Consider the following 71,316-nt stretch of genomic DNA (forward strand, 5'->3'; position numbering starts at 1 on the left):
TTATGGCACCAAAGTGTTTATGAAAATTTTTACCAACAATTATGCATGAGAATTGCACACATATGGGGATCAGAGAATTTCAAAACTTCACCTCCACCAAAACCATGGCTTCGTTACATCAGTCTCTCATGTTTGGTTCTGCCTACCATTTATGAGAAAAGTTGATTTAAAAATGTATCATATCTGTGTATGTCAAAAGAACTCAAAATCAGGGCAGGAAGCAGGTTCTAAAGTGTTAATACGTAGGGAGATCTTTGTGACATATAATTATCAATTTGTGCAGTGACTGCATAATTAATATGTGGTCTCATCTCATTCTCTTTTAAATGTATTCCCACACTGCCTAGAAGTTGTTGGCTAATGAATTAAACAGTTTGATGTTGATGAATCACAATTTTGCCTATCAATATTAAAATATTGCCAGAGGTATGTTTTCAGTTTGGGTCATGAAAGTTTAAATTGTAATACTGTCGGAAATGCAGCATCCTGTGTTCCCAAGCTTTGCTGCAAAATCAGAAGAGTCCAAGTTTTGTTTTCAGATTTGGGGGTTTTGAACTATCTTTATTTGCTTTCTTCCATTGAAGAAATGACAGGAACATAAGGTATCTTGCAAAACTTCAGACTTATCAATAATAGCATCTAGAACAGAGAAATCCAGTTACTCAGGAAACCTCAACTCAAAGCTAGTTTGTTCCTTGGACTATGATTAATGTGGTAAGTGAGAGCAGATGGTGAACACTTCGAGAAGCCTCTGTGCTCCAAAGAAGTGTTAATTACCTCCAGAGCTGCAGCAAAAGGATAATGGGGAAGAACAGATCCCAGCCCTGTACCAACGGGACAAGGAGCAAAGGGTACCTTGGCAAGGGACACAGAGGGCAGGGCTGGATGGGAAACAGGGCAGGAATTGTTCCCTGGCAGGGTGGGCAGGCCCTGGCACAGGTGCCCAGAGCAGCTGGGGCTGTCCCTGGATCCCTGGCAGTGCCCAAGGCCAGGCTGGACATTGGGGCTGGAGCAGCTGGGACAGGGGAAAGGGATGGAACAGCAGGGTGTGCAAGGTCACTTTCAAACCAAACCATGGTTCTATGAAAAGCACCCCCACTCCAACATGGGGGAGCAGAGCCCTGCACAGCTGCTCAGCTCCCAGCCGTGGTCACCTGCAGGGACAGGACCCACAGCACCCACCCGTCCCTGCGCTGCCCTGCCGTGTCCTGGCCCTGGCTGCCACAGCACCAGCTCTCTCTTCGCTTTACTGCCCAATAAAGGCATTTCCTGCACACTCTCAAGTCACACAAGCTCACACAGAGCTTCTGAGGCTCTGTGAGTGGTGAAATGCCCAGGTAAAATGCACACGAGGCACGAGGCTGTGGTCAGAGCCCTTGGGAGGAGCAGGCTCAGGGAGGAGCAGGGCTGCAGAGCTCTGGGATAACAAATCTGGGAGCGCGGCTGGCTGGACTCAGACCAAGAGCCACATTCAGGGTAGGGGTAAAGGCACAAAATCCACGGCAGCCAGGGAAACTCGCTCCCTCCAGATCTTAGCAGGACCCAGGCTGCACAGGAAGATGGAGGAACAGGAGTAGATAATGGTACCTGGGGTGAGAAAAAGATGATGTAGGTGAGCTGGGATTCCCTCCTGATTCCGTGGCCACTGAGGGCACAGACCTGGCTGAGGGTCACTATGCCACAAGATCAGGGCTCCCAAAAGTCTTGTGCATCAGCACCTCATTTCATGGAATAAATAAAAGAAAAACAAACCCCAACCAAAAATTAAAAAATACAAGATAAAGGACACTGAGAGCACCGTCACTGCCTCTCTGAGCAGTGCTGATGTTGTGTCAGATGGAAACTTCTCAGAGGTACAAAATGAACAGCCCAAAAGCGAGCCCAAGGTAAAGTAGATTTCAATTCCACAGAGGTGAGATTTTGCTGTTTTACTACGGATCTCCTGTAAGAAAAAACCCAAAAACCCAAAACTGCTTTGTGAGTTATGACAAATAAACCATAGGCAACAAACACGAGCTCTGACGACTCAGCTGCCCTTGGCACCCGTGAGCTCTGGCTGCTGCCGCTGCCACGACACCCCACAGCGAAAGGGCACCCGAGGGGATGTGCAGGGCCAGGTATTGATTGCACGTGCACATCCATCAGGCTGACAGCTCGCAGCCCCCAGAGAACCAGGAAACTCCTTGCAATGATTTAAGACAGAAAGTGAAGAGTTACTTGGGTTATTTTACAAGCAAAAAGAATAAGTGATAGAAGCAAGTGTGATGAGAGCTCTGCTGCTTCGGTAATTTCACAGCTGAAAAGGTCATATTGCAGAAAAGCCAGTTCTTTTAAAACTCCTTCAGAGGTGAGTCTGGAGAGAGTGCCCAAGGAAAGTGGTTGTTAATGTACACTTAACCTCTGCACAGCTGAGAAGGCAATACCTGAGAGCAGCCTCACCACCAGCAGCCTTGAAAAACATGAATTCAGCTCCACAAAATGTCACTTAAAACTGGAGCAGTCCCATCAGTACTGCTGGGGCTGCAGGATTGGCCCAAAAGCTCTAAAAGGAAAACTTCTCCAGGAAGTCTGCAGAGGGATGTTTTGCAGGGGCAAGAAAGTGACAGGACAAGGGGAAATAGCTCTAAGCTGAAAGAGAGGAGATTTAGATGGGATATGGGGAAGAAATACTTTCTTGGGAGGGTGGGGAGGCCCTGGCACAGGGTGCCCAGAGAAGCTGTGGCAGCTCCATCTCTGGAAGTGTGATTCTATGATTTGAAAAAGGGTCTTTGTTTCACAAACCTGGTTCTTTCTCTCCTGACGTAACCCTGGAAGGCAGGGAGATCTCCCTCCTTGCACCTCACAGCACCCAGAGGAGCTGAAGCCCCTCAGCACAAGCACATGTGGTGTTTTCCACCAGGCTGTGATTCCAGACACCAGCCCAGCCCTGCACGAGGCTCTGCTGGCCCCACTTCCACCACAAAACCAGGAGTTGTTGCCTGTTCAGAACACAGGGAGGATGTCAATGATCTCTACAGCTTTTGCATATAACGAAACACTGGCCACTCCAAGAAAAACCAGAGCCCAAGGGCCACGTCAGCACTGCCTGCTGGCATCAGAGGGGCTCTGGAGCAGGGACACTGCAGCCCTGGGCGCTGCTGACGGGAGCTGCCTGCAGAGGCAGGAGCAAACACCGCTGCCAGGGCTGGGAGAGGCTGCTGGAGCCCCCAGCACGGCGCTGTGCCAGGGACACCAAGCGAGCCACGCTCCCACCGCTCCCAGAGCCCACCTAACTGCTGCAATCAGAGAGCTGCAGCTCCTGGACAAGCTGCTATGCAGAGGGAAGAAATGGGGGTTATTTAATCCTCATTACACTGGAGAGCCTTCATCATGGGCGTCCAGCCCACGAGTTCTGCTCCACTAGCAGGGCAGGACTTCTCCTCAAGCTCCAGAGTTAAGATTTCCCACATAATTTATCACACAAGGACTTTTACCAGTCATGGATGAGTGATGGCTGAACAGTTTGTCCTGATCCACATTTCAGCCATCATTCAAAGAAATTGTCAATACTAATGTTATTGATCACTAAACCCAAGGAAAGAGGAGAACGGTGAAAAGGAAAGTACAGATTCCTCTACTGACATTTCATAGGGTCTCAGAATCGTTAATTTTGGAAAAATGCCTCCAGGTCCAACTGTCAACATAGCACCACCACCACATTCACCACCAAATCATGTCCTCAAATCTGAGTCCCCACAGCTCCAAAACCCACAGAAATAACATCCCAGCTATCCATCCAGTCCTCTGTGTGCTATTCTGCCTGAGCTTCTCACGTTTTAGCTCTCACTGACTGGCTTTTCTAGACTTTATTTCTGCTGGATTAAAAGAGTTGTTAGAAGCTGTTTGTATTTCTGGCTGCCAGCTCTGCAAACCTCTCCAAGCCTCTGACAACTGAGCCAAGTCTCTTCCTGGGAATAGGGGAAGCATGAGCTCCAAATAATAGACTTCATATGCTAAACTTAATCTTCAGTGACACCTGTGCAAACAAAATGTCTTTGAAGGCATTGCTAAAATATAATTGACTGGCCACACGAACAGAAACCACTGGAGATGCAGGAGACAGCTCAGCTTGCTGCTCCCTCCGTGTCGGGGCCACAGTAGGAAAAAGAAGCTCAGACAGGTTTTGTGTCACTCAAACATCGGGACACTCCTCATAGGAAATAAATATCTCTAAAAAATGTCCTTTTAGCATGTAATTCCCTGATCAAGTGGTGATCCACAGCCAACAAGGATGTGGGACTAGCACATGAACGTGAGGATTGCACGAGGATCACCCCTCTGTAGAAGCAAGGGGACAGGATTGCATGGAGGGCCCTGCCAGGGCAATTCCCCACATTTCTCACACCCAGTTTGGCCCTGGCATCTGGCAGACAAATCCCAGGAGACCCAGCGTGCCCCACTGGGGCTCACAACTCACAAGCAGCATCACTCCAGCACATCTTTCCCACACTGGTTCCCAGGTATTTAAACAGGAAAGTGCAGTGCAGCAAATCATTTTGTGGCTGTGGCTGTATGAAACACTGTTTAATTGACAAATTGACCAGAAAAACAGGCAAAGAAATTGCCCCCTCCCCACATCTCCAAGCACCAGCTTGAGCTCTCCTGCAGCAGGGAAAGGAGCCTTTGAACAGGGAGTGAAGTGCCACCTGGATCTAGAGGAAATCTTAATTGGATATAAGAAAAGATTTTGTATATTCAGTGTAAAGGAGACTAAGCCACTTAGAAAAGGATCAAACAAATCCTCTGCAGTGGGTCGGTATCATTTGATCAGCACTTGGTGCCTTGAAACTGAGTAGAGACTTTTCCCCTTTAGCTGGGGAAGGAGGTGATCCAGTTAAAGAGCAGGTTTGGAGCCCGTTGTGCCGCTGGGTGAGCGGGAGAGCGTTATTCCCACGGCAGGAATTACCAGCCTCCCGTGCAGAACCACCCACCGAAGCACTCCTGTGGTTTGGGATCCAAAGCTCAGATGTGCTGCTGGCCATGATGAGGAAAGCCTGGTGTCCCCGAGCCCAGGGCACTGCTCCCTCCCTTTCCTAACACAGGATGAGGGAAGAGGAGCAGCACTGCTCTGCCTCTGCAGGAAGGGAATGATTGCCTGACCTAGCTGCAATCTGCAGTGGACACCATCTGCTCGGGACCCTGACCACAGAGCATTCCTGCCTCCAGCCCATCTGCATGGACAGAAACAGTCTTGCCCTGCAGAGCTCAGCCTGTTTATTGATTTCCTTTCACATACACTGAGTTTGCAGCCTGGCAGCTCAGCACAGTGCTTGTTTCAGGAATGCCCTTGATCCCTGCCCGGAGCCAGGCCCTCTCCAGCCTCAGCAGTCAGCTTCCCAGATGGCAGGAGACTGAGCAGGGCCTTATACACTCCCATGCAAGCACAGGGCATCATTTGGAGAATGCAAGGCTCACTGCAGTCTCCTGATGTGCCTCATACAGGAACTCAAACCAGCAATCCCTGCAGGAGCCACGTTCTGTGCCAGCCACACTTCTCCTCAGCATTGAGGAGCTGCTGGCAGGGCCAGAGCAGTGAGAGGGGTCCCAGAGCAGAGCTGAAGTCCGCAGGGCAGCACTGGTGGCATTGGTGACATGAGGGATGCAGCCACCCTCCCATGGCCCACGAGACCCTCACACAGAACCCTTGAGCCAGAGGCCCTTTCTCCACGGCAGAGGATGCCTGGGGCAGGCTCACAAGGGCTCAGCAGAGATTTCCCACCCAACCTGGGCACTCCCTGTGCCAAGGCCCCAATAAATCAGGTAATTTTGCAGAAATACTGCAGTTTGTGTGTCTGTGACAGACGGCTGCTCCCCTCTGCTATTATGGCAACAGATTAATCTGGAGACTTTTCCAAGAGACAGAGGAAAATGCTTTTTCCTCATACTAACAGCAATGAGACACTGGCACAGGAGGTACCAAAGCATCAAAAATCAAGGCATCCAAATCAAGTGGAACCCAGTTAGTCATTACTCATTAAAACAAACTGCAAAATTTCTGATTAATTGAGATAGAACTTCAGCTTCTGCAAAACAGGTGCCCTGCACCTCAGAGCAAAGGCCATTTCTAGAGATGAACAGGGCTGCTCTGGGAGGGTGGAGGCCAGGGCTCACCTCTGTGCTTGAGCACAGAGTGAATCTGGTGACAAGTGTCAAATCTGCAGTCAGAGATATTTCAAAAGAAATAAAACAGGATTTTGCCCACCCTGAGATATCAATTTGCCCAGGCTGGGCCAACGCTGTACTCTGTCAGTGAGTCAAGGTGGATGAAGGGACTTGAGGCTCAAGTAAAGTCCTTTTTGGCTCAGAGGTGAGACCTGCAAGGCACCAGCAGCACCAGAAAAATCCTCACACTGAGGTTTAAGCAGGGTCTTGGCACAGCCAGGGAGCTGCACTTTCTGCCCCTTTCGATTTATTCCATTCTCCATCCTGATCATTCAGTAGTCACTCCATGTAAACAGCCCCACTGGCATTCCCAGAGCAGGGCAGGGGGAGCACAGTTTCCCACAGGCCATCCCATGAATTATCCTCCCTTTTCCTGGGACCAGAACTCTGCTGTTTCCCTGTGCCATCTCCTGTGCTCTCAACAGACACAGAGAGCACTGATCCATGTCAGTTTGGTGCAACGTGATCACGGGTTTTACATCAATAGGAATGGAAAGTTTTAAAGGATTTGCAAAATTAGTTCAGTGGTTGTGTCTGCTTCTTACAGGTTCTGTGCTTTGCATTTGTTTTCCAATCAAAAAACCTTCCACAAAAACCGGGTAAAACACCCTCAGATGACAAATGACTTTTCTAAGCTCTTAGTCTTTACTTAAGTCAATGTAAATCAGATGGTGAATATGATTATTCATACCCTTAAAATGTGCTGTATTTTAAAACCTTTCTTCACTGAGACGCCAAGAGGGAAAAAAAAGTGTCATCTCAAAGAGCTGTGCCCCCGGTACAGCTGTCTCAGCAGCCTCTGAAAAAAAATTCAGTTTTTGTTTGTTTATTCCATGAGTATAAACTTACTTTCACATGTTTGCAAAATACTTTCAGTGAACGTGTGTGGATTACAAACCAAAGCTGCTGTGGACTGAAGAGCCTTGTCCTTCCAAAGGATGCTGGGGGCACGCAGCTGGACCGGCCCTGCGGAGCTCTCCTGTCCCCACGGGGCCATGTGCAATTAGCTATGCACCAAGAGGAGTTACAGGACTGGCCCCACTCCAGCAGGTGACAGAAATGACAACTCTTACCTCCAGCTGCAGAAACAATGGAGGAATGTCATCTAGCAACCCTGGATCTGCAATGAGGATGTCTGGCAGGGTATCACCACTGAACACTCACTTTCCCTGCCTAAAAACCCTCAGCAGTTCAAACAACAGCAGAGTTTCCTCAATAATGAACTGAAGGACAATTAGCTGGAATCATCCAGTGAAACCCAAGATACCTCAGAGGAAGTGTTATGGCTTGCCATAAAAATATATCCCCTTAATTTGTTACGCTGCGAGCGGTGTCAGGGGCAGAGGCAGCGCAGTGCAAGGGCCGGATCTGCTGCTGCTCCCATTAACGTTCCACCAGCCTCACTGAAATCACAGCAGCAGCTATTATTAGTCCAGTTACAGCAGCATTAACATTGACACTCCAAAGTAGCCAACCATTATTTAAAAAGTCATTAAAAATACAGCTGAAGTCTCCCCAGGTGAATTCCCCCGTGTTTCTGGAAAGAGGAGCTGCTGGAGCTGGGCCCGTGGGGACCGGGGGTGCTGGCACCCTCCTGCTCTGTGCTTCTCCACGTGGCACTGTAGGAACTGGGGGTCACAGAGGGGTCCCAGCACACAGCAGAGCTCCTCATTAGAATGAGCAACTCTTTCATTGCAGGAAGTTAAACTGCAGCCAAGACAAACGCTGGCAGCAGGAGTTTGTTCTGCCCACGCAGGGCAGGCGCTGCCCCAGTGCAGAGCACTGCCCCCAGCTCAGAGCTGACACTGGGATGAGACCTCCTGATCACCATGGAGGCCACTGCTCTCTTAGCAACGGCAAAATTAAAACTAGTGAGGTACTGGATAGTTCATTTGGTGAGGAAAAATGTCCAAACCAGCTGAGCCCCTATAAAATACTGGGGAAGATGCTCAGGGAATAGGAGGCACCCAAGAAGCAATGGCCAGAGGTACCAGCTGCCCAGAGCCATGCCCACCATCCCCATCGTGGCTTTGCTGGAACCAGAAGTGGCCTCACACGGCACTGCTCCCATGGGACACGGCCGAGAGCTGCAGGTGATGCCTCCAGCTCCCCTGGGTCTCTGCAGTGAGGGCACAGAGGGACCGAGCCCGGCTGTGCCCGGGCTGCGGCTTCTCTCAGGGACACAGGGACAGCACAGAGACTGGCACAGCTCAGCGGGGATGTCCCTGGGCTGGCAGCAGTGCCCTGCCCTCCGGCATTTAGCCACCCTTAATGGTGGAGGACAATTAAACAAACAGCCCAGCCTTGTCGGATGAACAGCCGGAGCTCACAGCGCTTCTCCCGGTGCACTCGGAGCTGCGGGCTTCTATCTCACACCTCAGCTCATTGTTGGAATAATTAAGAGTTCCCTTTGGTTTAGAACCTTCAAAATGCAACGTAGTAACAGTTTTGGCCCAACTGTCTTGGCAGCAGCTTTTCAAAGGACACTCTGTGCAAAACAACTTGTCACATCCCAGGCAAAGCCTTCAGAGCTGCCCGGAGGAACCTGCTCCAGTCCCAGCTCCGGCTGCCAGCATGGCTCTGGGCTACCCACAAACACGGGCTAAATTCAAATTCTGGCTTTTAAGAAATTCATACTGTCTTCTACCATTGATATCAAAGCAACTGGATGCAAATTTGATACTCAGTACATATTTTCTTACAGAAAACAACTCCAAAGGGATGACTAAATTACTTCTCATTCCAGCTTGGATTTATGACTTTCTCAAAGATCACATGGATGCATCTGCCTGCGTCTTTTTTCACCCTTCCAAGGTCAGGAAACTTCTTTAGCTTAAGTTTATGGGCAAACAGCCAAGAATGCAGCATTTTCAGTGTTTTACAGCAAAATATCCATAACAAACAGCAGGACTGCACAGAGTGTCTGAGCAGAACTAAAAGTAAAATACTGAAGCAATTCATCACAATCTGTTTGCAGCTCAGAACATTTGATCAAGCCCTCCTGAGGCTGCAGACCAGTCGATAGCCCAGACACTGCCACAGCTCAGCCCTTCCCACAGCACTGCACCCAAGGATGCACCAGGCGCTCCCTCTGCACTCGCCCACCCTGACACCGGGGCCAGGTGGAAAGCTGAGATTTATTTCTTGGACTCAAATGCAGCAGGAAAGGTTGAAGCTGTGCAGAATCCCGGGCCCAGCAGCCACGGCCTCGCTTCATCCCTGTATTCAAACATTTAAACGAACGGGTGAGTTCCTCAGAAAGGATGAACCACAGCTGCTGGCTCTCCCCGTGGGGCTGGACTCAGCTCTCGCTGCTCAGGGGTGTCCGGGCAGCAGCCGGGGATCCACAGAGCCCGCGAGTGACACTAACGGGGCAGGTGACAAATGCAGCACCCAGAGGGTTTGGTCTCTCCCATCCATCACCTTTTTTTCCAGGTTTGAGTCTCCTCTCACCAGGAAAGGTGCTGGGGAACACTTCACACCACTTAACGGAACTACCAAAGGAAAACCACACACAAACAAACATTTCAGAGGTGATTTGTTTTCTTAACACATTTAGATGGGAAAAATAGATTTGAAATTACTTTGGTATTGGCAAGAGCAACAGAGGGAAATGTATGAGAATTTAAGAAGTTCCAGCCTGAAAAGGGACAGGAGAAAAAGCAAGATCTTTAAAAAAACCAAAACCAAAATAAACAAAAAGCCCACACAACAACAACAAAAACCCAAAGCAAAGTAAAATCAAAATTCCCCAAAAAAAACCAAACCAAAACCAAACCAACCAAAAGACACCAGCACTCTAAAGCACTTTAGCGCTGCTAAAGTACACATTCACATGCAAATCTTCCTTTTTCACCTTCATTGATTCTGAATAGGGATAAAGACAAATGACAGGAAGATTAAATTTAAAGCAAAGGCAGAGGTACTAGATAGTGAAAAGTAAACAAACTTCTTTTCTGTTTTTTTGAGGGAGGGAAAACCAACAACATAAAGATGAGATTAAGAGGCTGAAAAGGAGCCCTTAAAGACAATTTCTCCGTTCATGTCAAATCCTTACGCTCTTGTACGCTATACTAAAGATAATTTGGGAAAGCAGGAGGAAACACCAGCTCTCCCTCTCACGGTATTAGGTGTTTTTATTGCTCCGGACACAGACTCACGGCCGGGGAGAAGGGAAAGGGTTCCATGTGAAGGGCTGCAGCCGCTTCAGGGCAGCTGCTGGTGAGCAGGAGGCGGGGAGAGGCTGCTCGTGGCCCGGGGTGCACAGCTGGGCACAGCTGGGCACAGCTGGGCAGCTCAGTGCTCAGTCCCAGAGGGGTGGGTGCTGTCCCCACCGCCTCCCCTCTCCCTGGGCAAGGGGAGCACCGCGAGCCCGGGGATGCTCCAGGGCATGATCCAGCTCTGCGGGGCCTCGTCCTTCCCCCGGCCACCCTGCACTGCTGGGGCTGCACCTCGGCAGGGACCGAGACCCCCAACCCCTCCCACCCTCAGCCCGACACTGCCCGCCCAGCCCCCGGGGCCCTGCTGTGCTCCAGAGCATCCAGCTGTGCACAGCTGGCAAATGGAGTCATAGCACACACAGCCAGCGGCACAAAGATAATGAAGATTGAATGTAAAACCATGTTAAATGTGTTGTGGATTCCCTTCCCCTCCCCTTTCTTTCTTTCCTCCTTCAAAGCATCGGTACATGTTTAGGAACTGGAAGGGTTTGCCTGGATAAGGGCAGGGCTGGGTTTTATTATTTCACCATGCAAAGATGAAATCCAACAGAAAAAAATATCCAAAAACAAACCACAAACAAAAATCCAAAACCATTTCTTACTGCATCCTTAGTTCTTCTAAATAAAAAAAAAAAAAAAATACCAACATAGAAACGTCTGCTCAGCTCTGTTCCATTCCTTTCATAAATTACATTGTGGTTTTCGATTTTGTTCAAGGAATTGTGGGGGTGTGGGTTTTCCAAAGGCCCCCTCCATCCCAGCCAGGTGAGGAGGGGAAGGGCAGAAGAAGGCACAGTTCTGGTGCAGGGGGTACCCTGCCAGAGTTGGACTGCACTTCCCACGGGCTGGAGATGAGACAAGCCTGAGACTCTTCTTAAGGCCAAGGGGACAGAAGGAGGGAGCTTGTAAAAGAGAAATCCTGGGCAGCTCCACTGTGAAGTCTGTTGAGTGAAAGCAAACCATCATGCTGGAGCATCCACTCAGCACCCACCACGGGGCTGGATCCATCCACCACAGCCACTGCTGCAGTGAATGGCAGCCTTTAATGATAAAATGATTTAATGATAAAATGACCATTTTAGTATTTTATATAAAATGACCATTTTATCCTAAGTCACTGCTCCTTGCTCCATGCTACAAAGGCACTTTATGTGGAGCAGAGGGGAAGTGTCTGAAAAATCACAAATGTTTTGACAGATTCCCACACGACCCTGTCAGAGACAGTTGTTTGGCTCTGCAGTTGTTTTTGACACCAGAACCAAGTGGAAAGAGAGACTGAGGCAAGGAAGGCCCTCCCCAGTGGATTGGGCCCATCCCAGCCTGGCAGCCACGAGGGACACGCAGCACAGTGAGCAGAGGTGGCTTCCTGGACAAGGTTTGTGTGGAGCCACCACACCAGCACGGTCCAGTGCAGTTCAGCCAGTCTGGAAAACAAAACCATCTCTATTCAGAGGGCCAAACCCCAGCCTGGGACAGTGGAAGGTGTCCCTTCCCAGGGCAGGGGGTGCGATGAGATGAGCTTTAAGGTCCCTTCCAACCCAAACCATCCTGTGATTCTATGAACCTTTGCTATCAGCTGCAGTCGATGATGAATTTCTGAACACCAGCACCTTCCTCCCTGCACTATTCAGGACAGCCTTTGCCTTAGGGAGAGGAGAACAAGTCCCAGGCTGCTGGGAATTTGGATACAGGGCAGGTACTTCCACCACCATGAACCAGGCAAGCTGTGTGCCTCTGGCAGTGTCAGTGCACGATTAATAAGCTGTCTCTGTGTCCAAATGAGAAACAGAATCCCAGCTCTCCTATATTGCAGAGATTTTTTTAAGCTCAGTTTATTGCAACCTGTCAAGATGCTCTTTGCAATTTGTACCCTGCTGCATCACTCCAAAGCACAACTAGCAGCCTCTCAGCCAAGCTCAACCAGCTATTTGTTCAGTTAATGTGAGGGAGTAATGGGGACAGAAAGGACACTTGTGCACCACATTTATCTACTACATCAGCCAAAATACACAAACAGATCTCAACCCTTTTTAAGAAGGAGTACTGAGACTCCACAGAGCTCCAGACAAGTTTATCCAGCACAAGTAACCGTGCAGCATGTTTTCAAGTAGCAGTGCTCCCCACCATGCTTCTGCAGCACCATTTTTCACCAGAGACATCTCTTACTGTAGTGTCAGATACAGTCACTGCGTTCAAAATCCCCCAGCACACTGCTGGCCAAGCACTGTGGAGCATCCAGCCAGGACTGGCATCACCCCAAGAGCCACACTGTTCCCCAGCTGCCCACCCTACTCTGCTGCTGGGACATTATTTGGTGATCACTGAGCCCAACCTTCAGGTCAGCTGAGCCCAGGTTTGGATGGGTTACAGTAAGAAGCCTTCTGGGAAAGTTACAACTGACTCCTTTTTCTTTCAAGAATTACTTTTATTGTAACTACAAAATAAATGTTCTCTAAGAGTTTGCCTTCCACCTTCTCACCTCCTCTAAGGGGCTTCAACTCTACAAAAACACTAAGCAAATATATTTGCCTTTAAATTTTCTCTGGTTTCAGTGGACTGCACTGAAACAACACACTTGCAGGGAAGATGTTCCCTTGGAAGCTGTTCACACGTGCCCACCTCCCTGTGCAAGCCCCCCTGCACATGGCAGAGCCACCCTCCAACAAAACTGCTGCAGGGCCCTCAACATCTACCCCAAAGGAGAGGCCATCCTAGCCAGGCTCTAGCATGGCAACTTTTCCTTCTTGCAACCTGTCCTTTCATCCCAGCAAAGCAGGCGAATGCCTCTCTCCAGTGTGGGTTCATCCTGCTGCCACTCCTGGACCAGCTTCACCCAGAAAACCAGGTGCAGGCCCTCCTCCCTTCCCCCCTCCCCATCCCCTGCCCAGCCCCAGCTGGGGCAGCTCCACACCAGCAGCTGCTGGGCTCTCCTGTGCTGGGGCAGCTGCTTCCCAGCACCCTCATCTCTCCTGCTGCACTGGCACTGCTCCTTGACTGGCACCAGCCTCCACCGCCTGGGCATGGCACAGGCAGCGTCAAACACTTGGAGAGAAAAGAGAGACCTGTTTGCTGTCTGCACATAACTCCAGTGCCACTTCAGCTTGCCCTCCTGGCAGGGGCAGTGCCATCCCCTCCTCTGCAGGGGTTTGGGTGAACTCCCATTCCCTGCTCCATGCTGAATCCCAGAAACATGGAACTGACAGGTGGGGCCCGCAGGGGGGTTCTGCCCTGCTCCCTGCTCAGAGCAGGGCCAGCCCTGGGCTCAGGCCAGGTCACTCAGGGCTTTACCCCCTTGGCTCTCACAAACCTCCATGGACAGAGGTGCCACACGCCGTCCTCCCTTCTCCACTGCCTGGGGGTGAGGCTTCTCCCAAAACCCAGCCTGAGCCACTTGGCCAGCAGTGGGACAAGCAGCAGAACCATTCCTACTTCTCCCCTGCCTCTGCAGCAGCCCCAGCACAAAATGCTGCGGCACAAAAAACCCCTAACGCTCAGGGAAGGTTCCAGCCCAACAGTGAATTACCCACATTGTCCTCCGAGACAGTGACATCAGCCCAGGTACAGATTAGATTCCACCTATTTCAAATATCACTAGGGTTTTAGGATTTAAAGGGTCAGAACATTTTTTGGGGATGAACACTCCTAAATAATGAAGATGAATATTAGGCCACTTCGAATGGATGAGTGTTTATGAGCAGTGTAATTACTGCCCTTCAGCAGCATGAGCACAGATGTGGTGGTGCATACCACAACCTGAAATAATTCTGGAGGACTACACTATTTCCAGTATAACTGGGAAATGGGATTTCCCTTTCATCAGGCAGACAGCAGTAGTGACATCCTCCTTATCTCACCCATCTTTTCCTGCCTGGTAACCAGGGAAAGTCTCTTTTAGAAAGGAGACTGAAAAAGTCATTCTATGGCATGTGCCAACGTCGAACCAGTCCTGTTCTGATCCTGTGTACACAAGAGAATTCATGGAGAAAAATTACAGGAAACCCTGATCCCTTAAAGGGTGACCCACCATCAAGTATTTTTTCTCACTGGCCTCAAAACTCCTCACATGTCTGTGCCAGGGGACAGCTGGGGGTTCCTCACTTGCCTCTGTGCCTGTCCTTGGCAGCCCCAGGGACTCCGAGGGCAGAGCTCCCACCCCAGCCCCCAGCCCTGTGGTCACACAGTGACTGCTCCAAGGAAGGCTCTTTCAGGCTGTCACCAGCTTCCCTGTGCCATTAGGAAGGTCGGTGCCATTTCTCCCAGAGTGTGCTGCTGCCCACTGAGCAGGTTGTGTCCAACTGAGGATCTTTCCCAGCCCCTGAGTGCCCCTTTAGTGCTCTGCAATGAGCTTTCCCTTGGCTGCCACCTCTGTTTGTCAGATTTCTATGGAAATGCCTCTGGAAGTCCTGGATTGCAGCAAACACAGCTCCCACATGACGACATCCCCTGCCCAGCTGGCAACACACCACAGGAGCCCCCTCTGTGCTGCCCCAAGACCCAGACATCCTGAACAACTGGGATGTGCTGCCCAGAACTGCTTCCATGGCTTCATAACGTTTCCATGGGATTATAAGCAAACAATAAAACAAATTAAAAAGACCAAGCAACATCTGCTAATTTTGAGTGCTGTTTGCATCAGATAAGGAAAAGGAGTTTACACCCTCCACTGCAAATCCAGCCCCATCTGGAGCTCCTGCTTCCCAGAGTGATGCTCCTCAGTCTGCTCTGAGGTGTCATTTGTCTCTGAACAGAAAGGTTTTCTTCAATCCATTTTCCCCTACTTAATAAAGAAGAAAACAGAACCAGCAAAACCAGAACTAGACCACGATAAATCTATGTATTTCTGTGAAAACAAGGTTTAATCTGAAAATTCCCATTAGCTCTCTCTGGGCCTTTCAGGACTGCAAGAGCCAAGCACGTGCTGCAGTGAGAATGCTGGTGGGCTGGAATGTCCAGGCTTTTCCGACTGAGGGTGCCCTGGAACAGCACAAGACATAACTCATCACACCACCATCACCTAGTCACCCCACAGAGCCTGTGAGCAGAGTGACAGGCTGGCTGAGATCCCAGGAGCCTGCTGGGACAGGGTGTTCTGCCTCCCCTGGACCAGCCTCAGTGCCTATGGACACGTTTCCTGGCCTGTGGTCACCTTCTAGGATAAGCAATTCCCATAATAATCCAGGGAGTCCCTGTGATGAGCACAGCAGTGAGCCAGGGACTCGTGAGGAAGCCCCTGAAGCATCACAGCACCTGCCTGGCAAGGAGCCCACCGTGGCCACTGCTGGCATGGGACACTGCTGCAGACCCGCTGGGAGACAAGGAAGTGCTGTTTCTGGGCCACAGTTCCCTTCAACAATAGAAACTGAGATGATTTGCATGATTCTTCAGTAAGTTTCCAAGTTCTGGATGTCAATAATAGGTCACTTTTGCTTGTTGATGTTCCTCTAAACCCTTTATGGATGAAAAGTCATCTTGGGCAGAGCAGCCCTACTTCTTGCCCAACAAGAGAATCACTCACAGTACCATAGAAGCAAGCACACTCTACTCCACAGATTTCCAAGAGTTTTTTTCCCAATCTGACTCACAGCTGCAGTGAATTTTGCCCCATGAAAGCTGTATTTCCAGTTAACATCAAATGGACATGTGGAACTTATCTTGACAAGTAATTAAAAGGATACAGAAAGGAATCAGCAAGGGGCAAGTAGCTCTGCCCTGTGCATGGAAGCCTGAAATTTGAGCCACTGAATGAGGGGAATAACATGATAGCAATGTGGAATGGAATTCTGAGCATGGATGTGGTCTGTGCAGTTGGAACTTGGAGCACATTGGTGTAAGAAGGGTTCTGGCAGCTGCACTGAATGCAGGATGCTAGAAGGAAGCAGCAGCCTCTGCTATTCCTGTACCTCACACACCTGGGTCATGTATTTGCTCTGCCCAGCTGCTTTGCAGACCCCAGTGTCACCTGCTTGCTCCAAGGAAGGTCAGCTGTCCTGAACTTCACCGGGGGAGTCACCCCAGTCAGCAGAGAGAGAGGGGATGGGTCTGTGGACTCAACATCCACTGAACGTTTTATTGAAGAGTACTTTATCTGGGGCTCAGTCTCTTGCAGAATTTAAACCCCATTTGCACTGCACAGCAAGGAAAGGGAAGAGCAATACCTGCTGTTACTACAACCCACATGAAATCCAGGCTGTATGCAGTGCCAGAAGCATCACAGCTCAGGCTTCGTGAGGAAAAGAGGGATGATCCAATTCCTGATTAAAGCCTTGGCTTTTCCCCTTGCAGTCCCCACTCAGCATGGCATTCTGTGCACTGCATCAATCATGGAGCATCTTCCCCAGGGTCTGTGGGGCCAGCCAGACCAGTACTGAATTTTTCACACAAGCACAAGCCTGGGGTGCCAAGCTTGGGGTCTCCTTGCCAATGTCATGGGGTGAATCCTGTCTCTGCAGCATCAGAGGAGGAAGCATAGGAGGGGATCTGATGGGTGAGACTCCTGGATCAGCTTAGCCTCTCCTCCATGGACTGCTGGGACTGTATCCTGGGAGATGTTGATGTCTCTGCCAGCACAGACAAGCCACAGGCAGGTCACTTAGCCAGCTTCCCCAGCTGAGGTCCATCATCAGCACAGCAGAACAGGGCCAGCAGTGGGACCAGCCTGCACAAGGAGTGACAGCCCCAGCAGAGCCCCACCTGGGCAGCCCCAGTCCTGGTGACAAGGCACACCAGAGCTGTGATCTGTTCTCCTGAAGTTATGTTAAGCATTCACCGTGGTTCTGAGGAAGCTCTAATTGTATCTATGAGCAAGATGGAATGCTGACAAGGGAGAAAAGAAAAAAAAATCCATAAAACTCCTTCGGTCTTGTTAGAGGAACAGGGCAAGGCTGTGTGAGCCAAGGGACTGGGGCAGCACGAGAGAGTCCCAGGCCAGTCCCCAGCAATCCCCCCAGCCTAGGCTGTCCTGTTAGGACTGGCTCCAGAGCTCCTGGCACACTGTGGTCAGCTTCGCCTGTCCCATGGCACTCCTGGCACACGGTGCTGGAGCAGCCTGCAGTGCTGTCACCCACTACATCCCAGGCTGCCCTCCTGGCACAGGGAGGGGGCCCTGTGAGGTTCTGTGGGCCCCAGTGCCCCAGGGCTTTCCCCCACAGGCAGATGGGGCTCCCTCTGCCCAAAGGCTGTGCTGCTGCACAGCACCAAGGGACAAAGCTGAGCAGCTCCCTGGTGGCACAGCTGCCTCACCCAGCTGGTCACCCCGGGCCAATGGCACCAGTGGCCACGAGCTGGGGCTGCAGCCAGGGACAGCTCACTGCTCCCACTGAGACACAGGAATCACCCACCATTGTTGGGCAGTGCCCAGCCTGACCTCACACAGCTTGGCTGAGCACATGGACCCCAGGCAGCACGGGGTCCCTCCGTGGGCACAGACCCCAGGCAGCACAAGGCCTCTCTGGATCAACCAACCTGCCAAGCACAAACCCCTGGATCAACCAACATGCCCATGCCATTGTAGTAAAACATTTATTTGTTCAGGTGATTGAAGCTACCATGTTTACAGCTCGTGACCTCACCACTGGCCACATGGAACATGACCTGGGACTGCAGTTGTTGCCACCAGATTTTTCATCATAATTTTTAGTTATAAAAACCTTGGACACCAGAAAAAACAGGTATTTGAGACTTTAAGTGGCAGATGGGAGATGGGAAAGCTGTGAGGGGGGAAGACAGTTTATCAAGGCAGCCGACCTTGACGGCCAGGTGGCCTCGGCTGCAGCTTCAAGTAAAGGTTTCGGTGGGGTGAGTGCGGTGACACGTCAGTCCTCGGAGAGTTGGAACCGTATTGTTTTCTGCCGAGTAAGAACATCGGTGGCAACGTTTTCAGGGAGTGCAGAAGGGCTGGTGTCCTGCAGAGAGGCCCCGGCTTCTGCGCAAAGAGACAGAACAGAGACAGTGAGGGGATGAGGAGCAGCATCAGCCCTTCCCCTTGGCCAAAGCCACGCTGGTGTGGGACCACACCAAGAGCCCCAGGAGCTGCCACGGGGCCAGCCTGGCCATGGCACCCATGGATGGTCCCAGAACTGCTGCACAGCCAGCTGGGCACAGCAACAAGGGTCCCAGGAGCTGCCACAGAGCCAGCCCAGGCAGGACACGGCAGCAGCCCCTGCCCTCGGCCCTGGCACCCTCTGTCTTGGTGCCATGTGCACTGCAGGGGCTGGGGCAGCAGAGCAGGGCAGCTGACAGGAGACTGGGCTAACGGGAGACTGGGCTAACAGTATCCAATGTCCCCACCCACACCGCTGCCACAAGTCTTGTCACCATCAGGGACTGCAGGCACAGCACTGCTGCTGCTGCTGCTGCTGCTGATGCTTCAGGGAAAATCTAACTAACAAACCCCAAACCCCCAACAGAACCAGAAAAGCTCATTGTTCCAGAACCAGAAATTTCTCCATTTTCTAGATTTGCTTCTGCCCTTGCACAGGCCAAGCCTTTGCCCACGGCAGGGACTCCAATGCCACGCACTGCCAGGGGTTCACGCAGAGCTGGGGACACAGAGCAGACCAACGGGCGGGCACAGACACAGCACTCACCTTCCTGAGGTTTGCATGCACGAGGAAAGCTCATTGCAATGAGGATGTGCCACGTGTCACAGTCCTGCCCCACATCAACCCCACGGCACAGAGACAGCCATGGGGCAGATGTTCCACTGCCTCACCCGGTCCCCGAGCAGCGGCCTCACCTGCCACCCAGCACAGCCCCAGTCACCCCGGGGAGTGCAGATGTGCCACTGCCATACTTAAATACCAATCAGGCACCACTTTAAACTCATCTTTGCCGTGGGTTACAGCCCCCAGACTACAGACTGGCCACGGGGACCCCAGGCTTAGGCCAGGTGGGGGTCCCTGTGTGTCCCCAGAGGGGGCTGGGCTCCAACCCTGCCTGGTTCTCCTCATTCCCTCTCCAAGTGGGAATTTCCCCTGCAGAGGAGATGGCACAGCTTGCACACAGCACTGTGGGTGCTTCCAGAGCAGCATCCTGGCCGTGTAGGAGGTAAACCAGCTCACACCAAGCCAGGCACACCAGCCTGGGCTCACTTTGCAGATTCCTGACCCAGATGCCTCTAAAGTGCAGCTCTTGTAACGACCTGAGGTGACACAGCACCACAAAACCTGGAGCTTACTCTGTTCATTTTAATACAAACACAGTCCCTCATGTGGGGTCTGCAGCCAGCCATGTGCCACATTTGCTCTTCCCCTTTCAAGTTTCCTTCCTTCCAAGCCAAGCTTCCCTTTCTCTCCAGCAGGAGCCCTCACACTGGCTCCTGTGAATGAATCATTGCATTAGAAGTCCACAGTCAACAAACGCAGTAGGATTCACCTTTTACTGGGCTGGCAGGGTGTGGGTGCTGTCCCGGGCACCACACCCGACACAGGCCTGTTCCCTGGGGTCTGTGCCACTGTGCCAGACCTCAGCCCCTCTCCAGGCCTTGGCACACATGTCACAGACAGGACACAGGGGTTCCTATTCACAGCTGCTTTTCCTTGCACTCCACGTGTGCCTGCCCGCAGCCGGCAGGGAAGGGTGGAGAAGCTGCTGCTAAGCAGGTGGGCTGGCACCAGCCAGACCCCTCTGCTGTGCCTGATGTCCCCAGGGACAATTCCACAGGCACAGGGGGTGCAGCACCACAGAACCAGTGGCTGAGGATTTGGTGCTTGGCCTGCGGGGAGCCCCAGCTGGGCTGAGGGGCCACGGTGGGTGACGACCCCAGCACAGCGTGGTCTGGCAGCACAGGCTCTGCCCCAGGCCCAACACACAGCCAGGCACACAGGGACACGTTTGCAAAGGAGAAATGGGAGAACCATGTTATTTGCAAGCAGGACCCTATGGACCGGCCACAGTTTGCTGTTTTTAAGTCAGAACTCTGACCAACATTAAAATTATTGCCAGGAGAAGGCACTGGGCAACTGGGTGGCTGCTGTTAGTGCAGCTTTTGGGCAGCGATGGTGCACCCTGAGTGGGCAGCAGCAGCATGGAACAGGGAGGTGAATGTTCCTGAGCAATCACAGCGCTGCCAGCTGTGACCATTCTGCCAGTGGCAGCGCTCGGGTTCCAGTACCACCAAAGCTCCAGCGTCACTGGGGCTCTGCTTCCCCTTGGCTGATGGGAAGAGAAGTGATCCTGGTAGCAGCTGTAGCCATTACTCCTGGTTTGAAGGCATTCCCAAGGAAGCAGCGTGCCCCCTCTCTGTGCTGGGTGCCCACCATGGCTTCAGGCAGTCTTGCCATGGCACACAAAGGGCCCTACTGCACCTTCTCGAGCACACACAGCTGCACAGGACTGTCCACCCACCACGGTTCCGTGTCACTCCACTGGTCTGGGATGCTCCCAGGGCAATGCCCAGCAGGGCTGCCATGGTCCCCAGGAGGCAGGAGCATCCCCACGCTGCTGACACCAAGCCCCCAGCAGCTCCTCTGCCAGCAGGGCTGAGCGCAGCTCGTGCCAGTGCCTCTGCAGGAGCTCCCCGGCAGGCAGCGTGCCCCAGCCAGGGCAGAGGGTGCCCAGGAGCTGTGTCCCCTCTCCCATGCACAGGGCACGTGGCCGTGCCATGGCTGCAGACGTGGCACGTGGGCACAAGGGGAGGGCTGGTGAACGCTTGGGGATGTGCTGCAGAAATGAAGCCACGCCGGCAGCAGAGCGAAGCAGCACCGTGAATTCACGGTAAGGACGAGCCTGGACACAGCGGGAAGGCAGCAGACACGAGAGACAAAACACAACACCCTGGACAGACCATTCCATGGGGTCTGTGCCCCTGTGACAGCCAGACCCTCCTCTGTCCAGGCACAGCCACACCAGCCCCGCACAGAGCCCCACCTCCAGAGAAGGCCTGGGCACACCGTGTGTTCCAGACATTGCAGCAAGAGCTGAGAACTTTCTGAAGCAGTTTCTCATCCAGCAGTGCCTGTGAACAGAGACCCTCTCAGGGCTCATATCTCAGATAATCTGTGGCAGAGCAGGAGCACACTGAGCCCACCTGCAGGCAGGAGATGCCTGAGGGGCAGGGAGGCACCCTGGGCTCATGTCCCTGCAGAGCCCTCTGCAGCTGGGGGTGATGCTGGGGCCACAGCACATCACACCCCCCATCCCATCACCTCCTACGGGGAGGAGCTATCCAGTCTGGGGGAAATAACCTTGAACCTAGTCTGACCCAGGAGCATCTTAGCACTTTTTCTGTCTCACACAGTTGGCAACCTATGGTTTTTGCAGAACAGAAAGGACAGAGAATTTCCTCCTCCATGAGGCTTCCCAAACTTTGAAACAAGCCTGAATAAAACTAAATGTCCCACTGCAGAGTTATGCCAGTGGGAACAGATGATTCCATGCCCAGGGCATTCCCAAGGGATGATCCTCTCAGCCAGGGAGAGAAGCAGGCACAAGAGGAACCCCCAGATCCCCTTTCTTGCACTGTCAACAGAGAATCAAACCAAACACAGGGTCATATGGTCCCTGTACACTGCTTAACACAGAGGCACCATGGACACAACATCAGCTGCGGTGCTTAGAAAATTATTCCTTTGAGTGAAAAATTAAAAATATAAAAATAAATTTCCTTAAACCACAAGACACCATTAGTATTTTAGCACTTTCACAAAACATCACACAGATTTAGGTCCAGTTTTAGACAACATATAAAAGCATTTTCATTTGACGTTTTCAAAATGCACGATTAAACCCAACCATTCCACAGCAAACCTCTGACAATCTCCCTCTACCCCAGCGTGGTGGGGAAGGTGCCTCTGCCAGCACAGTCCCTCACTGGGGCTCAGACCTTCACATTTGACCCACACTGGGCACAGCCCTTGTCATCAGACTGCCAGACCCTGGGCAGACCTCCCCTGTCCTTGACAGCATGTTATTCAATACCTCCCTTCTGTTTGTGCAGTGCTCATGGGTTGCCAGAGCAATCCAAGGAGGGATTTATTGTACTTTTTTTAAATTTTTCCAGCAGGAAGCAGGTTTTCTCATTTTGAGGCTTTCATATTTGGTCTCTGCATTTCCTGTGGGAAGCAAGAAGCGTTTCTAAAAAAGAAGCAGCCTCTTCCTTTTAGGACCTTTACACCACTGTCATTGACTTTGTTCCTCCAAGCAGGCAATAAAATCACCCACAGCAACCCACAATGGCCAAGAGCACCAGCCCTGTGCTGCAGAGTCCCAGCGGTAGAGACGGGGTGCCAGGGGCTGTTCCCACTCTGAGAAGTTCCCCCACAGCTGCCCTGGGGCCTCCTGCTGCCCTGGCTGGAGCCAGGCTGGCCTCAGGCACCTGCCTTAGTTATGGTGCCCCCAGGAACAAACATACAGGGTATAAAATTTAACTATTCTCTCACTTTTATGGCCACAAAGCCCATCTTGAACCCATTATTTGGCATCTGAGAATGCACAATGCTCAAATATTCAGCGTTAAGCGGTCTCTAATTTGAATATGATGACCACATGAGTTTAATTAATATTAACTCACTTTACAGTGAGCAGAGCAGCTGCCATCCCCACAACAAAATTTGCACCCACTGTCCCCTGCTGCTGTGGGGTTCTGTCCCTACAGAGTGGCCCAAAATCACTCTATCCCACAGGCACCGCAATTAAGAGCAGCTTAAAGGAGAGACCATCATCTCCCAGGCCCTTCAACACACTCAGGGACTGAAAAGAACTGGATCAAACCATAAAGTTCAGAGGAAATACGTCCCAGAAGTCCAGGACAGCGGGAGATGGCCATCATCACCCGACCAGCCACCGAGGTGCCGAACGGCCGCGTCCCTGCCGGCTGCAGCCCTGCTGCCCACCTGGCCTGCCAGCCCCGCTCACCGCCCTGCTCAGCCCTGCCCTGCACCCCGAGCCCCCAGCCCCGCTCCCTCCCCAGGGGCTGCAGGAGTGGTGCCTGCACCCCGGGCTGTGGCTGCTCTGGGACCGTGGGTCAGGCACCTTTCCAGGGAGAAGCGGTGTGCGATCCCACTGCTTCAGCAGCGCCCAGCCCCGGCCAGCCAGACCCAGCACAAGGGAATGGACCCCGCTCCTCATCCTCCTCCCGGCCCCACGGCAGGAGCTGTGGAGCACCGGGGCCCCGGCCCGGCTCCGGCAGGGCAGTCACCGCGAGGCTGGCTGGCGTACCGAGTGAATATTTTATTTTACACAACATAACAACACCGCGTTGTTGCTCCTGTACAGCATCTGCCTAAAAACAAAGGCAACACCATTGTCACGAAAAAGAAATATACAGTCTGACCGGTTTAAAAAATATCATTTTACTAATTGATCCAGAAGTGATTATTTGTTAGCTTGGAGGAAATTGCATTTCCTTTATAAAAGGCTTTTTCTGTGAAAACTCTCTCTTTTGTTTTCTGCTACCGCAGAACCAGGAAGCCAGTCCTAGAGCAGGGAAGGCACTGGTGCTGTTTCGTGCTTTTTTTCGCCCCTTAATCTTTTTTTCCTTTTTTTTTTTTTTTTTAAATCTCTGAATGTTGCCTTCGGTTTTGATATTAAATAAAACCAAACGAAAACTAAATAACCCCCCCGTGTGCACTGGGTGGCTTATACAGAACCCCGCATGAACAAGCCATTAATCAGCGAGACAGCAGTGGACATCCAAATCCAATTCCCTGGGAAAGGGAGTTTCACACAATGTTTGGTGTTTTGTTTTTAGTTAAAACAAAAAATTAAAAAAAAAAAAAAAAAAGAAAAAAGAAAAAAAAAGCAGGTCACACAGTGCTTTCCAATATCCACTCAGAACTGGAGAAAGTTGCTTTTCCGCTATCGGCACTGGCGCAGTCTGCCTGGACCAGCATCCCGTTCATGGACATGCTCCGCTTGGAGCGCAGTCCGCCGGAGCCGCGGGGCTCCAGCAGCTCACCGCCCAGCGAGCGCCGGCGCTTGGCTCGGGACGCGTCCGCCGGCAGAGTGAGGAACTTACTTGGCTTTGATTGTGCTCTTTTGTACGTGTGGGCCGCGGGGGCCGCGTCTGGGGGGCGGCTTGCTAACTGCAGGGCCGTGGAGTTATTTCTGTTCGAGTTCTGGGGCTCGGCGCTGCCGCCAGCCTCGCCCTGCAGATCGCTGCCGGGCTTTGGCCCCGACTTTCGCTTCTGCTTCTGCGAGAGGGAGGTGCTGGAAGTCCAGGCGGGAGGCAAAGCGGAGGTAGTGGTGGCTGAGTCCTGGCTGGAGCCGGTGTCCGGTGACTGCGTCACACCATCGCCGGCAGCCTTGCAGCACTGGATGCCCTCCTCGTGCCCGAGAGCCTGCTTGGACATGGACTGGGACAGCACCCCACTGCAGCCCTGCATCTGAGCCCCGTTCGTCTGCGAGTACACATTGCTGACCTTGGTGGCCTTTTGCTGCCCGTTGTTGTTACACACCTTGTAGCGGATCATGAGGATGATGATGAACACGAGAACAGATGCCACAATGATCCCACCAATGATGATAATCATGGTCCCACCCAGGAACTGGGACTGCATGAAGTGGCAGCGCACGTAATCCTGCTCGGTGGTGAACTGTGTGCAGCCCACGACTCTGGTGGCCGTCAGCGAGGTGATGCCATCATCGTAGATGGCCAGCACGCACAGGTCATACATCGTCCCCGCAGCCAGGTTGTTGACCAGGAAGGTTTTGCTCGTGGGAGGTATCATTCTGGGGGAGAAGGAAACCAGTATAAATGAACCTGGCAGACACACCGGCACCTTCCCACCCTGTGGGGCAGCCCAGGCCATGCTGGGCACCACCACGGCTTGTCCGTCCTACTTCTGCCGCAGCCCCCAGTGGGCCGATCTCCATCCCCCCAGCAGCTCCTGCCTGGCCTTTGATGTAGCAGCAGTCACTGCCAAGCCCCCTGGCATGGCTCAGCATGGCAGGACCCCCCATTAGAACAGCCACATCAAAAATATGGAATCACAGGATCACAGAATGCCTTGGGTTGGAAGCAACATTTAAAAACCATTGAGTCCACCCTCCTGCCGTAGACAGGAACACCCTTCATTAGACAAGGTTGCTCCAAGCCCTGTCCAGCCTGGCCTTGGACACTTCATGGATAGGGTACCCACAACTTCTCTGAGGAACCTGTGCCAGGGTCTCACTGTCCTCATAGGGAAGAATTTTTTTCAGTTATCTGATCTACATCTGCCCTTTTTCAGTTTAAAGCCAGCACCCCTTGTCCTAGTAATGGATGAAGGAATTCACAGAAGAGATGACAAAGCAAAGCCGGTGCTGAAGCGTGCAACAGCTACACCAGGCAGCACAGAGCACTTCACAGCACAGGCACCACCTGACAGTGCTGTGAGGAAACATGGTCACAGACACTGTCTTCCCTGTGCTTCCATAAAGTTGAGCACATTAGGATCCATTTAATCCATCTACTTTCACAACCTTTCTCAGATCAGTTCAGAGGATTAGAGGTCCAGTTGGATTATCTAAAAATAATACTGTTCTAAGTAATAATTAGTTAATTAAGTTATAATTTTCCCATTTGTGAGCAGAAATGGCACAAGTCCTTCCTGAGGCTCGCACCATGAGCTGCTGGGGCCGGGCTCCGCTCGGCTGGCACAGCATGGCACAGGAACTCCGGCAGAGGGGCTGCCCAGGCCAGGGGCCACACGCCCGCACCAAGCACCCAGCACGGTCCCACATGGGCAGGCTGGGGCTGCCTTACCTGTAAACAAGCGAGTCATCGTAAGTACCATTGTACTGGATCTGAAACATACGTATCCCAGGTATATTCCTCTGAAAATTGAATTTCAGCAGAGCCGTGGAAGATGTCGCTTCTGCAACAACCACCTTCTTATCCTGGCTGACTTTAGTATCCCCATTGCTACTGCTCGCATTGGAGCCCGACTTGGTGGATGTGGAGATATCCGAGGAGCCTGGGTCAGGCTCGTGGATGTGGTTTGTGCTGTTCAGCAAGTGGGGGAGTTTGATGATGTGCAGGTCCACTGTCTGTGTGGCCTCCCCTGCTGGGTTGGAAGCAATGCAGGTGAAGGAGCCCGTGTCCTTCACCGTCGTGATAAGGATGTCGAGCGTCCCGTTGTCGTACACCGTGGACCTGGTCGCGTTGGAAATCAGTTTGCCCTCAGGTGAAATCCAATGGATTGCTGGCTCAGGGTCACCCCGGGCCTTGCAGCGCAGGGCTGCCCGCTGCCCCTCCAGCACCCGCAGCTCGTGGGTGTGCCGGGTGATGAGCGGGGGCTCGCAGAGGAACTCCTCCTCAGGGATCGACCAGAAGTACCGGCCAGACAGGAGTGTAGGAGAGGCACAGGTCTCCAGGTCATCCTCCCTGGAAAGGCGCCTCAGCCACAAAAGCTCACAGTTGCAATGCAAGGGGTTCCCACCAAAGCTCAGCGCAAATGTTGAGGGGCTGATAATTCCTGAGGTTGCCAGCACCTGAGCACGCTGGAAGAGCGGATCAGGTGGTAGCTTCTGCAGTTTGTTGGATGTGACGTCCAGCCTGGTCATCTTGTGGAGGTGGGAGAAGGTCCCCTTAGGAATATGGTCAATCATGTTGTGGTCAAGACTGAGAGTGTGCAAACTGACCATTTTCTCCACGGCATCCCAAGGGATGGTTTCCAGATTGTTGTAAGACAAATCCAATTCCTCCAGAGCTAAAACATCATCAAAAGCTGTGGAAGAAATTAAGGTCAGCTGATTATTGTTCAGTATCAAGTGGTGGAGATTGGAGAGCCCACTGAACATGTCATTAGTGATTTTAGTCAATCGGTTGCTGTTCAAATGCAGAGCCCGCAAATTGCGCAGGTCGGCAAATGCATGAGGTGTGATAAAACTGATTGTATTCCGGGACAGCGTCAGGTCCACCAGGCTGGTCATGTTGGCAAAGTCTTTCCTTTTAATGTTTGTAACAAAGTTGTCTGCCAGCCGCAGCTCCACGGTCCTCCTGTCAATGTTGGGAGGAACAAACAAGAGCCCTTTCTTGGCACAGAGGGTGGCGAGGTTCGGAGACAAGATCTGACAGACACAGCGCTTGGGGCAGATCTGAGCTCGCACCGCTACGCCAATCAACAGCAGAAACAAAAGCAGTTTTTCCATTGTAGAACAGATTCAAGAGCCTGCAAGACAGAGCAAACAGCGGTTAGTATCTGTGAGATAAGACAGACATAATGAAAAAAGCCAAGACAGGCAGTCTGTGGTTAAACCATGGAACTGAAGCTCAGGTAGCAGCGGGTCACCCTCACCATGTTACCTGGTTCTTCGTTCCCCATCCTGACACAAAAGTGCCTGTACTGCCCGCCAGGAGTACAGCTGAGAATCTGGATGTTTGCAGGTGCACATATGCCCACCCTGACACTCACATACAAATGACAAAGCGATTGAGAAGCCACTTGCCACCCTTCGGGCCCATCCTCCTGCCCAGCGCACCTCCACATCCCAGCAGAGCCCCTGACCTCCCAGGCTGTTGGCCACAGTGACAAATATCCAGGTATAGAAAATGGGGAGTGGTACATGTGTGATTCACTTGCTGAGCTGAAATTCTCAGCAGCGTTGAAATCACAGCAGGTCAATGGGTTTACAGCCATCTCCACTGAACATTTAAGCTCTTAATGCTATTTTCAGAATAAACTCAAAAGGAGCTAATTTTATGTCATTCAAACCCCAAAAATGCAAACAAAACAAAACAAAACAAAAAAAAAAACCCAAAAAACCAACCAACCAACCAGACAAACAAACAAAAAAAAACAACCAAAAAAAAAACCCAAAAAAAAACCCCCACAAAGTCCAAGAAAAGCCCCCACAACAAAGATCTAAATAAAAATGGATCTTGGGCTAATTTTAGCAGATCTGTTTTCCGGCTCCCCCGGAAAGCCCAGCAGTTCAATCAGCTTTATCACTTCCACTGCCAGGCCCAGCTCCTCGTGACAAGTGGGAACAGGGCCGACAGCAGCAGTGCCCACTCCAGCTCAGTGAGATCATCCACCAGTGGCTGTGCCAAGGCTCCGTGGCACGGGCAGGTGGGAGGGCTGGGGGATGCTCCTCTGTGGAGCAGGTGGGAGCATGGTCGCGTGCAGGAGCACCCACGTGTCTGGGAGGGAACTTGTGCCACTGTGAGCAGTGGTGCTCAGAGGGGCTCCATGCTGCAGCTGAGGCACTCAGCTCCCTTTGGGACCAGAACAATTTTACATGGTCAGATCTGATTACTCAGACCCGTTACCATCCCAGAGATCCATTAATGAAGCTCTGCTAAAATACGGTTTCACAGCTAGACAGAACCAGTGGTCTTGAATCGTCACTGATATTTAAAGACATTTAATGTTAGAACAACAATTATTGCTCCTGTTGTCTGGTCCATCCAAAACATAAACCAAATCCGTGGTGCTGTTCAAGCAGAGGCAACAAAAAGATTAGTGAAAATACCAGCCTTAAACCCTGCTTTTCAGCACAATCAATGTACTTTTTCCTGATACTTCTGCGGACTGCAAGTATTCAGGACTACTCCAACTTCAGAGTTCCCACTGGAAAAATAAAAGACTGCCACTGTGGTCCAAAGCAGAGTCTGCTACTGTGGGCAGTGCTGGGAGCTGCTCCCATAAGCAGTATAACCATCACCATTCTTGCTGTCGTGACTTGTGGCAGAAAGCAAAGTGCCATGGCAGTATTCAGGTATGTTCTATGGACTCACTTTCATGACAGCACTGCAAATCAGGGCGGCCCTGCAGGTGATAAGGACCTGGAGGGGAATGGCAATGTCAAGCAGTGGAGGAAACTGCCTCCTGCAGCCTCCAAACACAACTGGTGTCATCCACCAGCCACCTCCCAACCCAGCAGGTGCACTTCATGGCCAGGGACTAGCACCTGTCCTTTCCAGGTGGGACTTTGCTCCTTCCATGTACACCTGGTAAGAACTAGACTGCAATCAGGGCATCTGCAGCACAGCCACTGCAGGGGTCGCTGGCCAGACTTGGCTGGGGACACCACATTCATTTAAATTTGCAAACTTAGTGCTGCCAATTTAGATTCATTGCTATGATTGAAGTCATGTGCCTGGATTCAGCCGAGTCCAGTGCTAGAGCTACCCAAGACTAACACAAGCTTGAATCCAAATCAGCAAGCTCACGAGTTTGGAAATGCCATTACAAGATGAATCGACTTAACAGCTGGGATGACAAGGTTACCATAAAGTTACCTACCAGCAGAGGTGGGTTTTTTGGATGTTAAGAGAGTTTTGGATATTATCTCTGCCAGTATCTCTGGTCAAATGCCCAGCATATGGCCAGAGCTGGACACAATGCCCTCAGTGAACACCAGGCTCAAAGGCCTGCAGTAAATGGGGCAAGACCAGCCAGTGGCCAGTCACCAGCACTGTCCCCATGACTTGGGTTTAGGGACAGTCCCCTCCCGTGTCTCTCTCAGTGACCTGAGCAGGGAGAAGAGTGCACCCCACATACATCTGCCAGTGATACTGAATTAGGAGGAGGGACTGAGGCTTTGAGAGCATGGGGTCCTTATGGAGAGGTTCTGGTGCTGAGCACCCACCAGCCCTGAGCGCAACAAAGACCAGTGAGGATTTGGCATCTGGACGCCTCAACTGATGGAAACAGCAAAGCCACACCTGGATCTACATGAGGAAGCTGGTACCCCAGGCTGTGCAGGGATGGGGATAGCCCATCCTCCCCAGCCTGGGCACCATCCCTTGCTGCAGGGGTAGCATAAATACTTCATCTCCTTGCTGAAAAAACGCAGAGCGTTTCTTCCCAGAGTGCTCAGTGCAGCAGTCTTGTGGCAGAGCTCCACCACTGAGACATCCTAGATGACAACACAAACTGCAGGACCTGCTGGCTCAGGAGGAGAGCCATCAAAAATCACATCTGCTGAAAGTGAGCCTGGACATGTGTGCCCTCCTCCCCCAGCATACCTCATCGCCCACACAGGTAATCTGCAGAGATAGCAGTTCTGGCATGGCTTAGAGCTCATTGCAGAAAACACCTTTTTGACTAACAAAAGCAATATGTGATTCTTATTACTTGCTTAAAAGATAGAAAAACAGAAAGGAAGCTGCATTCACACATAAAACAAATGCCAGCTTCCTGGGAAGGTAAGCACTGCCCATTTACTGCTCAGCGCCTGCAATAGGACAAGGGTAGTCAAGCTCTTCACGTGACATCTGTGATTCACAAAAAAATCCTCTCACATATACTCTTTACATCCATTCTGTTGCTACATTTGATCATTTTGAGTCATTCACCTGTCTATAAAACCTAAGTTCGAGTTGCTCTGGGCTGCACTGCTTATGGTCACACAGAGTGGGAACAGTGTCTCCAAAGAGCCAGGAACCTACAAGCCCCAGCACACTGCCAGGGGCTGGGAGCCCCTCCACTGCTCCCCCATCGGCTGGAGGTGACTGACTGGAGGCCCTAGACTGCTGCTCCCGTCCCTGAGCAGAGGAAGTCTTTTCCTACCCCCATTTCTCAGGTATGGAGCAGGTCTGACAGTGGTTGGGCAGGACTGGGGCTCAAGGGGACAGGGACCCCTCCAGCACTGTCACCCCATGCCCACCTTCCCCTGGCCACTCTCAGGTGGGATGTGCCCACACAGTGGGTGACACTCCCACAGTCCCTCCCTTGCCAAGTGTCTTCTGGCCTTCACGCCACCTCCAGCCCAGCTCTGGAACACGGACCTCCACTCCACCCCAGCACCGGCTGTCCTCCAGCGCGGATGGCAGGCACCCGCCAGCCCCAGCCCTGGCAGCTGCAGAACAGCCATCCCTGCACAGAGGAGGAGCCCTGAGCTCACAGGGGACCACATGCAGGCAGGATGTAGGGGCAGCTGGGGCACACTCCAGCTCCAGCACCACACTTGGCTCTGTGAGACCCACTGGAGGATTTCCACTGCTTCCAGAGGAGCCACCTGCTCCTGTCAGGGGCTGACAGCCCCAACAGCCCCTGGTGCATCCTGGGGCACACACAGGCCCTCTGGCCAGCACTTCCAGAGGGCAGACTCCCACCACAAACCTCTGCAGGGTCTGAGAGGTGCCGGGGAATGGCCAGAGTAACCCCAACCCCTGTTCTGAGCCCCTCACCTGGGTGAGCGGCAGGCACAGCGCGGTACCCAGCCAGCAGCAGGCCGTGGGAATAACTACCCACCTGTTCTAGCAACAGAGAGAGGTCAGGTGAAGTGCTAATGAATTTGAAATTCCTGCCTGGAATGGATCCAAGGAACCCACGACTGAAATATTATGTACTGTGATGGATCCTTGTGCCCAGCATATTGCATGCTGGGGGTTTTGACTCTTCCTTTTTGGGATATGAAGTGCAGCATCTGCCAGTGAGCCCAGTGCTCCAAAGGGCCATTTACATATTGTGGATCACACAAAACATGGGAGCAGCAGAATCCGTAAGACAGCCATTAATTAGCAAACAAGTTCCACTACATCCAATTGCTGTTTGGATGGTCAGTGTTACACATGGTCAGCATGCCAGGGATGCCCAGTGTGCACACTGGAGCTGCTGGAGCCACCTGCCAACTCAGGGCCTGGCTCAGGCATCATCTGTCATTGCTGAGGTCATAACTACTGACTGCCCTCCCCACCCATCCAAAAGTTAGGATTCTCAGGATGTTTGCAAATGCAGTTTCATGATGGGGAAAAACAGTCTGGAAGCTGATGATGTTCATCTGCTGGGGATGGAGGAAGGGAAATCATGGCATCAGCCATCACAGGCATCCCAGAGCCAGGATAGAATGCGGTATATAAAAGGAGATTCTGGGATCTGTGGCATTCCAGCTGCTGGGACCAGTGAAGTGGAGAACAAGTAGATTCAGTACCACAAAGATCAGTGGTCTGTAAACAGGCTGGAGGATTTTTCTGAATTGTAAACAAAGTACCTGAAAAAAAAAACCATTTGAATCAAAGAAACTCATCCAGAGGTTTGCTTTGGGGGCTGTGATAGCCACCCAGTGCTAATCTGGCCAGGATCACCATCCAGGAGCACCGGCCAGGACCACAAGGCCACCATGTTTGACACTTGCTATAGGACTGGACATGTGCACCCGCATGGGGAGCCATGAGACTGGGACACCCTGTATCCTGGTCCTAGTTAAAGGGCTTCAAACAGCCATGAATCCCTCACATCTCTGGGAATCTTAGAAGCAGAAGCAAGGGGAGACCCAGGCCCAAAGTGAAGGCCAGGGGCAATGCTGCCAGCTCATACAGGGATGTTGCCTTTCCTGACACAATGTATGTTCCTCCCTCAAAAGCTCAATTTCTGGATTTTTGCTGGGTTTCCCCTGTCTTCTACACAACAAAAAGCTTCAGCACTTGTCCTTGCAATACACAGCTTAAAAACATGACCATGAAGTTCAGAAATTGAATATCCTTTTTTGAAAGCACTTTATTTTATAATTACTTCACATTGTCTGGAGCAGACAACACTCAACAATGCCAAGTGCTCAGAAAGGTAAAAAACCCATGGGGTTCCTGCAGCAGTGCACATGCCACAGCTGGAGCGTTTCCAGCAGAAGCAGGGACATGGGCTCATTCTAGGCATCGTCCCTTCACTCCTGCTGACACAGCATCCCGAGTCCTGCATTTTCACAAGAATGCTGGAGCCTTCCCAGGAGGCATGGGCAGGGTCAGGGCGGCTGCACTCATTGGAATGCCCAACACTCACCACCCTGGCCCTGGTCCTCACCTCCAGCACCACTGGCTGCTGGCTGGTGGCAGCTCCCCTGGGACACTGACCCTGGGGTCGGCACAGCCAGGGCAGCAGAGACACGGCATTGCCAGGGATTTCTTTTCTTTCCCTTCTCGCCCTGCTCCCTGCCATGCCCCACGCTGTCTCCATCGCACACACATCCATCCCCGTGGGCCGCTCTGAGCACACGGGGAGCAGCGCTCCCAGCACTGCGGCCTGCCACGCACCGACGGCGGCAGACAAGGTGGGAGCACGCTTCCAGCACGCTCCCCATGTGCCTCCTGCACACTTCCAGCACTCCTCCTGCACACCTGCTGCTGGCACAGCCCCAGCCCCACAGGCACACGTGAGAGCCCCGCACAGGGCTGGGCTGCTCTGCCACGGCCGGCTGAACTCAGCGCACCGTGTGAGCCCCGGATTAAAGGCCGAGTGAGGCCGAGCGCAAGGGGGGCTCCCGCACGACGCGGGGCTGCAGTGGAGGCAGCCCATCGAGGCTGTGGTACCACAGAGAGCCCGGAGTGATCCATGGGATGAGTCAACGCGGCAGTGCAGAGCACGACAGCAGCTCGGGAAGGTATTAATAGCTGTGCCGTGAGGAAACGCGCCCGATGATGCCTCGGCCCCCGGGCTGGGGGCACCTCCTGCCGCCCCGCCGTGGAGCGGGGAGAGGGGCAAGCACAAAACAGAGCGGTGCCCGAGAAATATCCTGTGATATAAACACACCTGGAGAGAGCATCTCCCATTTCTGAGGGACAAATCTGTACTCCCGTCTCGCCCACTGTCAAACCCAGCAAGCTGTTTAAGCTGTGTGACTACCTGGGGCTTTGCAGGCACAGCCAAGAGCCTATCTGTACCCTTTCTGTTGTATCCTCCCTCTCCCTGGGGCAGAAGGTCTCAGCAATGCATCTCTCAGTTCAAGAGCAGTGAGTACCAGCTTCCCAAGGCACCCCTAACCCCTGTGGTGTAAGCAGCACATACTGCTGGCACCATCTGTCACTATGCACGTGGCTGTCCCTGTGCCCTGATGACCACCAAACCAAACCAAAATTCATGGGGCCTCTGGGTCAGTCACAATAGGGTGTTTCTCCCACTCATTTCCAGTCAGGCTCACATCAGCTGACCAGGGCTGCTGGTCCATGTGCTGGCCAGCCAGGCTCTGTGGACACCACAGGTACAGACAGAAGGACAGGCTGCTCTGCTTCTCTGGCCCCCTCTAAAAAAATCTGCATTAGGAATTCCAACTGGGAAATCCTTTTCCTTTCCTCCAGCCCTCAGGAATCATCCCTGCAGTGGTATGTAACACAGGGAAAGCAGCACAGCCCCACTGCCTGCACTCAAGAGCTCCCAGCCTGGCTGCAGCCCCCTCCCAATCCCCAGCCCAGGGCTGCCAGTGCTGCCTGAATCAGCTTCCAACCTCATCCCCCTGAACCCATCAACCCTGCAGCCCACAGCCCCCGTGCAGTGCAGGAGTCAGGGCCACAGCTCCCGGGGGGAGATGTCACCGAAAAGCATCTCAGGTATAGTGGCACACACACATTGTGTTTTAAGGTCAGAACACCAAGACATTTAAGGTCCCTCCAACCCAAACCATTCTTTGATTCTATACAAAGCTTTCCAGTTCCTGAGGAGCTCCTGTACCAAATATTACGCAGATATGCCAAACACTGACATCAACATCAGCATCAGCCATGCAGCTTCCAAACAGGAGCAGGCCACAGCCTGCAACTTTCCAAAACATTTTTATTGAACTGGGGTATTGTGGCGTCTTAAAAACTGTTTCTGCAATATCAAAACACAACACAAGCGAAGAAATGTGAAGGGATTTTCTCTGCTACTCCTCTATCCCTCTGTTCCTCAGCCATCCATTCCCAGGTGGTACGGGAAGGTGAGGCAGTCATGGTGGCCCTGCACGACCCGCCCCACAGCCTCCAGCCATAGGTCTCGCTCAGAGGGACATGTGGCGAGCACTTGTGTGGGGGAAGAGGCTCCTCAGGGTCACCACCACCCCAGCCCAGTCCCTGGCGTGCAGCCTGCCCAGGCAGAGGCACCCAGGGCACAGGGGTGGCAGGGCGCCAGCCGTGTCCTCACACGAGCAGAGGGTGCACACAAGCTCAGGGGGCACACCCGGACTGCTGGCTGGCTGCTGCAGGACACCAGCAGTGCCAGCAGTGCCAGCTGTGCCCGTCATGCCAGCCCACTCCTGTCCTGGCACGGGCTCGTTCTCAGCTGCACGCTCTCCCTGCAGTTCCTCCTGCCCCAGCACTCCACAGCAGCGCTCCACGTGCTGGCAAGTCACACAGTGAGGAAATCTGGGATTTTCATCTTATTTTCAAATGTGCCCAGGGAGTGCCAGCTGCCAGGGCTGCCCACATCAGGCACCACTGGGGGGGTGGGAAGGGCAGCAGGTGCTCCAGGGCCCAGCAAGGCCAAACCATTCTCTGGCCACCTCCTAGTTGTGACCTTACACCCTCACGTAGCAGTGACCAGTGCTCGAGGCCTCACCACCGCGAGGCTGCGTGGTGCTGAGCTTCACCCACTCCCACCTCTCCAGCCTGTTCAAGTGCATTGGGATGCACCTTCCCTCCAGGTGCTGACCACACCACTCAGCTGTGTGGGGCTGCCAAAGGTGCCGGGGGCAGCAAGGAGGGCACAGGAGAGCCACTCCAGAAATGGTAAGCAGGACAGGCCCCAGGACACACAGGTGGATATACAACCTCCCACACACCCCAAACTCCCTGGAACTCTCCATCCCTGACACCACCCTACAGCAGTATAGGATACCCAGCCATTTCTAACATTGCTGTAATAAATATGTAATAATGGGAAAATGAGGTAATCGATGCTCCATCCCCAGAAATGTTCACGGCGAGGCTGGGCAGGACTTGGATCAACCTGGTCTAGTGGAAAGTGTCCCTGCCCCTGATTAACTTTAAGGGCTCCTTCCCAACCAAACCACTCTGGGATTCAAATGCTGTTTTTAATGCACCAACACTCTCGTTCCCCAACGGGCACTGGAAGAGGGATGAGGGTGAAGGCAGTCCCAGGTACTGGCCAGGGCTGTGGCCAAACCCAATGTGACCACCAAGCACACACAGTTTAATTGGGGAAAACCAGAGGAAACAGCAGTGTGAAGGGTGACATTGTCAGTACGACACACCAGAGCAAAATAGGGGATTAACCATAAACAGATTTCCAAGCCTGAACAGTTTGCAGGTTTCATCAAGCACTGTAAAAATAACTTATTTCTTCCATGGCCTTGCCTCTGCAGAGTCCACCAAATTAAATGAAAAGTAAATTAACCATGATTTACTCCAGATGGACATTTATTATCTGCAAAATAATATCTTGCAATTGTCGCAGCATTAACTGAGGCCAATTCTTTTCTTAGTCACTGTACTCTTACATAAACATATAGTAAATTAAACAATCTAAAACCAGGCATTTATTAGGGTTGTCTCTACACTTGCCTGAACATCACTTGAGGATGTGAGTCATAAAACAAGCTGGATTTTGAGTTCTAAAGTTTAATTTAATGTCAAGGAGTACTGGGTACAAACCGTGTATGGAAGAACACCTATTTAGTATTTAGGTCTGGCTTGTTAAGTGGTAAATCAAACAGATGTGGCCAAATTAGCTACTGAGATGATCTAAGATGTGGCATGTCTACAGCAGCCCTGACACTTCAAAGGCAAACCCAGGGAATCTCAAGGAGATAAAACATTTCCATCACAACAACGGGTGACACGCACCAGCAGGATACATGTAATAAAGGAAGGACAACAAGAGATGAAATGGAAATTTGTTTTGCAGAAGCCAAGAATAGAATGTGATTTATATGCACTTATTTTAATTTATTTCAGGCTGAATGCAATTTATCTAAAGTCATCAAAAATTAATAGGCCATACAGAAAGTAGTAGTAATAAATCCAAACTTGGGGCACACAGCAAGCACATCTCTTTTCAATTGCTATTAGCACTTCACTATCTAATTAATCCACCGTGTTATCTCGTCTGGGAAGCCAGGCAACCCCGCGTGGCAGGACAGGCACTGACTGCATGGCCCCTGGCACAGCCCCTGGCATACTGTCAAACATTAGGAAGACCAAGGCCAAAGCTGAGACCACCCCAGAGAGGGAGCCCAGCAGAACGCACTGCCCTGGGACAGGGCTCCCCAAAGCTGCTGCTCCAGCTCGCAGTGTCCCACGCTGCGGGGCCACAGCCGGAGCACCCGTGTCCCCAGGAGGGAGCTACCCAAGGCCAGGCCTGAGGTGACACTGCCCCCGCAGCTGAGCCCCTGGCAGAAGCTCTCACCCAACCGGGAGGAAATTCCAAGCACTTCCATCACCACACACAGCTTGTGACTGGCACCAACAGCACCGAGAGGAGAGGAAACGCAGGGTCAGGGCAGTGCCAGGCCAGCCCCCAGCCCCAGCCTGGTTCCCATGTGCTGCCAATGCAGCTGAGGCAGGAGGAGCAGCACATGTCCTGTCCCAGCACCCTGGGGCTCTGCAGACACAGGGTGAGGCAGGAGGAGCAGCACATGTCCTGTCCCAGCACCCTGGGACTCTGCAGACACAGGGTGAGGCAGGAGGAGCAGCACATGTCCTGTCCCAGCACCCTGGGGCTCTGCAGACACAGGGTGAGGCAGGAGGAGCAGCACATGTCCTGTCCCAGCACCCTGGGACTCTGCAGACACAGGGTGAGGCAGGAGGAGCAGCACATGTCCTGTCCCAGCACCCTGGGGCTCTGCAGACACAGGGTGAGGCAGGAGGAGCAGCACATGTCCTGTCCCAGCACCCTGGGGCTCTGCAGACACAGGGTGAGGCAGGAGGAGCAGCACATGTCCTGTCCCTGCTCCATGGGGCTCTGCAGACACAGGGTGAGGCAGGAGGAGCAGCACATGTCCTGTCCCAGCACCCTGGGGCTCTGCAGACACAGGGTGAGGCAGGAGGAGCAGCACATGTCCTGTCCCAGCACCCTGGGGCTCTGCAGACACAGGGTGAGGCAGGGAGCGGCAGCTGCCTCCTCTCAGCTCCAGGTCGTGAAGTGGGGGTCATGCAGTCCCCAAGAAAGGGTGAGCAGGGAGCAGAACCCCTGTCCCTCTCCCTGCACGTTCTGTGTGTCCGTGCTGAGGGGCTCAGGCCCCAGCACAGGCAGCTGCTGTCCAGGACCTGCCAGGGGACTGGGCTCCAGGCAGCCCCTCCAGCTGCTACAGGAACCCAGGGCAGTCTGACCACAGAGCCAGCCTGGAACAGCTGCTCAACACACAGGCAGAGCTCACTGACCACACAGCTGCAGCAGGAACCCGACACACCTCAGTCTGCATTTAGATCCAAAGGAAATCAATGGGCATACCAAAAGGAATATTTTCCTTTACCAAGAATGACAGTTTAAGTGAAATACTGGGACTCATATTTTTTAAAACTTCAGATACATCTGTCAGGGTTGGGCAATTTCGCCTAAAAGGGAAACTTTCAATGTGCCATAAGGGAGAAACTATTTTTGCAATCTTCCCTTTGGCTCAAAATCTGCTGCTGGGATTTTTCAGGAGGCAGCACTCCATACGCTCAACAAAACTGACGGCTCTAAAATACATATTTATGGTTTCCTGATATAGGGAATAAGAACAGAAGAAAGTAATGATAAGCTGCAGGAAATGTTACAGAGCTCTGGCAGCAGGACAGACAGCAAACAGGGATCAGTGGCAGAGTCGGGGGAGGACAGCAGTAAAAGAAGGTGGCAGCGAACCCCAGGCACTGCCCCAGGGATTCTGGCCAAGGACAGGACAGGCTCAGACACAGGGATGTGCTCAGACACAGGGATGCTCCAGCACAGGGGTGCCTGGATGCAGGGATGTTTGGGCACAAAGATGCTCAGTTGCAGGGGTGCTCAGGTGGGTCTGTCAGGATCCTCAGCACTGCACCGTGCACCAGCTCTGGCTCACGGGCTGCGATGACCCACAGCCCCACCAGGCAGGACCCTCGGGGGAGGCACAACGTAACTCACTGCATCTCCGCTGGGTTCCACACATGGGGACTTGACCCTCTCAGAAAGAGGGAAAAGCACATGTGCAGAGTGCACGGTAACACACAGCAGAAAGTCATCTGGCCAATCCCTGTCGCAGTCAGGAAATCACAAGTGAGCCTGAGCTCACCTCGGCTCTGTCCGTAACTGCCGCCTGACTGCTGAAACAGAGTACATGCCAAAAGGCTTAAAGACCTGCTGTGGAGACGTTTGAGGCCCCTGTGTACAAGGAAGCATGTAAGGAAAGCTGTGTTGGGCAGGGTGGAGACAGGAGAAGCTCAGAAGCCTGTGAAATGCACAGCCTGGCTCTGGAATGACGGTTGGTCGAGTCAGGATCAGGAACTGATAAGGAACTGATGAGGAACTGATGAGGAACTGATGAGCCTGGCCTCCAGTGCACCCACGCTCAGGGACTGAGACTGGTCATTTGCTGGGTCAGCACCTGTCACTGCATCATCTCATGGTCACATCCCACAGGTGGCACCTCCCAGGCTGGGGACACCAGAGGTAGGTGCATGTAGCAGACACCGTGGGACACTGACCCTGGGTCAGCACAGCCAGGGCAGCAGAGACATGGCATTGCCAGGGATTTCATTTCTTTCCCTTCTCATCCTGCTCCCTGCCATGCCCCACACTGTCTCCATCACACACGTGTCCCTGTGAGCTGCTCTGAGCACTCCCAGCACTGGAGTCCCAGCTGTGGGACTGCCATGGAACCAGTGTCCAGGATCAACATCTGTCACACAGCCTCTGACAGCATCAGCCAAACCACTGTCCAGCCATCAAATGTGCCAGGACAGGGTGGGAGAGAGGCCAAGCATGGCCATGCTGTCCCAGCAGCACATCCAGCAGCAGCAGGAAGGACAGATCTCACTGCTTTCTATGTCCAGGTCTGCAGGAAGAGGCTGTGGTGGAAACAATGAGGGATGTGAGTAGGAGGAGAGCAGAGCCAGTGGGAGAGGGATCCAGCCTGGACGAGCGGATGGCACAATTCCCCCTAGACCAAATCATATTTAATTTTTCTATCAATTTTCATTAGCCTTTTCCCATGCCTCTGGTTCATCTTCAGCATTTCAGGATTTGTTAAAAATAAAGCATTACTGTCTCAGGGAGCTCCTTGGCCAATTATTTTAATACTCCTGGGTACCAGTTATCCAGCTATGCCACTATTAAACTGCCTTACTTAAACCGTCACTTTTTAACCTTTTTCTTAGCTCCTGTAGCAATAGAAAACAGCTGCCATGAGGTTGCATTTTGCTTCTCCTTTGCAAATGGCAAAAAGAAATAATCACAGAAAACCTCTGTATCACCCCAATGTATTTCCTGCTTTGCCTTGTGAGGTCCAGCCCTGTAACAGGCTTATGTTTGTATCTCAAATGTAGTCCTCCTCCTGCACCTGGTACCTGACCCAAGGATATTGAACATTTTAATCAGAAAACTTCCACCAATCTCAGGAGACAGATATTTAGGCACAAAAAAGACCCTCAGTGTGCAGACATATTTTTGGAGCAAAGAATTAAACTCCTTGGACATTGGAAGAATTCCATCATGGAGAGGGCTGTCAGTCACTGAAATGGGTGGCCCAGAGAGGTTTGGAGTCCCCAAGCCTGGAGGTGTCCACGGAATGAGTGGATCTGGCACTCTGCTCTGGGCTGGGGACAAGGTAGGGAATGGGCTTGGACTTGAGGCTCTTGGAAAGCTCTTCCAGCCCTGATGGTCCTGTAATTCAGTGGTCTGGCAGAAATGTGGGTCATGAGAGGGTGGTGAGATGGGCAGCTGCAGCAGAAACTCCAGCCCTTACAGCACCAGTGCTGCTGGCTCACCTGCAGGTGCTTCAGACCCACAGCTTTAAACAGGTTGCCACCAAGTAAGTGCATCATTACTTTATCTGTTAATTAGAAACTTCTCCATCCCCTATCACCTCACATTAACAAGCCCTTCTGTCAGGGCCACTAAGGTGGCACCAACACTGGTGTTTGCTGGTTGTTAGGATGGAAACTTTGGCTAGAAAGCACAGCTCAGAGCTGAGTGGAGCTACTCCCATTAATGAACCCAGCTCCCAAACTCGCAGGCCATGGATCAGCAGAGGACAGCATCACTGACACCAGGAGAAGCTGAACCATGACTGTTTGTGACCTCACCTACATCAGAATGACAATACTGGAAAGTTTGTGAACATGATGACCTGAGATGGTGTGAACTGCTCAGGCAAGGGCTGACAGAGTGGCACTGTGTCCTTTCCTCTACTTCCAAAAGACAGATCAAACATTCTGTAGGACAAAAGAGTAATATAAGCAAATAAAACGGGTTTCTCTTCAGCTGAACAAGATCAAAACTACTTTACACAGATTTCTGGAAAAAGAAAAGACAACCACTTCCAAAACTTCTAGCCCAGAGAAATTATTCTGAAAGGTCATTTTCCTCCTTTACATCTCAGTGCATGAAGCAGATACCATCAGATCTCCCATCAGTTTGCAGGACTTACCTCCTTTGTCTGTGCCAGAAAATTTAATGGGTCTCTTGGTCCTAACATTCTTCACTCAGCAGAGTCTGAGAGTTTCAGATAAGAGACATACTTAAGGCTTTGGCAAAGAAATTTAGATTTTAATTGCTGCTTCAAAATTTGACCAACCGTGCTGCTATGGCAAGGTTTTCACAGAACTCAAGAAACAGATGCCAAAAGATGCCACCCACACCCCAAATGCAGCTGTACAGCTGAGACTGATCCTGCCCTGAGGCCGCAGCAATGCCTCACAAGGACTGCACACCTGCAGCCACTCTGCCCACACCACAATCCAGCTGTGTGCCAGCTGTGCAGGAGCTGTACATCAGCGGCTCAGGACCACACCAGGCTCTGCCCATCACATTACATGACTGCAACTGTGCTGTAGAAGTCCTCATCTTGCATTCCAACCATGGTATGGAGAAGGCAGGGATCATGATATGTCCTGATGACCTTTTCCCACATCAACACACCCAAACCACCTCACCGTGGCTCGCAGGTGGTTTGGCTGTGCTCTGAACCAATTTAAGAGGCAGCTCTTGAGTCCCAACAGGAGTAAGCAGCACTGGCTGGGACTGTACAGCAACCTGCAGGGTGCCAGCTCAGAATAACACAATCCTTCACTCTTTAACAAAAGGGAATTCATGTTCATTGGCAATGTGGAGCTCATGCTTGGGCACTGCCAGCTCCAACACACCACAGCTCTGGGCACACAGCTCTGGGCACACAGCTCTGGGCACACAGCTCCTGCACACAGCTCTGGGCACACAGCTCTGGGCACACAGCTCTGGGCACACAGCTCTGGGCACACAGCTCCTGCACACAGCTCTGGGCACACAGCTCCTGCACACAGCTCTGGGCACACAGCTCTGGGCACACAGCTCTGGGCACACAGCTCCTGCACACAGCTCCTGCACACAGCTCTGGGCACACAGCTCCTGCACACAGCTCTGGGCACACAGCTCCTGCACACAGCTCTGGGCACACAGCTCCTGCACACAGCTCTGGGCACACAGCTCTGGGCACACAGCTCCTGCACACAGCTCTGGGCACACAGCTCTGGGCACACAGCTCTGGGCACACAGCTCCTGCACACAGCTCTGGGCACACAGCTCCTGCACACAGCTCTGGGCACACAGCTCCTGCACACAGCTCTGGGCACACAGCTCTGGGCACACAGCTCCTGCACACAGCTCTGGGCACACAGCTCTGGGCACACAGCTCTGGGCACACAGCTCCTGCACACAGCTCTGGGCACACAGCTCTGGGCACACAGCTCTGGGCACACAGCTCCTGCACACAACTCTGGGCACACAGCTCTGGGCACACAGCTCTGGGCACACAGCTCTGGACACACAGCTCTGGGCACACAGCTCTGGGCACACAGCTCTGGGCACACAGCTCCTGCACACAGCTCCTGCACACAGCTCTGGGCACACAGCTCTGGGCACACAGCTCCTGCACACAGCTCCTGCACACAGCTCTGGGCACACAGCTCCTGCACACAGCTCTGGGCACACAGCTCTGGGCACACAGCTCCTGCACACAGCTCCTGCACACAGCTCTGGGCACACAGCTCCTGCACACAGCTCTGGGCACACAGCTCTGGGCACACATCATCTCCTCGCACCCAGAGCTTCCAGGCACGAGGAGATGGAGCCCATGTGGTGCCAATCTTGGACAGGCACAGGGCTTTGTCACCAGTGGCCATGTGCACCTGCCGCAGGAGAGCCGGGCACTCGCACTGGGAGCAGGGGCAGAGAGGGGCTGTGCTCAGCTCCCTGGGCCAGCACAGTGGGACACCAGGAGCTCCAGCACAGACATGTTTCAGCTCATGGTGGCCACAGCACTGCCACTCTCTTGCATCCCCTCCCTGTGTGAGCCCTCCCCACTCACCGTGATTCTCCAAGGCAGATGGAATCCATGGGGATCCCGCCTGGCAGCGCAGCCTGATGCACCCACTCAGCCCCACACCCGCTCCCCACAGAGGTCCCTGCTTGGGGTGCCAGCAGCCAGGCCAGCAACTGTGATCTGGAGTTTGGACATGTTTTAAACTTATTTATTTCCCATTTAATACGTTTTGTTATAATCCTCTCTTATCTTAATTAATATCAGGAAAATTACACAGTTTCCCTCTCACAAAAGGAGCCAGAGCAGTACTGTGCTCTAAAATGCTTGTAGAAACAAAACAAGGAACCTCAAACTCTTACCTCAAGTAAATCAGCATGACTTTACTGTAGCTAATTGAGTTATCTTCACATTATGCCCAAAAATCAAAGCAGAGGGAGAAACTTTGCCGTCCACACAATGTCCTCTTCAAAATGCATCACTGCTCCTCATCTCTCAGCTCCATGGCACAGGAACGTGCCTGTGTGATGTGTGTCTGTCACATCCCACCCACTGACCCCAGCAGGCCTGGCAGGAAGGAACTGAACAGGAGGAAGAGGGGACAGGGGAGAGCTCCAGGCTTCAAGAGGCAGAACAGGGTCCCAGGTGCCAGAAGCACAGGGAGCAAGGCCCAAACACCATTCCCAGTCACTCCCACAGCCACTCCTGCTGCTCAGACGCTCCTTGCATTTCCACAAGATGAGAGAAAGTGAGAGACAAACACAGAGATGATGGTGGGAGACCTCATTGGGGGGTTTTCACTTTTGTTTCACTCCAAATGGATCAAGAATCCATCTTTTTCTTCACAATTATTTCTGGAGAACCCAAACAGCCCAAGCTGACGGGGATCAGCAGCACCAGCAGTGTCTGCTGTGCTGGTGGCACAAGGGAACCAGGGGGGATGCCTGGCTCAGCCCCACACACTCCAGGGACCCACAAAGCCCCCACCCTGGGCAGGCCACGCCAAAACTTAACCTAAATGTACAGAAAATTCATCAAATAGGAAACACTTTGAGAACAGCACTTTGTATTCCAAAAAAAAAAGGCATTTTTTACCAGAGAAGCTTACCTTGACAATTTTCTGCTTATTTCCTGACACAGAAGCACCTGCTCCTTGTTTACTGCTCAGGAAGCAGCCAGAGGTTTGAGCCCAGCTAAAATGTGGATCCAGTGGCCCCAGGGATGAGGACAGGTGAGGATGCAGCACAGCAGAAGGGACAGGGGCAGGTCCTGCTACAGTGTGAGGAGACATTGCAGCAGATCCCAGTGCCAGACAAGTACCAGAGCCATTTGCCAACATTTCAATAGTTGTGTTGCTGCTGATTGTTTTTTAAAGTTTTTCACTATTTTTTTAATTCAAGTTTTCTTATATTTCTTATTAAATATTAAAAAGTATTTCTTATATTAAATAAAGCAACAGAAAAGCAAAGGCATCATGCCCTTCCCACTGTACTGGAGATTCTTGAGATACACAAATTCTTTCGCATGCACTTAATTTCTGCTGCAAAGATCTGATGCCAATTGGATCTCTTTTACTAAGAATGCCTTTCACAGGAAAAAAATCTTACTTTAAGGAATCCATAACTTTTTTTTTTTAATTCTCAGCTTTGCTATCTGAGCTCTCTCTTGATTGTCTCTTTTGCTGTCTGGTCCTCTTGTTCACTTTTGTAATTAAGAATGAGGTGGGGGAGCTGAAGAAAATTGTATTACTTCAGTGTCCCAGCAAGGAGCCAGAGCAGAGCAGAATGATGCCCTGGGCAGCACTTCCAATCCTGCTCACAGGACTGACTCGTTTTCAAGTCCTTTCATCAGCCAGCAGCTCCAGCACCACTGATTCTGTGGGCACAGTGACCTTACACAGCTCCAATGAACAGGACTTGTGGATCTTTTGAAAGACCATAGAATCCCAGAATGGTTTGATTTGGGAGGGACCTTGAAGACCATCCAGTTCCATCCCCTGACATGGGCAGAGACACCTTCCACTGGACCAGGCTGCTTGTAAAGAGTGAATTTGGAAAAAGTAAAACGTCCTGGCATGACGCTGCCACTCTCAGAATGACTCTCAGAGTGACCAGAGGAAGCACCTGGAAGCATCACCTTCAGGACCATGGCTGCCAAAAGCCCACCAAGACCACCCAGGAGCTGCTGGGAGGAACACAGCCACGGACAGGTTGTGTCAGAGACAGCACAAGAGAGCTGCCAGGAGCAATGCTCCAGGAAATGCAGGAGGGAGGTCTCTAAGACATGAAATCCCACTCTGAACTGAGGGAGAGGAAGGAAGCCAACACCTTTGACTCCCTGATCCAGGGGACTTGGATAGTACCAGGCACAAGAACAGCTCCTCTGCTGGCACTGAGGGATGGCACGGGGACAGTGGCTTCCTATCCAGCAGTTCACAGACTGTCCACAGCACAGCACAGCTCACACCACTGGAGAGGGATTCAGCAATGCCTCGCTCTGCTTCACCCATAATTAGGGAATGTGCTACTTTGCTATCTGCTGTCAGTTAAACTTGCACAGAAGAAAAGAAACAAACCCCCAGATCTCCCAGAGCAGGGTCTCCTAGAGAAGGATCTCATGCAGCAGGATCTCCTCACTCCCTTTTCCTTCACATCATCTGAATGAGATCCAGCTATCCTCACTGCATCCTCCCAGGGTAAGGACCACTTTTACATGCAATTTCTTTACCACACATGGGCACTCCACACATTCACCTACCAGGACACACCTGGAATTATACTGAAACAGACCTTTTGCAAAGAAAAGTGATCCTGTTTGGAAGCCTAGTGCCCCTGTAACCAAGGCTGACAAACAGCAACCCAGCCCACACCCACAGCAGAAGGCTCCAGCCCTCAGCTCTGGGATAACACTTGGGAATACACAGATATAATGTGACAAATGGGCCCTGTGTGACAGAGGCATTGACACTTCTGCAGCAGCAATGAGACACCATGGTTCTGATGCCTTTCCCTGGTCTTAAAAGAGAGCCAGATACAGTTAAGGAATAAGAGGTTTTTACCTCAGTATTTTAATAAGGACCCTTGTTGTGCACTGCTTCACCAGGGTGGAAAGCACCTCCATGCACACACATGACAGATAGCCTATACCATTTACAGACCTTGCAAATTAGCATATCTAACAAGGATGCCCCAATGGGAGGCCTGGATGAATGGCATGCTATTCCCCTATCCGTGGAATTTCCCCCTGGATGGGCCAAACTTCTAGTTTATAGGGAAGGTTCTGGAGAGGACCTCGGTGTCCCAAGATAATGTAGTGTTTTCTGGCCTCCTACTATGGGGCCTTTAGCGTGTTTGGTCTCCTGGCCTAAGAGAATCCTAGGACTATGCTAAATGATCAGACTTAAGCAATGGCAAGTATGCATGTTAAGAGTACTGAGGATACATACAAGTTATAGAAAAGGTATAGAAAAGAAAAGGCAAAAAGTCCTGGCAGCAGTCTGACAAATGGGAGTTTCCTGCAGGATTCATTCCATGCCTGGTAGGTGCAGGACAGGGACACAGAAGCACATCGTCTGACAGCCCTGCGCCCACCCGGGCTCTCTCAGCACACCCCTCCTTCTCCTGCCCACAGCCCCAGCCTCGCTGCTCTGCAGGCAGCCCACCAGCACTGCATTGATGCTGCAGGCCATGAATGCCTCCTCCCCGTTTGCTGGGAGCCTGCACCATCCATCAGCACATGTCCGGATCATCCTGAAGCTGCCACTCAGCTGTGTCCTGCCCCAGCTCCAGGAACACAGGGATCCTGCCCCCCAGAAGCACAGGTCACCACAAACAAGCAGGGAGGAAGCCAATATTTGCAAGGATTTGCATCAGCTTTAAGTCACCAGAGATGTGGGCAGGTTGCTGTTTCCATTACTGTCTTCATGTGCTGGGAGTGGACATCCCTCTGTTGTTCACTAACCAGAGATGGGTGCCCTCCCAGCTCCACCCCTCCAGCTACCGTGAGCTCCTCATACTCTGTTACCTCCATCTCAGAACAGGGAGCACGGCAGTGGCTGCTGTTTCTGCGTGCCCAGAAGTGCCGTGCCTGCAATTAAATTAATGGGGAAACGGCGTTTGTGCATCAACACGAACCGACGTTCCGAAGGACCACAAGTGCATCCCACAGCTGCACGACTCAACAGTGTCAGTGCACAATCCCCGCTGGGGGCCCAAATGCCATTACCTGGGAGCAGCAGCAGGGCACAGGTGAGCAGCCAGGAACAGGAAACATGTCAGGAGAGAGGATCACCGTCAGCATGAGCGTGACAGGAGAGCTGCCAGGCTGTGACTGAGCGTGGAGATCCTGAGCTTTCACTTTTGTCCGCCAAGAAAAGCAATTCAAATCTTGTAGTTTTGGAAGGATTCAAAGTAGCTGCTCAAGCTTCACTGACAGCAGCAGCACCTGAGAGGTTTCCCAGTAGCACAGACGGGCAGCAGCAGGCGGCAGCCCCAGGAGCTGCAGGCACCACGCTTCAGGCAGCCCATGGTGCCTGTGCCACTGCCCAGGAGGGCAGGAATGGTCTGCTGAGCGCTGGGGCTCCCAGTACCCTGCAGTGGGAGAGGGCACAGGATAGCTCCCCCTCTGCAGCATCCTCAGCCTCTCTGCCCCGCTGCCAAGATCACCCTCCTGGCCCCTCTACCCTTTTTTGTCAGAGAAAGAGTTCATTGCCAGGGCTGTACCCTCTGCCCAGCTCAGAGCTCACTAGCTGCCAGCCCCCAGCAGCCCAGGGTTTCCACCTGACAAGCAGGAATTACCAGACAAGCAAAACCCTGTGAAGTGCAGCTGAGCAAGTAAATGCTACAAAATAAGAGCAATTTATTCCACAGTTTACAAGTCAGTCTGTGGTCCTCAGAGATAATTCTGCTGTCAGATGCTCATGTTCTTCCAGCAGCGCCGGGCTACATGAGCTGCTTTTGTGCCTCTATTAGCTCACACATGCGCAGATCCTCCTTTTCCACATTATATCTGCATTCAAAACATAAAGTTTTGCTTGATCCGTGCTGCAAACTAAGTGCAATTCTGTCATGAGATTGCATGGAAAACCAGAGCGGGCTTCTGACCAGCATTTATTAGCCAGGACACTAAAACATACTGATCTTTCTGGAAAGGTGTGGCAGTCTGGAAACATCTTTTCCGGCCACTTGTTCCCAGCCACACAGTGGTGGTGTGCTGTCCAAGTTGCACTGTCTCTCACCTAGGAGCAAACCACCCTTTACTGAGATTTGAACTTTATTCTCCGAATCTGCTGAATCAGTCCTGTTCTACCCCAGAGTCACTCCTGCTCAGCCTTGCTGATGTACAGGGTATTTTGTTTCTCCCCATCCTTCTGCTTCCCCCATCTTTCCTGGCAGACAGGTGCCCATCCAGTGCTTTGCCCTGATGCCAAGGCACCATGAGTCACCCACTAGCCCCTGAACTCCCCTTCCCAGAGGGAAAAAGGCCTGCAGCCTTCTGCCTCCCCTGGGCTGTCACAAGGTCCAGAGCAGAGGAATTTCCCGGTGGACAGACTCCCAGCACTGAGGATCCCCCTCCACACCATGGCACTCCTGCAGCAGCACCCAGGCCATGGTGCTACAGGAACATGGAGCAGCACATGGCAGAGCCTGAGCTGGGGACAGGGAGGGGACTGCAGCTACCCACAGTCACCCACACGGGGGGCACAGGCTGTGCTTTGGACACCGCTCGGTGATGCAGGGCTTTCTGAGCCGTGCCAAACAGTAAACACTCAGCCCAGCTTGAAACCATCTCATAACAACAAACCTTCTCATTTCTACAGAATGACTTCTTCCCTATGAGAGTGGTGAGGCACAGGGTGCCCAGAGCAGCTGTGGCTGCCCCATCCCTGGCCGTGTCCAAGGCCAGGCTGAACAGTGGGACTTGGAGCAGCCTGGGATAGCAGAAGGTGTCCCTGCCCATGGCAGGAGGTGTAATGAGCTGTAAGATCCTTTCCAACCCAAACAATTCTGGGATTCTGTGACTCTGTAAAGAAAAATGTTAGTAAAAGCCATAAAAAAATCTCACAGTTCCATGTCAGGCACAGGGAGCTATAGGAGGGGCAGCTGCTCCCCTCAGCTCCTGCTGCTCCCATCTGGGAGGGGGGCAGAGCTTGAGACCAACCTAACTGGCATCCACATTTGACATCAGCAGGTCATCCTGTCACTAATTGAATTATACCTGCATTACTTAATAAACAAAGAATACTCTCCACATTACAAGGATGTAATCCTTTAATTGGTTTATGAGCACAGAGTCCCATGGGAAGTGTCACAAATCCATCAGGATGCCCTGAGCGCTGCATTTCTGAGCTGGAGAGATAACGAGTGTCATATGCCAGCAGTCGGCTCTGGGCTGAGCTAGAAAGGGAGCTGAGCCACACTCTACTCTGCTCCACACCACCAGCACACCCAGCACCGGTACTCCCAGCCCTGCTCCTGAGGGCTGTGGAGCTGCCACCACCAGCAGGAGCTGGCAGTCAGACCCCATCCTTCCAGCCCTCCCCAGCCCTGCAGCCCCCTCCCTCACAGGCTGCTGCCCACCCCGGTGTGCCTCTTCCAGGCACAACATCATGGGCAGGTGAGCACCGCAGCCCCCACCAGCACCTCCAGCCCCTGATCCACACAAGATTCATCGGGCTTGCCAACACAGTCCCACCTGACTCCAGACACACATGGAGGGGACACAGGTCCTCCTCATCCATCATCTCACCCTAGAAATCCCCTTCTGCTGCCTCGCACGACTTGCTACTGTAGACGCAAACCAAAACCGTACCAGTGAAACTCGGCACATTTCAAAAGCCTTGGCAGAGGGAAACCAAGCTCTGCAAGAGGCAAGCATCCTGCTCCACACACCTCAGCTCAGGATCAAGCCTCTTCTGTACAAAATCCGTTTCAGCATCTGAACCACCAGCACTGCTGGCCACGCTGAGGGCAAGGACGGACTGCGGCACGGACACGTTGGCCACGCTGGAGGGCACAGAGCACATGGCACTGCTGGCCACACTGACAGCGTGGAGGGAACAGAGCATGGGGCACAGGAGTGCAGCTGGGACCCACACACTCTGTGCTGTCCCTGCCTCATAGGGACACCCAGATCTCCAGAGACATGTGTGCTGCTCCCCAGATGCTTGGGTTAGATTTTCTGTGCCTGGCATCACAGGAGCACCATGCTGTGCCCCTGGAGTACAAGCGATTCCTCTGATCCATGTGTGGTAGCTGTAACACTATTGTCTTTCACTCTCCTCCTTTAGCCTTCATCTCTCCTCACCTCTCCAGTACAAACCAGGGAAGAATTACTGACTATCAGGGAACGATTTGGATATCTTATTAACCCCTACACCCAAACTCCAGATGGCAAGGAGCAAGTCCAGCCTCACCCCAGCATTCCAAGTCTCACATCCTACTGGCCACACAATTTCACTCCTCATTAGTGCTCTTTATTTACTGTTATTATAACTTTCCAGATGGAATTTAAGTGCAGTCACAGGCTCTGTACATTGATTAGCTACTTTAATGCTTCTTAGAAGAAATGAAGCTTATTCAGCTCAGTGGTTTGTGCCTGTTGGCAGCACCACAGGAGGCCCTGGCAGAGGCAATGTGAGCACGGAGGGGCTGCGGTGCCGAACGGAGCTGCTGCGGGCACGCGGCCGAGCGGCGCCACAAACACACGGCACTCACCTGAGCAGTTCAGCTGGGACCCATCTGGATACACAGCACAATGCTCATTTAAAAACTACTGTCCTAATCCCTTCCCTTGGAAATCAGCACAATCCTCATCTGGCACTAACAGCAGCTGCAACCATCCATCCTGACCTATCCTGTCTTTTTCCATGGTGTTTATCGTGTTTTCCTTCTAGATCAGGGAAGGTCAGGGGACTGCTTCAATCTACAGAAGTCGCACGTTTGCAGAATGCTTCTTAAATAACACAGGTTAAGCGTGTCCAGCTCAGGGCAGAAGTGGGCAATAATGAACACAACAGGAATGCCAGCCCTTGGGGAGGCAACCTCTCATTTCAACCACATCAGAACACTGGACCCCAATGGAGGGATCCTCACTGCTCGCCAAAGTGGGAATGCAGAGAGGGGAGGTGAACGTGGGACACCTGTGGGATGCAGCTGCACGTGAGCAGGGGGCTCCGTGCAAGGAACATGGAGCACTAGAGAGGAGGCTGCACCCTCCAGTCACTAAATGCAATCTTTGCCATGTGCCAAGGACACAACTGTTTGCAGCGGCCCAACACACCAGGGCAGCAAGTGACAACTAGCCCACAAAGGAGTCCCCATGCCGGCTCTGCTGGCTGAGCCTCTGAGGCCACGTGTCACCAGGGTGGCTGATTGTCTCCATGTTCATCCCATCCCTGGTCCTCAGCACAGCATATGGGGCCTGAACGTTACCAAACCCACATTATGAGGACAGGTCGTCACCTGGAGGCACCCGCAGCACATTTCCATCCCACCACAGGCCGTGCCAAGGACTCCTGCACAGTGCCTGCTGGGAACACCCCGCTGCTGGACACCAGCAAACACCACTGGAGCCTAGACTGGGGCTTGTGCTGTTATCCTGGTTCTTTACACCGTAGCTGAGAGATGCTCAGTTGTCTATGTTAGCCTGCCCAGGCTCAGCTGTGGCATTCAGGGCCATGGTGCTCTCCTGAGCAGGGTACTGTTGGTGTGGAGCCCTCCCTGCACACCTGTGACACTGCAGACTGTCCCCAGAGGCAGCCATGGCCACAGCTGAGGCTCCGAAGCAGGAAAGCAGCAGTCACTTCTTGGGAAGTGCAGTCTGGAGCCCGGTCCCTGAGAGCAGTGTCACTGCAGCTGGGCACCGACGGAGATGAGACACAAGGCTGACGTGTCAGGAGGAGCCACGAGCACAGCAAACCTGCCCACGGCACAGCGACACCAAACCTGCCCACGGCAGCACCAAACCTGCCCACAGCACGCAGAGCGCAGCAACACCGGCTCCGCATGCACTCACAGCCGGCAGCAGAAGGCTCCCTGTGAAACACCACGTACCCGGCAGCACCACTGACTCACAGCTGACAAGGCGACAAATCCCGCTCGCCTTACTCAGACCCGCTCCCACGAGCCCTATCAGGGAGCTTTACATCAAGGCTCTCCAAAGTGCGTTGGAGAAAACAAGAACGACGCAGCTCCCAGAGCCCCAGCAGTGCTGCTGATGACACCTGCCTCCCTGTGCCACTGGCACCTGCCTTCCTGTGCCACTGGCACCTGCCTCCCTGTGCCACTGGCACCTGCCTTCCTGTGCCACTGGCACCTGCCTTCCTGTGCCACTGGCACCTGCCTCCCTGTGCCAACAGCACCTGCCTTCCTGTGCCAACAGCACCTGCCTTCCTGTGCCACTGGCACCTGCCTCCCTGTGCCACTGGCACCTGCCTCCCTGTGCCACTGGCACCTGCCTCCCTGTGCCACTGGCACCTGCCTTCCTGTGCCACTGGCACCTGCCTCCCTGTGCCAACAGCACCTGCCTCCCTGTGCCACTGGCACCTGCCTCCCTGTGCCACTGGCACCTGCCTCCCTGTGCCAACAGCACCTGCCTCCCTGTGCCACTGGCACCTGCCTCCCTGTGCCACTGGCACCTGCCTTCCTGTGCCACTGGCACCTGCCTCCCTGTGCCACTGGCACCTGCCTCCCTGTGCCACTGGCACCTGCCTTCCTGTGCCACTGGCACCTGCCTCCCTGTGCCAACAGCACCTGCCTCCCTGTGCCACTGGCACCTGCCTCCCTGTGCCACTGGCACCTGCCTCCCTGTGCCACTGGCACCTGCCTCCCTGTGCCACTGGCACCTGCCTCCCTGTGCCACTGGCACCTGCCTCCCTGTGCCACTGGCACCTGCCTCCCTGTGCCACTGGCACCTGCCTCCCTGTGCCACTGGCACCTGCCTCCCTGTGCCAACAGCACCTGCCTTCCTGTGCCACTGGCACCTGCCTTCCTGTGCCACTGGCACCTGCCTCCCTGTGCCACTGGCACCTGCCTTCCTGTGCCACTGGCACCTGCCTTCCTGTGCCACTGGCACCTGCCTCCCTGTGCCAACAGCACCTGCCTCCCTGTGCCACTGGCACCTGCCTCCCTGTGCCACTGGCACCTGCCTCCCTGTGCCACTGGCACCTGCCTCCCTGTGCCACTGGCACCTGCCTCCCTGTGCCACTGGCACCTGCCTTCCTGTGCCACTGGCACCTGCCTTCCTGTGCCACTGGCACCTGCCTCCCTGTGCCACTGGCACCTGCCTTCCTGTGCCACTGGCACCTGCCTTCCTGTGCCACTGGCACCTGCCTCCCTGTGCCAACAGCACCTGCCTCCCTGTGCCACTGGCACCTGCCTCCCTGTGCCACTGGCACCTGCCTCCCTGTGCCACTGGCACCTGCCTCCCTGTGCCACTGGCACCTGCCTCCCTGTGCCACTGGCACCTGCCTTCCTGTGCCACTGGCACCTGCCTTCCTGTGCCACTGGCACCTGCCTCCCTGTGCCACTGGCACCTGCCTTCCTGTGCCACTGGCACCTGCCTTCCTGTGCCACTGGCACCTGCCTCCCTGTGCCACTGGCACCTGCCTTCCTGTGCCACTGGCACCTGCCTTCCTGTGCCACTGGCACCTGCCTCCCTGTGCCAACAGCACCTGCCTCCCTGTGCCACTGGCACCTGCCTCCCTGTGCCACTGGCACCTGCCTTCCTGTGCCACTGGCACCTGCCTCCCTGTGCCAACAGCACCTGCCTCCCTGTGCCACTGGCACCTGCCTCCCTGTGCCACTGGCACCTGCCTTCCTGTGCCACTGGCACCTGCCTTCCTGTGCCACTGGCACCTGCCTCCCTGTGCCAGGGCAGACATTTCACATCCCAGGCAAACCCTTAACTCTGGCTTAAGCACAGAGAGCTAGCACCTCAGCCATACGCTGCAGAATATCTGCATGGCTCCTCAGTGCTGCTAAAGCAAGCCCATCCCAGGACCAGCAGCACCAGGGGACTAAGAACACATCCCGTGGATTCCTGTCACTTTCTCCACCGCACCTTTTCCTCTTCCTTTGTGTTTTCCTTGTGCACCTGCTGTCCCTACAGCCGGTGAGTCCTGCTGCAGGAGTCACAGAGCTGCCACAGCTCACTGTGGTGGGCTCCTGCTTTTCCACCCCCACGGCCAACTAGAGAGACCAGGAAGTTTAAATAATTGGAAATAAATACACAGGGAATATCAGCTGTCTGGCAATGAAACAATGCTGAGGCAGTGAAAACTGAAGAGTTTTATCTGTCTTCAATCCAAAAGAATTCCAACGTGATCTTGACAGAGAAGCCTAAATAAAAACTTAAAGGGAAAAAAAGATATTCCACTTTGAAGCAAAGCTACCTAATCATATGTTTTCATGGAAATGTTTTGCCATGAGACAGTTCTTGGGGAGAAGCTTCATCTACAAAAGCAGACTCAAAACCACAGCATTGGACACGAGCTCTGTACCATTGGGAACTCAAATACCCCAAGGTCCCACTGGCCTTGCACTACACAATTAGAGGCACCCACCAAGGCTCCCATTACCACCTCACTTAGCCATTTGACAAGCCACCTTCTATATTATCCAGCTTGCTCGAAACAAATATGACTTGTAGAGCCATTTATTCCATGGAAACACAAAAGCTGCTGCCCAGCTCAGGCAGAAGGCAAGGCATGCCCAGCCTCAGTGGCCAGCGAGCCAGGCAGGACGGGGCACACGGGCAGAAAGACCCTTGGACACCACAGTCACCCTCACACCACCTAAATAGTTCATCAATTAGGCACAATGCCAGGTAAACCTGTGCCCATGATCATGGGCAGGACATGGCTCCTTGGCACCACACCATGTCACCACGCTATGAACCTCTGGCTGGTGGAGCCCAGAGCCCCAGCCAAGGGACCTGGGGTAGTCTGTGGGATCAGCGCCTGTCTTTGGCTCAAGGGGCTCTGAGCCATGGCCTTCTCCAAGAGCCCTGTCTTCTCCTCTCCTCAGCTCACCTTTTCCCCTGTGAATACCATCCCCTTTCCCCTCCTCTGCAGCCTCTTAGCTCCCCAAGAACCGAGAGCAAGAGCTGCCACAGAAAACAAAATGATGGCCATGACTACTCCATGTCATGCTGCAGGCACGCAGCCATCACTGTCACCACCACCCAGCCAGCCAGCCCATGGGTCACCTGGCGATGTAGCCGATGTCTCCACCCCCCTCAGGCCCCACTGAGACCGACAGCAGCTCCAGAGAACTGCACATAGAGACCCACCCCTGCAGGGGCTCTGTCAGAACACCCTTCACAGCCTGCATCTGGGCGCTGCAGAAGAATTCCACAACCTACATTACCTCAAGATTTGTCATTTTGTTTTCAAAATGACATCTCAAACTCCAGAGTATCAGAAGGTATTTCTGACTAATTTGAAGCAAATGTTTCTATTTTGCTGCAAAGTGCATGATTATTTGATAAAAAATTTCTAGAAAGAATGGTTCACTCTTCAGCAACAAAACCTTAAACTCTGGATAAGGTTTGGATTTGGTTTTCCAGGCTTGAGCATGTCTCCAGTGCTGCTTCTGTTTGACCACATTTCTCCCTGCCACCTAGCCACACAGAAAACAAGCTTTTGTTTCCAAAGCGTTTTAGGCAACTACTTCAAGAATAGTTTTTATTTAAAACAAACACACACACATAAGCCTCTCCTAGCACAAACTTCATCAGATAGCGTCAGCAAGCGTGTTTGAATCGCACAATATTGAAAAGTAATTTTACTACTAGCTAGAAAAGTCTGAAGACTGCAGTGGATATATTTAGATGTGTATAAATAGACAACACTCAGTGATGTCTGGTCCAAGGAGTACAAATCTTCCCTAATGCATGGAATATGCCTGGCCCAAAACGCTTGAGCAGCACTTACACAGCCTTTTCAGTCTGGCTTAGGTTCTGAGCCCGCTAATAGCGAGGCCATTAGAGTGGTGCTCGGGCCCAGCTGCTTGTGCAGGGAATATGCAAAGATTGCACTATAAAACCCAGCCTGATACCACATCTGAAAGCAGAGGCAGTATCGATCAGCAATGGAAAGCCATTAGCCCTCCAGCCTCTGAACTATCTCCACGTGCCCCAGCGGAGGGACAAGCCCTCCAAGCACCCCAGGATGCTCCACCTGCCCCAGACAGGCACCCTGTGTGCCAAGGCTATCCCTCCTGATGCACCTGTCTTCGTGTTCCCTCTAATCTTCCTCCAAAAATTGGGGAAGATCTGTTTATTTCTTGCCATGCTGCTCAGCCACCTCTCCTTTTGGGTTCCCCACATTCCCAGCCAGCCCAGCCTGTGAGCTGGGTAGCCACCTCTCATCCTCCTCCCCCTGGCCTCATTCACACCTTTGACAGCCAATGGGAGTCTCTCCAGACAATAGACCTGCATGAAAAATTCAAACCAAGCCCCTGAGACACCATCCTGAGCAGTGCTGCAGTCAAGCACAGCTTCTCTTGGTTGTGAGGACAATGCTCAGCCCACCTGCTCTCACTGGGATAGGACAATCTGGAGCCCACTTCTGCAGCCACATATGCTTGGTGGAACAAGACAATCCGAAGCCCACTCCCACATCTGCATGTGTTTGGTGGAATGGGTCAATCTCAAGTCCCCTCCTGCAGCTGGAAGTGTTTGTTGATCAGGCGAACTAGTTCAGCTTTAACTTGTACTGGATACCTGAGATATTCAGGATTTGCTTTCACTGACTGCCCTGCCACGATAAAAACAGGAACTGCTCTTTGTGAAAGCAGAAAGATGAAGTAATATGCCAGGAGATGTATCTTAGAGAGGTTTGTAACTGGAGGCCAAACCGGCAAGCTCTGGTGTGCATTATGATCCAGTCTTACGCATTTAAACACATTTATTATGCATTTAAACAAATGCATAATCCCTTGAGTACAGTATATATTTAGCAACATGGATTGGGAAGGTGTTGGGCACTGAGAACACTCAGTGTCTGGTATGGCTGCTTGTGCAAAATCAAACCTGACTCCCAGACCAGCAGTGGAATTGCCAGGCCTGGCACACCTCTACCTGCCAGGACCGACTCCAGCAATACCACAGAGCTCACAGCTCTGAGGTGTGGCCTGTACACAGGACCAGGGTGCCCACTCAGAGTCCTTGTGGCAGCACACACAGCCCCAGGCATGCAGGTCCTGGCAGCTGGGATGCAGTCCTGCCACACCAGGACAGACGGGTTCCAGCACACGCAGTCCATTTGGGCAGCACTGCCCCGTGCTCCTGGACACAGCCATGGCCAGGATCGCTGCTGCCAGACCAGCCCAGACCCCTCCATCTGCAGATGCACAGCTGGAACCAAATAGGCTTCAGTTCCAGGATGGATTCATTTTGCCTCGCCAGTGTCTGGCTGTGCTGGCCTGAGCAGCCCTGGACACACAGCGCTCACTCGAGGATGCTGAGAAGGAACAAGCTGACACCACGTGTCACACAGGAACATGCGAAATGGAAGTGTGGGTGGAGAGGATCACCAGCACGACAGCACGATGGCCAAGGGTAGGGACTCCCAGCCTGTCCACTTCCACAGCAGTCAGGCAAAGGCCACACAAGGCTGGGCTTGGCTAGGGTCACCTGCTGTCCCACCCCTGGTCTCCAGGACTGGTGAAGCCGGGTTCATGACCACACTTGGAACCAACTCATCCCTCTGCTCCACACACACAACATGAGTGCCCCGGAGATGCAACAGACTGGGAGGGAGGAGGCGAAAGTACAGGAAGGAAAGAGCTGCTGTCCCAGGATGCAGAGAAACCGCGGAGCCAGCGTTCCCCAGTCTGCGCTGGGAAGGAGCTTCCCCAGTACAGCTGGCCCACACGAGCCCGTTCCCCCAGCCGCTGCCGGCCGCAGCTGGGCTCCCGGAGCCGCGAGGGCTGATGCTCCGGCACCAACATGGCTGCGAGGCTCCGCCGGCTTCTCCGCCGCTGCTCTGCCATCTCCCCAGCGGGAACCTTCCGGCGGGGAAGGTCCATTCTGTCCTACATTCCTTCTTCCGCACACAGCGGTGTTCGCCACGGAGGCGGCGGGGGGAGGTTGGAGAGCGGGGCGCAGCCGCATCCCGGGACACAGGGAACCACGGCGGCCCTAGGGAGAGAGCCGCGGGGAGAGCGGGGTGTGTGTGTGTGTGTGTGGCGGCCAGGGGCGGTGGGACGGGGCGGGGGGAGCCGCCGGGCTCCTGCGCCCGCTGGCAGAGGCGAGCACCCCGTGAGCACCCCCCGAGCACCCGCGAGAGCGCCCCGGGATGGCTCCGCGCACGGCGGCGCCTCCGCCCGCCCGGGCAGCGCCGCAGCGCCAGCGGTGCCGGGTAACCGGGCGGCGGCACCGCGGCGCGGAGGGGGCGGCGGCGGCGGCGGCACGGGCGGCCCCGCAGCATCGCAGCCTGGCAGCATCTCCGGCCCCGCAGCATCCCCAGCCCAGCCCAGCCCAGCCCAGCCCAGCGCGGGCGGCCGCCGGCGCCGTCCCGCGGGCAGAGGAGGCAGCGCGGCAGGGCCCGGCCCGGCCCGGCCCGCCCGCGGAACACCCGCCCCGCCGCTCCGCGCTCCCCGCGGCCGCCGCCCCCAGGGTAGGGCGTCGTCCCGGCGCCCCCGCCGCGCCGTGGGGTCGTCCTGACCGGGACGTTCGGGACCAGCCGGACCGCCCCTCACCCCCCCCCCACCGCCCCGTCCCCTGGGCCGGTACCGCGGTGCAATGCAGATGTGCCGGGCGCGGCTCCCCTCGCGTTACCTGGTGCCTCCCGGGACGGGCGGCGGCCGGGGCGCGGTCCCCGCGGGTGCGGCCGCGGCCGGCCCCCGGCGGGCTGCGGGCGCGGGCGGCAGGCGGGCTGCCCGCCGCTCCGCCCCAAGCCGGCGCTCCCCACCCGCATCCTACCGCGGGTCCGCGGCGGAGCTGCCCGCGGCCGGGGCGGGCAGGGCGGCCCGGGGACGGCCCCACGCGGCGGCTCGGGCGGGCGGCGGCACACGCACACACGCGCGGCGGGGGCGGGAGGCGCGGGACAACCCGCCCGCATCAGCCCGCCCGCATCGCCCCGCACCGGGCAGCCCGCCCCGTTTTGCTCCCGCCGGCGCTGACCTTGTCGTGTACCTGCGCCAGGTTAATCCTCGCCAAGCGCTGCCGCTCCGCACCCCACTGCGGGATCCTGCGTGCCGGGCGCTACACTGGACGGACGGACGGACGGACGGACGTGGCCGAGGTGCGGGCAGCCCCGCCGCCGGGCCGGCGCCTCCCGGGTGCGGGTGCCTCTAGCACGGGGCGGCCGGCGGCAGGGCCATGCGGCTCCGCGCCGCCCCGCGCCGGGTGCGCTCAGGCGGAGCAGCCGCGGCGGCGGGAGCTGCGGCGGGGCAGAGCGGGGAGCGCGGCGCCCGCGGCTCGGCCCTCCGCGGCGGCGGCAGCTGCGCCCCCCCTCCTCGCCGCTGGCCTCCGCCCGGCCCCGGCCCCGCCCGCGGCCGGCCGCCCCGCTCGCAGCCGCATGGAGCAGCCGCCGCCTCCCCCGCGCCGCGCCGCGCCGGGGCGGGCTGGAGCAGCCGGGCCCTCCCCGCCCCGCCGCACGCACGGCTGAGCCGCAGCCGCCCGACCGCCGCCGCGCAGACGTGCGGCCGGGCCGCCCCCCGCCGCGCCGGGCTCGGGGCTGCGCGCCGCCGGGTGGGACCGGGCACCGGCACAGATACGGACACGCCTTCGCCTGCCCCGCCCCGCCGAGGCCGGGCGGCGACGACGGGCACCGAGAGCGGGCGCGGCCCTCGGCGCGCCCCACAGCTCTCCCCCAGCCGCCGCCCGGGGCCCCAGGTCCGGAGCGGACGGCGGGCGGGGGTGGCCAGGCTGCGGGCCGTGCGCGGGAGTTTGAGCTGGCCGTCGATCCGGCAGATGCAGCGGCGGAACCGTCCCGCGGCGCGGAACGGCCACGAGGGCTGGGAGCGCAGCGGCGGCTCCGCCCCGCGCCGCCCGGCATGGCGAGGGCTCCTGTCCACCCTCGGGGCACGCAGCTGCCCGCATCCTGCCCGCGCCCTGCCGACTCGAGGATGGGGACTGCAACACCAGACTTCTAGGAGGGATGATCCTGGCTGGAGAAGGAAAGGCTGGGTCATCTGTGGGGGCAGTAAATTGGAGCTCTTTTGGGGATTGCGACATCGTTACCTGTCTCCTGGATCTCTAACAGGGAGGAGAGTGCATTTCGTGCTATGGAACACTGACACGCTTTTCTAGTGCTCTTTTGTGGGAGAACACCGGGGTTGTTGCAGGACCCGAAGAAGAGGAGCTAATTAACGAACCTCGTCAGCGGCCAGTGACCCCGCATCTGGAGGGATGTGCAGGCACGTTCCCTGCAACCAGTGGGCAATGGCCCCGTCTCCCCCGACACCCGCCCCCTGGGATGGAGGCAGTTGCCGGCTCCTCCGGGGCTGCCCCGCAGCTCTGCAACCGGACCAGCCCGTGTGGCCATTGCTGCTGAGGGTGCAGGGGAATACCCATCAACTGCTCGGCACGCTTGGAGGCAGCAGGAGCAATGTTTCTGGGATACACTGGCATCTTCTCGCTGGGGACGCACGTGGTAGGAACCCCATTCCAGAAACGGGAAGATGCAGTGGCAGTCCTCATGCCTCTCTGCTGATACCATGCCAAAGTTTTTTGTGCCTTGGGATGCAGTGTCTGGTATCGATAAGGGTGAGAAGAGGGAACACATCAGTATTCCTGGGCTCAGGGCTGTCCATGTGACCTGAGAACTTTGAAGTGGTCTCCACAGCAGCCTGTGACCCTGGTCTCACAAGGAACACAGCTGCCAGAGCCACATCATCGTCTCCCTTCTGACAGCCTCTGAAGCTGTCCAGGGCTGAGGTGCCAGGCTGGGCCTGAGTTAGTGTTTATCTCCAAGTACCAGCTGCTGTTTCACAGAACTAGTTCAAGCTGTTACAGGGGGAGAGAGGCTGGCAGGAGGAAGTGAGTCTAAATCTTCTCTCCCTCGAAGGAAAACTCACATCAGCTGTTTTTTCTGGGGTGATCTCTGCCCCACACTCAGTCCTTGCACTGGTCTCCTTTGAAGCTGGAAGCAGTGTCATGGTCAGCCCTGATTTGGTGTTCACAGTGTGCTCCCCTGTGGAGAAAGAAGAGAGAAAGTAAGATGCTCCCTGGTAAAACATCTGTGGTCTTGGCTGGTATTCACCAGTGTCCTGGGCTTCAGGTTCAAGTATTTGCTGCTCTGTCAGTTCTCTGCTGCCCCAGAAGCAGAGGGCTGGAATGACAGTGATGCCAGCAGTGTGGCTGGCATTGGAGGAGGAGGCAAACATTGGGGTACAGCTTCTCTGGCCATAGGAACATGGAGGAGCTCGGTGGAAACTCAGTGGAAGCTGGTGCTCAGAGCCTGGTATGTACTGGGGGGTGCACTGGTTTGCACCATCCAGCACAAACACACTGTGAGGGCTGGTTCAGGACCACTCTGAACTGGTACCAGTACAATACAGCCCAGGAGCTCCACAACCTTGCAGCTAAAGCAATGTCCTGTGCTCTCTGGCTGCAGGTGCTTGAGTGAGGGCTGCTGCATCTTGTCAGCCTGAAATCCTTCCTGGACATGAAACTGAGATCACAACACCACCTAGTTAATGTACCCAGTGGGAAAACCAGGGCATCTAGGAGTGTGGGAACTGTGGGTATGCTGGGGAGGTTCGCTCACTGATGGCTGGGATGGAAAGCCCACTTGTCTGATCCTGGACCCAGACCTAAGTGACTGTGTGTGGCTGCTCTGCCGTGCAGGTGTTACCCTGAAACTGTTCCCGTCCCTCTTGTTCACTCCTCTGCTGGGGCCTCTCCTGGGGTCTCTGCTGGGGTGTTTCTGGCTGCCCCCGGGGACTCTGGGGGCGGTCTCTGTGTCTGAACTCTCCCTTCAGTGCCCAGGAACAGGCTGTCTTGGGACAAACCTCAGTGCTCTGGGAAGGGGCAGGTCTGTGTCCCTGCATCGTCATTGCCTGTGCCTGGCAGTGTACCTCATGGGCAGCACTCTCCTGTGTGGCCCTGGCACTGGGGATGCCTCAGGATTACTCAGGTGAGCTCTCACCTAGCTCTGACCAGGATTCACCCTGCCTTGGGGACCCTCACCCTGCTGAGGCTCAGTCACCTCCCCTATTTACCCTTCTGAAAAAGCCCTTGATGGGGGTTTTGTCTTGCTCTCAACTAGTGTCAGAATGTTTTTTCTACTGACAGAGGAGGTAACTCCTTAACCTGAAATCTTTTTCCCCTCACAGGTAAAATTTTAAAATTATTTCATTATTTTTTAAATTTTTTTTTCTTCTTTCTGACATAATGAGATCTTGAGGAAAGTGCTTTGTTTAAATAACACACAGAGCTCTTTTATGCACTTTCTAACCTTTAGTCACCTCTGGAAGGAGGCACCTGGGGCCTGGGCACGGCGTTTTGGGCTGTAGCTGCTGGCCACAGGGTGCCACGCTCAGCCACCCCCTCACCACCCCCGGTGCCACAGGGGTGCCCGTCCCTCATCCCTTCTGACCTGCTGCCAGCCCCACACAGAGCCAAGCAATGCTTTGAGCCGTGGCTGGAGCCAGCAGCACCCTTGGCAGCTGGACTGCTGGGGCAGGGGAGGGGTGCTGCCAGCTGGGCCATGGGCCGGAGCTGTTCGGATAACGTCACCCTGCACTGAGCAGTTTCCACCAGCACCAGCACCTGAATCAGCACCAGCATCAGCACCAGCACCAGCATCAGCACCAGCACCAGCATCAGCACCAGCATCAGCACCAGCATCAGCACCAGCACCAGCACCAGCATCAGCACCAGCATCAGCACCAGAATCAGCACCAGCACCAGCATCAGCACCAGCATCAGCACCAGCACCAGCACCGGAATCAGCACCAGCACTGGAATCAGCACCAGCACCGGAATCAGCACCAGCACCAGCACCGGAATCAGCACCAGCATCAGCACCAGAATCAGCACCAGCACCAGCACCGGAATCAGCACTAGCACCGGAATCAGCACCAGCATCAGCACCGGAATCAGCACCAGCATCAGCACCAGAATCAGCACCAGCACCAGCACCGGAATCAGCACTAGCACCGGAATCAGCACCAGCATCAGCACCGGAATCAGCACCAGCATCAGCACCAGAATCAGCACCAGCACCAGCACCGGAATCAGCACTAGCACCGGAATCAGCACCAGCATCAGCACCAGCACCAGCATCAGCACCAGAATCAGCACCAGCATCAGCACCAGAATCAGCACCAGCACCAGCACCGGAATCAGCACCAGCACCAGCACCAGCACCGGAATCAGCACCAGCACCAGCATCAGCACCAGAATCAGCATCAGCACCAGAATCAGCACCAGCACCAGCACCGGAATCAGCACCAGCACCGGAATCAGCACCAGCACCAGCACCGGAATCAGCACCAGCACCGGAATCAGCACCAGCACCAGCACCGGAATCAGCACCAGCACCAGCATCAGCACCAGAATCAGCATCAGCACCAGAATCAGCACCAGCACCAGCACCGGAATCAGCACCAGCACCAGAATCAGCACCAGCACCAGCACCGGAATCAGCACCAGCACCAGAATCAGCACCAGCACCCGCGCCCTTCCCCGGCCGCTCCGAGCGCTGCTCCCGCGTGCTGTGTGTGCACCCTAAAGGGGAGCAGCGGCACTGCAGGGCACTGCCCGGGCACTGCGGCTGCCCACGGCCCCGCGGAAAACATGGCAGGAGGCGGTACATGGTACTCCTTAAGAGACACTGTGGGACCTCATCAAAAAGTGTCTGAAAGCAGCAGTGCTTATCCATCCTTACAAGGAGAAAATTCACTGCCCTCATCACTGAAATGTCAAATGTCATTCATGTTGCGTGAAGTAGATTTCTCTTCCCCGGAGCACCTTGGGGACAAGAACGCCTCAGGTACCGGTGCACATCAGCTTCTCCTTCCAGAAGAACCGGGGAAGCATGTGGAGTTAACCCAGAGATAATTTCCTGGGCATGTTTTCCATTTTAAGTTCTTAAGTCTGTAAGGTGGGGGAGCTGTTGCATTGTACAAAACACGGCGGGGACCGATCCTGCTCCTTCCAGAGCCGTCTGTCTCCTTGTTGCCAGGACAGAGGTGAGAACGCTGTCCTGGTGCCCCTAGCTCTCACCCTCACTGACCAGGGAGGTTCAGGACAAGCAGTACTAAACCTGGCCTGGGCACACAGGTCCCTCAGCACTACTTCTGATTTTTTTCGAAGTCAACTGCTGTGACATTTCTCCCTAGGGTGCTTCTGTGAGTGGTGAAGCCCCAGCATGTATTGGTGCCCTGGCCTTCATGTGCCAGCCCCACACTGCCTGACCCTGGCACTGGCACTGCCAGTGAATCAGACCTCGCACCCAAAACCACCACGGGGCTGGGGGCCTGGTGACAGGCTTATCCTCAAACAGACTCTGTTCATCTGGTGGAACCAAACCAAGATACTTAATAGCTGGAGTGCACTCTTTTTTTGCATTTTTAATTAAAAAACAGCTTAGATTTAAAGTCATGAGTAAAGTAATTCTACTGTCTGTTTGCTTAATCTTTTAACAGATTTATTCTCTGAGAAATAATGTGATTATTATTTTTTTTTTAATTTCTTGCATGATTATATGAAGGCTTCTAGCTGTTGGTACCTGGCTTATTTAAAAAGTGCTTTCATTGTCAGACACAAGCTGGTGGATGAACATGGATGAGCACTGAGTGTCCTGCAGCAATCACACACCTGCCACAATTCTGCATTGCATGAGCACAGTTTTGTCTGGGAAAGTCCGAAGGCACAACTGGGAAAAGCTTGCTTTTTTGAGCCTTGTCCTCCTCAGCCCAAACCTCATGGTCAGGCTCTGCCCACCCTGGAGACAGCACACGAGCTCAGGGCTCTCTTCAGCCAGCTTTGTGCCCCACACAATGCGTTTTCTCACCCCCATGGGACACAAGCTTGCCCGGACAATGGCTTATTTAATTTAGAAATATGGGTGGAAAGAAATATTATGGGAAGAAACCAATATATTGCAGGGCTGTGAATAAAAAATAGAGACTAAGCCCACTTATAATTTAGTAAAACAGCCTGTCAAAAAAAAACCAGAAAACTGTTACCTGCAAAAGGTCATTTCTTTCTGACAGATGTTGTCAGCTCCAGGCACTGGGACTGGTGTTCCCAATGCAGGCAGAGGCCAGAGGAGTAAGGGCTGGCCAGGGGCTACTGGGTCTGACAGGCAGTGCTGATGTGTGGGATGGAGCTGGGGCAGAGCTTACATGAGGAGAGGGTGCTGACCCCATGGGCAGCCCATCCTTCCATCTCTGTGAACAGACATACTGGTGTTTTTGAGGGGACCAGCGCAGCTGGACATGGAGGACAAAGCCAACCTGTACACCAGGGAAAGGCCCAGGGCTGCTGTCAGTGCTGTGGTCTGATGAGCTGCTTTTGGGGAAAACAGCTCCACATTTCTTTCTGAACGTGACATTAAGCCTGCTGGATTGAAGAACAGTGATTGCCCATCCATGAGTGCAGCTTCCAATCTTTGAACAGCTTAAAAGTACTGGGAGAATGGTTGGACTCGATGCTCTCAGAGGGGTTTTCCAATCTAAATGATGCTGTGATTCCATGATTTCAGCACACAGGACTGTTGGATGTAGTGCAGATGGGATGGGCATCATCTGACAAGCAGGACAGGCACCTAATCCTGTGCCATGAGGGCTCAGCACCCCTCCCCCTGCCTGTTTAAACCCAAAGAAGTGCTTCACTACCTGTCTCCTCCTCCTTGCTCTTGGAATTTTAATAAAATTCTCCCTTAACACTTGCACTCTCTTCATGTTGGAGTTTTGGGTCTTGGTCTTTTAAAATCCTTTTTTATTCACATTTCTTTCTTACACAATTTGTTCCTTCTTTGTTCAGATGACTTCTCAGTAGAAAACAGCAAAGTCTCCATCACCAGCCTGCCCCAATTCCCTCAGCACTGTCAAGCCATGTGCAGAGCTTCTTTCCATAATAAACAGGAATTTGTTGTTCTACCAGTTGCTGATTTAAGTCTTTTCCTTAAGCCAAATTTTGCATGGAAAAGAGTGTCCAGAAATTCAAACTGTTATTATTCTGGATATTCCATCTTCTTTCTTATATCCAAGCAGCATTAGCTGAGGTCTAATGTTCATCTCAGATGGGAGAATGAAGAGCTGCTTTACACCTCATTTGTACACAGAAGAAAGAACAAACTTGTATTTACAGTCTTTGCAATCTTCAATTTATAATGTTTACAGTCTCTACAGTTGCAGTTTAGAGAATACAGGAGCTCGCCACTGCCATAACCACAACGAAAAGGTTGCACCAAAAATGAGTTAATTTTCACTGCAAAAATTACTCTGGAATGCAGTCTGGAGTGTTGCTCCAACAGAGCCAAGGAATACAATATACCATTGGAGCAGGAGGAGAAAGTGAATTTAGTGATTATTATGCATAAGCATCCCAAACAAGCAGAACCAGGAAAATAATAAGATAACTAATATTTTTGAGAAGTTGCTAATTGGAAAAAAAAAAAGACACGGAAGTAAAAGAATTGTAGCAACAACTCTTCAAAAAAGAGCGAAGTGGCATCTGGCATGGATCCCCACTGCTTCTGAGCTTATTCAATTAAAATCAACACTGAATGGGTTTTCTTTCACTACCATTACTCAAGCTGCATCCTTCAAAAGGATGGCAAATGATTGATATGCATATGAAAGAACCACAGAGTATGAAATTACAAAATTATACAGGGTTTGGATATTTGCACTTTGAGATATTAAACCTTCTGAAGGAAAATATTTGAACAAATTCTAAATAAAGAGCCCTACAGAGGAGGAAGAAAGAGCAGCAAGATAATCTAATAAGGCAGACACTCAGCAATTTCCTGAGTGCTGAATTCCTCAGTTTAACCATGACACAGTGTTTCCAGCCCAGGATCTGCTCTTCTCTCTGGTCTGGGCATTCACTACCAGGGTCTCGTGTATGTTCATGAAACAAACCAGGTTCAAGGTCCTGAGTCAGCCTTTGATTTAACCCTTTCTAGAGATACAGAGATGCTAAAAGTCACTTCATTGCTCCTTGTGCCCACCTTTCTTTCATTCTTTCAGGCTCAGCATTGCTGCTGCACCTCTCCGAGCAGGTGGAAACCTTCTTGACTGTCCCAAGAGGTTCTGCAGCACAGCCAGCCCCTGCTCCCCTGTAGCCTCTGCTCTCAGGAGGGCACCTCTGCCCTGGCCTGCCCTGCTGTCCTGCCTGGCCACAGACACCCTTCCTCACTGCCAGCAGCTGGCGGGAAGAGCCACAGGAGGGGTGTCGTGGTCGTTTGGATCTTTCAAATGTACAGGACAAAGTGCTCTGTTTTTAATGAGCTCATTGGGAGATACAACAACCAAGCTCAACAAACAAGGGCTCGATCCCCTTTGCCCAAGGGATTCACATGAATTCACTTATTCACCACTCAAGCCATATGAGATTCCATAATGTATAAGCCATAACAGAATCACACACCTATGACCACTCACAAGGCTCCAGGTATCTCATTTGATTGTGCTTTTTGAGAAGTGCAGGAGGGGGACTTGGGCTGTCTGCTGTGTCTCAGTCTGCCAGCCTGCATTATTTTAATAATATTATGTGCAGATTAAACATCACTGAAAGCCACCTGTTTGGCATGAACCATCTTGTCAGGAATATGCTGCATGGAAACCCCTTAGACAGTTGCCTGATGGTCTCTAATCACACAAGACTTCCACACTGTGTTTAAAATCTCAGGATGCCGTGACTCGACGGTGATTAGTGGTAATTGTTCCCCAGGAAGCCACAGTATTTGACTAATAACTTTTTTTACAAGAGTCAGGGAGATCTGGGATGCCTGGGTCAGGAACTGTCACTGCTAATTACCCTCTCACTCCTGTTGCTAACAGGAGCTCTCTGCAGCTCCTGCCATTGTCACTTCTCAAGGACAGGCTCCTTGGTCCTGTGGGTTTCCAGTCCTTAATGAGAAGTGGTAGTTGCATCATGCCAGTCTGGCCTGCCACAGGGCACAGACCGAGAGCCACAGGTTCGTGGGGTTTGCTGTTTGAAGTTCTCCTGGAAATTAATCCAGGCTGGGCTAAGGAAAAACAACTTCAACAGGCAGAACTCCACTGGCCTCTTGGGTAAGCCAGAGTAGAACCAAAAATTTGCTCCAGGTATGACCTCTTGTCACATCTGAGACAGGTTATCGAGCCCCTGGCACAGTTCAGGGCAGGATTGTATTGCTGGTCACATCTGAGAGCAGCGTTGCAAGGAGAGCTCTGGCTCTGAAACAACAACAGTGAATTTTTTTTTTTTCTCAAAAAAACAGATGTAAAAACCTAACCTTTTGCCTTTCCCATCTGACTGGAAAAGCATTTGTAGAGATTCTGTTCATTCCATCTGATTTTAGACTAGTTTTTTAAAGCAAATTTTTCATGTCAATTCAGAAAACCTCAATTCATTTCCAGCAGAAAGACAGAAGAGAGCTTTTTCAATCCTTTTATGTCCAAACATGAGAAAGCCAAAATGAATTAAAGAGCTCACACATTAAATACCAAGCCTCCTTTTTGCAGTTTTTTCCACGTTTAACATGGGTTTAATGAAATATGTGTAGAACGACCCTGCTGGCCGGGCAGAGCTCTGCGGAGCTGCGGCTCAGGGCAGTGAGGCCGAGTCCTGCTGGCCACCAGCACGGGGTGGTGGCACCTGGGCCAGGGGCAGTGGCCCCAGGGCTGTGCCCGCTGCTGCCAGCCACAGCTGGGGCGTGGGGCAGGAGCAGGTCGCTGAGGAGCCACCAGCAGCTTCCAGCAGCCCTGGTGCCTCGAGTGCCCTGGTGTGTCACCCCGGCCGGCAGCTCTGCTCACCCCGCCCCTGGACCACTCTCCATGGCCTGGGCAGAGAACTGGGAGAGCAAAAGCATGAAAATTGGTGGGTTGAGGTAAAGTCAGTTTAGCAGGAGAAGGAGAAGCTGTGCACACAAACACAGCAAACCAAGGAACTCATTCCCGGCTTCCTACACCAGGCAGGTGCTCAGCCACCCCCAAGATAGCCAGCCTCCAGCACACATGACAGTGACTTGGGAAGACAAACCCCATCACTTCAAATGTGCCCCATCCCTCTCTCCCAGCTCTCCATGTGCTGAGCACAGTGTCCCCTGGGCTGGAACATCCCTTGGGGCAGTCAGGGTCATATGTCCCAGTTCTGTTCCCCCAGCTCCTGGTGCCCCCAGCCCCTGGGGTGGGGTGGGTGAGGAGCAGAGCAGCCCCTGGCACCGTGCAAGTGTGCCCAGCAGGGACTGACACATCCCCATGGGACCCCCACTGCTTCCAGCACAGATCCCAAACACAGCTCCACACCAGCTACTGGAAGGAAATCTACTTCATTTCAGCAAGAAATCATCACAACAGCCACTCCAAAATGCTCAACACTGCTTCCATGGGATTAGTAAAAGCCAAGGTCCATTCTTGGATTAATTTTGAAGTTATACCCTCGCTAAGGCCAGAAAACAGTGCCAACAGATGCCTGCTGGCACTCCTTTCAGCCCTTTGCTACAGAAGCTGGACAGAACACCCAGAAGGAGAAGCAGGATGCAGAAGAAGGGGGGTGAAGGAAGTTCCCCCTTCTGGTGGCCACTGGCTAGTGGATCCTCTTGGCCTGTAACTCTATCTGCCAATGCTCCATGAGGGTGAGGAAGTTGAGTTGTTCACTTCAGCAGCTGTGGACTGATTTCCCGCCTGCTTTCTGTCAAAAGCCCATAATTAGATGCATTCTCTAAGGCCTTTACAGTGTCTGTATAGTGAGCAATTACCAAATGCTACATTACAATTGTACATTTAGCAGTGCTACACTGTTAATAGTGAACTTAAGACTTGTGTAACAAGACTGAAGGGCTTCCATTTGGGCTTATGAGGATCTCGTTTGCATTACAAAAACCAATCTATGTACTGGCCAGTTGCTAACTTCGGGTCTGAACAGGGGCACCATTTCAGTCTCAAAGTCAGTGACTGGCACCTTCTCATGAGTGGGGAAATTTCAATTCAGTCCTTTGCGTGAGATGATGAGGATGGAGACATGTCTAAGAGAATCTTGTGGAAGCAAATAAGGCAATATTTCTTAAGAAAATGGCACTCCAAATACCATTATAATCAGGCTTTTTATTTTTCTCAAGTGATGTCTTGGAACCCCTAGGTTCCTTATTAGTTCCTCAGAGCAGGTTTGTGGGCATTTTGTGGTTTGTTTAAACAGCCCACCAGTATTGTTATTGTTCTTTGATGGTGAGATGGTTGACATTGAGTAAAATTTAAGTTAAGGGATATTTTTTTCCAATTCCACTTTTCCAAAATCACTAACAAAGAAAAGAAAAAGCCCTCAGGTTGTACTTCTCTTTCTTTTCTCTCCTGTTTGCGTCCTCCCCTCATTGTTTCACACACCAGATGGCAATTTCTTCCCTAAAAGTTGCTTGTTACCCTGTTCAGTGATGAGTTTGGGAATACATCCTTTAGCATAAACAGGAGGGGAGCAGCAGGATGGAATGAGGAAGCTGGGTGGATGTCAGCTGCAGGAGCCATCAGTGAATCCCCCTTGGAGCCACTGGCATTTGTTCCATCAGAAAAGGGAGACACTTCTGGCAGCTTCTCACAGTAGCCACCCTTGTAATTCCCCCCATTACCAAAACCTGGCCATGAGAACCCCATACAATTTACACTTTATTTGTGTGTTTGGTTTGCAGAGTGATCCTTCAGAAAAATGGTGCATTTCTAAGCAGCTGTGCTGGCTAATGCCTTATGTTCAA

The 71,316-nt window shown here is 53.3% G+C and overlaps 1 protein-coding gene across 4 annotated transcripts; it reads right to left on the minus strand.

The window, feature by feature from the left end:
• Positions 1-18,024: 18,024 nt before the first annotated feature.
• LRFN5 (leucine rich repeat and fibronectin type III domain containing 5) lies at positions 18,025-59,730 on the minus strand. Of its 4 annotated transcripts, XM_088057710.1 has the most exons (4): positions 59,604-59,730; positions 26,104-27,511; positions 24,376-25,088; positions 18,025-18,342 (listed from the first exon to the last, which is right to left on the minus strand). In XM_088057710.1, the coding sequence occupies exons 2-4, from the start codon at positions 27,489-27,491 to the stop codon at positions 18,233-18,235; spliced, it is 2,211 nt and encodes a 736-aa protein (XP_087913836.1). In that variant the 5' UTR covers positions 27,492-27,511; positions 59,604-59,730; the 3' UTR covers positions 18,025-18,232. The 4 variants fall into 4 exon arrangements, with proteins under 4 accessions (XP_087913836.1, XP_087913833.1, XP_087913834.1 ...); XM_088057707.1 differs by lacking the exon at positions 18,025-18,342 and having other exon boundaries at positions 23,688-25,088; XM_088057708.1 differs by lacking the exon at positions 18,025-18,342 and having other exon boundaries at positions 23,688-25,088; positions 59,592-59,720.
• Between the last annotated feature and the right edge of the window lie 11,586 nt (positions 59,731-71,316).

The sequence above is a fragment of the Pseudopodoces humilis genome, chromosome 7, assembly GCF_049639895.1.
Source record: "Pseudopodoces humilis isolate 2021_Gansu_Grassland_sample_001 chromosome 7, ASM4963989v1, whole genome shotgun sequence".
NCBI lineage: Eukaryota > Metazoa > Chordata > Aves > Passeriformes > Paridae > Pseudopodoces > Pseudopodoces humilis.

What these genes read in the sequence shown, in the direction of transcription:
- LRFN5 (XM_088057707.1), bottom strand. Translation starts at nt 27,491, where the DNA reads ATGGAAAAACTGCTTTTGTTTCTGCTGTTGATTGGCGTAGCGGTGCGA. An exon ending in GATGACTCGCTTGTTTACAG is followed by an intron (nt 25,089 to 26,103) that starts GTAAGGCAGCCC and finishes CTTCTCCCCCAG; the next exon opens with AATGATACCTCCCACGAGCA.